Below are 72089 nucleotides of genomic sequence, written 5' to 3' on the forward strand. Positions count from 1 at the left end.
CACCAGATAACAGACTTCAGTGTTGATATGATTTGCTCTCAGTCTGGTGCTCCTCGTTTTGGCACTCTCATTCTTAAAGTGTATAAAAAATGACTGGTGTTGCCTTCAGGTGCTGCCACTTTTGCCGAGGCTGAAATCTGCATGCTGCTGACACATTCCTTGTTTCTGTGACGTCTTCTGTCTCACTTGTCAAGTAGTATAATATTCAATACACTGAATATATGCAAAAATTAGCTTTTATTCACATATTTAAAAAAAAGCAAAAAGACAGTGTGGACGGTGGCTAGGTTATGTAAACAACTTATCCTTCAACACCGAGTACCTTCTACTGTGAGAAGCTTAGTCCATATGTGATGCAATTGGAGTAAAACTGCTGTTTTTTATTTGGAAATTAAATATAGGTGTAATTCAGAAACAAAACAATGTTAACTTTTCAGCCTTTAAGGTCCTGGCAATCTGTAATCAGGCTTCTCACAAACACAAGCATATTAGGTAAACTGGAGACTCTAAATTGGCCATAGGTGTGAGTGTGACTGGTTGTTTGTCTCTCTGTGTTAGCCCTGTGATAGACTACGGTAACAACCAACAAATTGTAAACGTATTTGTCATCTAATTTTGGGAAAGCAAAATTATCAAGAGGCGTGGTCTCAAATATAAATGGCTGCTCATAATACATATTTTTCTTTCCATCTGGTCAGGAGCATGGCCTCAATTCATGCTTGACTGCCTCTCAGTGAAAACAGGCTCTTATAAATGTGTGCGATAAAACAATCTACAACATTTTGAGTAGAGCGTTGCTGCTGTTAGGGTGTCCAACATGGACAAAAAAAAAAACACAAGATTTATGCTGCCACGGGAGAGTTTCATTAATCCACCTGCTTTGGGTCAGGTCCAGCTGTGAAAACACTGTAGCTCAAAGTAATACCTTTATGTCAGTGTAGTTTAACTTAATTTTCCAGTGTGTCTGCTGGGCCTGAAAAGGACAATAGTGTTGGAGTCCGTTGCGACTGGTTCTGGACAGGAGTAGTTTATCTTCTAAAATTGTAGGGAAAGCAGGCTGCTCCTTTAGGGAGACATGCTTGTAAGAATACCTGGTCAAACACAGAAGAGGAAGAAGCACAGAAAATAATAAAAAGCAATCAACAGTCGGCGTGTTCATAGAGCCAGGGTCTTATTTTAGAAACACACTGCATTGTCTGCATAGTAGTGCACCTATGATAAAAACAACAGGTGAGTTGACCATGAGAAACACAGGGCTGTTTTATGTGTCCAATACCAGAACTTCACCCATAACAGTCCTTTTACAGTTTATTTTTTATTTTATTTAAAAGGGAAAATAGAGGATTAATTATGTCACCTCAAACGTACATTAACTTCAATGTACATTTGAGATAATGTGTTCTTTGTGACATGGTGCGTTATTCTGCTGGATGTGGCCATCAGAAGATGGTCTGAAGTGTGCCAAGAAAAGCTCCCCCACACCATTACAACAGTAGCAGCAGCAACGGCCTGAACCAGGTCAGGATGGATTCATGTTTTTTTATTTTGTTTACACCAAATTCTGAGCCGACCATCTGAATGTTGCAGCAGAAATGGAGACCCATCAGACCAGTTTTTACAATCTTCTACCGGACCATAGAGACACAAACAACCAGTCACACATTCTTAGAGTCCTAGAGTCCCGAACGTCTTGGAATGTGCGAGAAAACCCACACAAAGATGGTCCAGCCAGTTTCAAACCAACAGCATTAAACAAGCAGTTGAACAGGTAGACCTAATGAAGTGGCTGGTGAGTGTATAACAGTATCTTTTCAGACAATGGCAAACTCCGGCTACAACATAAGTCTACAAACTAGGCCATGCAGAGGATATACATGTTTATCTTAATTATAGGATCTTTGGTCAAGTCATAATATTGTCAAGTAACATTCCAAAGTGGACAATAAAACACAGACAGAAGTAGCAATATACTAGAGGAAGTCTGAGTCCCTGAATGAGCAGTGTTTAAAGCAAAGAGCTTCCTTCTATGAGATGTTAAAATAGTCTACTGAGACTTTTCTCCACTGAGAAATGACTCCCTCCTCTGCTCTGACCTTCAACTAGAGGTGCATACGGTACAATATTAGCAGCAGCTTTAATCTGTCCTTCTTTTTTAAACTTTCAGCCAGCCTATTGCTTCTCTAGGATAAAAAGGCATGTAATGAGGTGAAATGGATGTCATGCTGGAAGACAAGAGGAATCTGCTATTTCCTGAGTATATGGCTTGTGTCAGATGTGCAGCTTTAGGAGGAATTGACACTCTATCTCCGGCAGGATTCTGGGAAATGAGAGAGCGCCGGGCCGGCTGTGAGAACACAGCAGGGTTAATAGGAGCCACTTGTTTCTGCGTGCTGTAAACATAGGTAATTGATGTCCCCCCCTCGATCTCCCTGGCTGTTGTATTAGAAATGTCACGCTCTTAACTAGCGCTCAGCTCACCAGCTGCAGTCAGCAGCATCCAGGAGCATCACCGGAGCAAGGCTGGCAAGGGAACTGAGGCTTTAAGACAAAGAAGGTGTTAAGGAGGCAACGTCAGATGAAAGAAGCTGATATGAATTTCAATTTCATCTCTGATGTGGCTCAGCGGCTTCTAAAGAAACTCTATTTTCTATAGGTGCAAACTTGTAATCTAGTCGCAATGCACAGACTCCCATGTGGGTTTGTGACAAAGTATCTATTATTCAGGTTCTGTACTAAATGGTGATATTCCTAGAATGTGGGTCAGCCATGTTTTTCTTCTGCAACCGAGGCAGGGGATGAGGCCACTCCCATTTCTACAGGCCATACAAAGACTGAGTGCATGCATCCACCCAGCAACACATGTGGTGAAAACAGACACAACTCTCAGCATCCAGCCCTGAAGGCTCAACAATGCACAATAACAGTGTTGGTGTTCAAAGTGACAGCCATTGTGTGATGACAAGAATGTGAGAGCTTACACTGAATTTAACACCGAGCTCCATTTAATATATCATGTGGTTACCCCAAAGCATAACTAATAAATCTTAGTATATTGATCACTCTAACTAGGAGTACTAGAACTAGGAGAACGGTGGAAATAGGCAGCATAGTGGTGCAATGCTTACTTCATAAATTGGCAGCATGTTAGCCCTGCACGGACTGGCAACCTGTATCTCGGTACCCCTCTACCTGTACCCAATATACCCTGCCTCTTGCCCGTTGACTGCTGAGATAGGCTTCTGCAATCTAGTGACCTTGTAGTACAGGATAAACCAGGTCAAGAAAATGGATGGATGGATGGATGGATGTATGGAAAACATGGCTTATGGCGAAGAATCAGGTCTGTGGGAGAGAACTGCAGTAAGCAGAAGTACTGATGCACAAGTAGATTAGATCTGCATTTATACTTCCATAAAGCTTGTAAATTTGCAAAGACAAATATTTTAGAAAGACTGGTTAGACCTGAATGAACACACACTGAGTTGAGTCGACGGGTAAATTTAAGTGACTTTAAGGCCAAATTCTGATGTCTGTAGAAGTATCTCCGGCTCTGCAGCTCTTGTGAGTTTTCCCAGTCTGCAGTGGTCAGTACACAGTGGCCCAAAAAAAGGAACAGAGGTGAATGAACAACACAGTCATGGCCTATTGATGCACAAAGGGAGAGAAGGCTGGCCCATGCGGTGTGATTTATAAAGCAACCACCAGGGCTGAAAAATACAAAAACTTGCAAGACTAAACGTTTTGCACAAATATAGGTGCTACTACTGTGAGTCACAGGTAGGTGCTTGCCCAGTTTTCACTCCATGGCTTTTAATATACTTGGGAATGTTTTTTTTTTTACATATACTATTACCTTTTAACCAGTCTCTCATTATTTTACTCACTATTTTTTGTATTTTTACTGCTCTCAAACATATTTGATTAGTATGTGATATCTTACCACACAATGGGATCCAAACATCTGACAGAAAAGGGTGTCACATTTTAATTTTTACCCCAGGAAAATGAGACGTTTTTAGGATGTAGGATCAACTGTACGTCAGCAATCAGACAGACAGTATACTTCTTTGTTCCTTTAGTTGTATACAGCTGCTGAAGGAGCCTGTGGATTGTAATGAGCTGTTGTCATGTTTTATGAATTTGTGTATATAGAACATACCACTGCATGCACATTAATGATTTGCCTATTGGCCTAGTTCCTAGGCATTAACATACAGCACTGTATATGATTATGAGCAATTATAGAGGCCCTATACAGACAGGAGTATACATGAAAAACACTGCTGCCAACATTACAGGCAGACACAAACACACACACACAAATATATAAAGCCAGTGAATACAGCAACCAGGTCTGAAAAGTCACAACTCTTAATGTATCTATTTAATAGCCAGCAGGTGAGCAACTCCACTCTTTGCACATATAATGGAAGTCGATGGAATTGACTACTACTACTACTAATTTCAAATAGTATTATATAAAAAAATTGTGTTTTTTTTGTATGTTCACAAAGTCACACAATCCTACTCTAGTGGATGGATCATCTTTCTACCACATACAATGCAGCTTCCATCCATTCCCAGGAAGTTTCACTTCATCACATGTTCACAGCAAGAACAATGGGCCGTCAACCTGTCCCACCACCGCTGTGGTGGTGTGTCCTCTGCAGTCTCACAGTCATTAACTAGTGATTAGACACACCTGAGCTTCATAAAGCAGTCAGATCAAAGAATACAGCTAAGTATGGAGACATTTAGAGCCATAGTCATGTCATGTGAGTCCCTCACAGATCCACCTTTCATTGACACTCAGTGGTTTGTGGTTTTTGCTGCTACATTATATAATGTATGGGTCTGATTAGGTGAAATATTTAACTGTACTTATCTTTCCAATGGGTGCTGCCATGTTGGCAAATGTCATCTCGGCCCCAATTCTGAGGAGCAGTTGTGGCATCTATCATTATACATACATATGTCTTTGTGGTAAAATTACATCCTGACAGGCGGTTACTAACAGGTGCCCCATCCATTCAACTGCCAAGTGTTCATTCATAATACCTTCTTTGGTATTTAAGCCTACATATGATAGGAAGTAGAAATTTGCACAACATAATATTTAGCACACCAGTAGGATACAATGGTGTTTAATTGTATATGGGGAAAAAAAGTATTTAGTCAGCCACCAATTGTGCAAGTTCTCCTATTTAAAAAGATGAGAGAGGCCTGTAATTTTCATCACAGGTATACCTCAACTATGAGAGACAAAATGAGAAACAAAAATCCAGAAAATCACATTGTAGGATTTTTAAAGAATTTATTTGCAAATTATGGTGGAAAATAAGTATTTGGTCAATAACAAAATGTCATCTCAATACTTTGTTATATACCCTTTGTTGGCAATGACAGAGGTCAAACGTTTTCTGTAAGTCTTCACAAGGTTTTCACACACTTTTGCTGGCATTTTGGCCCATTCCTCCATGCAGATCTCCTCTAGAGCAGTAATGTTTTGGGGCTGACGCTGGGTAACACGGACTTTCAACTCCCTCCAAAGATTTTCTATGGGGTTGAGATCTGGAGACTGACTAGGCCACTCCAGGACCTTGAAATGCTTCTTACGAAGCCACTCCTTTGTTGCCCGGGCGATGTGTTTGGGATCATTGTCATGTTGAAAGACCCAGCCACGTTTCATCTTCAATGCCCTTGCTGATGGAAGGAGGTTTTCACTCAAAATCTCACGATACATGGCCCCATACATTCTTTCATTTACACGGATCAGTCGTCCAGGTCCCTTTGCAGAAAAACAGCCCCAAAGCATGATGTTTCCACCCCCATGCTTCACAGTAGGTATGGTGTTCTTCGGATGCAACTCAGCATTCTTTCTCCTCCAAACACGACAAGTTGAGTTCTATTTTGGTTTCATCTGACCATATGACATTCTCCCAATCCTCTTCTGGATCATCCAAATGCTCTCTAGCAAACTTCAAACGGGCCTGGATATGTACTGGTTTAAGCAGGGGGACACGTCTGGCACTGCAGGATTTGAGTCCCCGGCGGCGCAGTGTGTTACTGATGGTAGCTTTTGTTACTTTGGTCCCAGCTCTCCGGAGGTCATTCACTAGGTCCCCCCGTGTGGTTCTGGGATTTTTGCTCACAGTTCTGGTGATCATTTTGACCCCACGGGGTGAGATCTTGCATGGAGCCCCAGATCGAGGGAGATTATCAGTGGTCTTGTATGTCTTCCATTTTCTAATAATTGCTCCCACAGTTGATTTCTTCATACCAAGCTGCTTACCTATTGCAGATTCAGTCTTCCCAGCCTGGTGCAGGTCTACAATTTTGTTTCTGGTGTCCTTTGACAGCTCTTTGGTCTTGGCCATAGTGGAGTTTGGAGTGTGACTGTTTGAGGTTGTGGACAGGTGTCTTTTATACTGATAACGACTCCAAACAGATGCCATTAATACAGGTAACGAGTGGAGGACAGAGGAGCCTCTTAAAGAAAAAGTTACAGGTCTGTGAGAGCCAGAAATCTTGCTTGTTTGTAGGTGACCAAATACTTCTTTTACTGAGGAATTTACCAATTAATTCATTAAAAATCCTACAATGTGATTTTCTACATTTTCTTTTCTTATTTTGTCTCTCATAGTTCAGGTATACATATGATGAAAATTACAGGCCTCTCTCATCTTTTTAAGTGGCAGAACTTGCACAATTGGTGGCTGACTAAATACTTTTTTTCCCCACTGTAACTGCCATCATGCACAACATTTGGGGTTAAAACAAAAATGAGACAATCTGTGTCTATCAAGCAGTAACAACCTCTTTACCCCATTTAATAATTGTAGTTAAATTCAGCACTTCTAAGGTGAAGCTACTGGCAGTTATAAGTAAAATCTTTATATGTGACTAATGATATAACAAGCAATAATTACGAAGACAGATAAATCAAACACTTCTGCATGATCGGCACTAATTGTATTAAACTGTATTAAAGGTCATATAAACGAATAGAAATCAATAGCCCATAGGAATCAATTGAATTAATTATTGAGCCTGCACTGTCTCTTTTTCAACACTGTGGCACACAAGTCCCCTATGGAATGATGTCACAGTTGTTGAGAAAAGAAAAGAAAAAAACATCGCCATCCAACCAGTGTGTGTGTGTGTGTGTGCAGCTCCGGTGCTGCTATTGTAGCTGTTAATGTGCTCTATCAAACAGCACCCTGGCTGTTCAATCATGGTGTAAATCAAATTAACATGGCAGACACTTCTCATGAAATAACATCATTTAACAGTTCTATTGATCTGGTGGCAGTATTCGAACACAACGCAATTAACACAATTTGTTTTGCCACCACTCTATGGAAAATTGGACAGGATGTAATCAATTTTCATGGTGAGGACATGCACCAGTGCTTTTGTCTTGGCTCCTGAATTAGCATGCCTTGACTTTGCTGTTTTGTTCAATCCATTCTAGTCAACAGGTTCAAGTGTTTGCTACTCCATGTCTGATGTTTTTTGTATGTTCAGCACACTTAAACACAAACAAATTTAAATATTAGACAAAAAAAGAGTCGAAGTCAAAGTCAGCTTTATTGTCAATACTGTCATATGTGCTGGATATACAGCCTTACTCTCAACTCCACAACATATAACTAAAGAACTTAAGTATAAAGAATAAAAATAAGGTATAAAAAAGTTGACCTACAATGAGGCACACATAACACACACAAGGCACAAAAATTAAGGCAAGTGCAGTTGTAGCTGGCAAAATGTCACTCAAAAATACTGGGTTAAAGAAATACCATGTTGCAATTCTTATAAACAGTAAAAAGCAAAACAATGATACACATGATGATGTCAAGTGTAATATAGGATGTCATAAAACATTATGTTCTGTGTTGCATTAACTAGAGGTAAGACCAAATATCTTATTGTGACTTACAGCATGTTACAGTTAGAGGGTGCAATAACTAAATTTGTGAATATCAACTCAATCATTACTGGGCCTGATACACTGATATTGTATCATCCCACTGACATTGAATGTGACATGGTAGTATGACCAGCAGATTTTGAAATATTTATAAGGGGAGATTTTTGAGGAAAACAAAGGGTTTTACATGCTGCATTTGAAATGTTCTGTACAGGATATCAAAGGTTAATGGAGCATGTTTAAATAATAGTAAGCCTATCTGTCACTTCTTTTATCAAAGGAGTGACATAGGGTTGCCAAAAAGGTGCCAACTTCTGCAACTGACTGATTCTACAATAACTCTACTACACAGGGTGTAATCAGAGAATGTCTTCCATTCAGGTTAGACTCATGAAGCAGGTCAGTCTGCACTCGGTCAAAGTCAAAGAATACAATGTATTCTGACTTAACTCACTATGCTGCAGGTTCACAGACACAAATCATTCATTTCAGTTCAATTTCAGCTATTAGGTCTACAGTAATTCTTTATATACAGATACTAAAACACATTGTACTTTAATAAGAAATTAATGCTATCAAGCAATGTCTTTGTATCTACATGCCTTTGTGTTATTAACCAAGAGTAAAGACGATGCATACGGCAATCATTACAATTGGTTGGCTTGGTAGCAATGTATTTCCACTATTTTGGACTAGGCGCTCCTGTGCTGCCATTTTTAAAAACTTGTTGACTACTGACATGATTATGACCTACAAGAATATTAAAAAAAAAACATGTTTCCCTCCAACAACAATCGCCATTGTTCAATGGAACAAGTGCCAGAAGCTAAACAATTAGTGAGAGTGTGAATTAGACTTCAAATAGGACCCAGACTTTTTTTGAACCAGAATTGTTCAACAAAAGCAGAGCTTTACAAGCCACAAAACTTCCAATAACTGGGGAAGAACTTAAACAATAATCAACAGGGAACACAAGTGACATGCAGGGACACAACACGGTGTGATGACAAAGCGGTAGCATCACAGGATCACAAGACAATCAGGGTGGGGCAGGCAATCAACAAGGAGGGAAACACAGGAGGAATAAAACACACACCGACATACAAGGAAACCGAAATTCAAACAAATTCAATGTTTAAAACACTACACCGGAGGTCGCTAACTGGTTTTGGTGCCGACTACACGTGACAACTGTCCCCAACTAGTGCAGACTGGTGCAGACTTTGCCTGACAGACTGTGGGTAAAATCGGGCAAAAAATAGTGTAGTGTCAGCTTAAAACCACACTGTATGGTGGATAGGACAGGTCTAGTAATCCAGATGTCTACAGCATAACTGCAAGCCTAAAGCATACATGCAGATAAGAGTGGAATAAACAGATGATATACATTTACAGCCAGGTACTGTGACAGAAATGTTACATCACTTTATACATTTATTCATTCATTCATTCATTCATTCATATTTATACAAGATTTACAGAAATCACGAATCACGAGGGATGGTGTAGTCGCCCATGTTGGGAAGACCAGAAAGCACACAGCAGCTCAGAGAGGCGGGGGCGCACGTGGGGGGCAGCGGGCGACGTCCATGTCGCAGGCCTGAGACCACTCATTCGTCTCACTGTCATAGTACTCAACATTAGAGGTGGTGGTGCTGAAGCCACTGAAGCCCCCGACAACAAAGAGCCGGTCCTCAACTACTTCGATGCCAAAGTTGCACCAGGGGGTCATCATGGAGGACATGTTGCGCCAGACCTTTTAGACCTACGCCTCCCATGGCGTAGATGCACCCATTCAGCACAGTCACGCTCACATAACTGCGGCGATAGTACATCGGTGCCACCTATTGCCATGTCCTTGTGCACTAGAGTAGGAGTCATTGCATATGACATTATCTAATTTACTTATGACTTCTAAGCTATACATCAAGTTTAAGTTTGAGCCTATAGAGAGAGAAATCACTATTGGATGCTTTAATGTCAACATGTCAAACATGTCATATCATCCAAGTCCCACCTGGGGCCAGCAGATTAACTGCTGCTTTCTTTATGAGGTCAGGCTGACAACATTTTCCCCAGCAGTTGACTAGTCATCACAACAATATCAGCAAACACACTGAAACACTGTGAGCTATAAAAACAAGATTTCAGTGAATAATGTCCAAACACTCACATCATAAACTACAACAAATCCTTGTTTTTGTCTCCCTATGTAAAGGTTACTAACACATTACTTTAAAATTGATCAGTTCACCTGAAGTAAGGGTACTTTGCCAAGATGAGTCCACATTTTTCTACCATCAACTAACACTAAAGGGGAGTTGTTAAAAACAGGCCAGAGGTCACCAGGTCTTTCTAAAAAATTTTAAAGGCCAGAATAAAAGCTTGCGGGCCAAATTTGGCCTACAGGCCCACCAGCAGTCCTGCTTTAGAAGAACCGGCACCGCTGTTAAAAGTGACGAGCTGTGTGTATCTCAGAATGCAGTAGGCCAATTGCACAACAGGGTCAATCAGGCCACAAACGCGAATGTTGTAAATTACAATGATCTGTTCGATCTCAAAATTCTGACTAATTGAATACTGATAAAACGTTTTCTTTGACCAATCTGGCTGTTTTGGGTCCCCCTCACCTACAAGTTACCAAAGCAGTGACACTCATATGCTAATTTGATTTATTGTTTATTATTTTGACACTGTTTAATTGAGGTAAGATGAATATTTTTCCGACCTGTGCATCTTAATAGGCCAATACACACGCATACGCCTTCTGTGTTATTCAGGAGCAATCATGACCTGTTACTTCAAAGTGATTTGACAGTGCTTTATCATTTCATTTCATTTGTAACATTAAAATAGATTTGGAGATTCAAGCCACTCAAAACGGAGCATGATAACATTGTACTAACACATATATAGAACACCTAAAGAAAACAGCTATAAAGATATGTACAAATACCATAAAAATAGGCAGAAAAAACATGCACATCAGTGAAAAAAAAATTGTAACATTGTAGTACATCTGACACAGGAACATCAGAAGGAACACCTGTAAATCAGAGTGGTAATGATAATTCAACATGAACTGATCATGCTTGAGGTGATTTCTATGACAAACATTTATTATGACTGGAAATGGCCTTTAAACTTTAGAAAGATGTTTCTGTTTGCAGTGGGATTGTCATGTGGAGTGTTTTAGGACCCAAACACAGACAAAATCAAAGTGGACAAAAGGGAGCTTTATTCCAGAAAAACAACTAAATACTGATGAGGAGAGCAGGTGAACAAAAGGTGAGCTCCTAAAAAACTGAAGCCAAGTCCAAAAGGCAAACTAGAGTTCAAAAGGTACAAAGTAAATAAATAACTCAAAACTAACCAGGTGATGAAGGGTAACCAGAGGAGCATGGAGGAACAACAGAGTACAGCACACGGGAACAACAAACAACGATCCGACAAAGACAAAGGAAAACACAAGGCTTAAATAAGGAGGGTGAGACACAGGTGAACACAATCAGGGAGGAGCTGATAATCAGGGCGGAGGAACAGAAGGAGAGAGGGAAGGACTGAGGAGCAAAGAACAGGAGGGAGGAGGAACAGAAGGAGAGAGGGAAGGACTGAGGGGGAGCAGAGAAAGAGGAAAAACACTGAAAACTAAATAACAAAATAAACAATAATAACATGACAAGGGTCAAACCCAGGCTCATGACAGGGATGCTTGCACTATTTTTCGAGGAAAGCGGGGCGGTAAAAGGTAAAAAAGAAACCGTCAACTTTTTCTTTGATTTTTTTCTCTTAGGACCTGATTTAGAAAACGCAAAGTTACAGAGAGCCAGCAGCTGACAGGCCAGGATGGGGTTAAAGGATTCTTAATTTTACACAAGTCAGTGTGACGGAAATGACGTTACTACTGTACCTATGTTTATTATTTATTTTGCTGTAAATAATGTTTATACTGTTTATTTCTACAGTTAGAGGGATATTTTCAGTTTGCTTGAGTGCCTTTACATTGCTGCTGCAATACCGAGATTTCCCAGCAGATAAATAAAGTATTCTATTCTATAATACAGTTGATTAACTGATAAAACGAACTTCCTGTTGTTGACAAGAGGACATGACTGAGGACATCTTTCTTTTTCTTTTTCTTTTTTTTACAGTAGAAACTTTATTAATTGTAACAAATTAAGTTAATCTACGCCAGTGTAAGGCTCACAGCTGTAACAGTTTAAAATCATCCCCTCTGTCTGCACTTTGCTTCGGGGTTTTATACGTGTTTTTGCGGAAGTTGAAACTCTGTCATTGCTGGACTATGTAGCGGGTCGTTCTGGTGTAAACTCACTGCTGAGCAGCGTCTGTCCCAGCACGTGCCGTGTGAAACACCTCTGCTCTCCCTGTGTGAGGAAAAAAACAGTGTGGAGCCCGAGCCTGAGTCTGTGCAGGCATGCTGGGTACTAGAATCCACAGGCTGTTCAAAGTCCGGGGGAGGACTTCCTGTCCCACAGGGGGTGCTCTGTAGACAGGACTTGAAGTTTAGAGAGTTTAAAGTTTATCAAGAAACCAAAACAAACATTCTTCTTTCATCAGTTTTACAATAAATACTTCAATTTAACCAGGAAGGCACAGCAGCGCCTCTACTTCCTCCGCAAGCTCAGAGGAGCCAGAGCCCCTCCCTCCATCCTATGCACCTTCTACAGAGGGGCTGTTGAGAGCATCCTGTCCAGCGCTTCATCGCATAGTGAGAGCAGCTGAGAGGATCGTTGGCGTCAGCAGCAGCAGCAGAGCCCCTACAGAGATATATATATATGTGAGGACTCCGGCTGCCATGAAGGGAGGACCTCCTGTCCCCATCAGTCCTAATCTGAACTGACCAATCAGCAGCCATTAGCAGCATGCTAGTGTTTGATGGGACTGTTTTCTAGCTTGCTGGTTTGGGGTCTAGGAGATTGGGATAACAGTCCTGCTCTTTACAAGATTTTGGGAGGTTTAGACTTCACAAAATACATTGCTGCACTGTCCACTTTTATTACACATATGGACACGCGGCCCGAGGACGGGACGGTTCATGTTTCACTGCAATATCTCCGTCTGGGCGCAGCCATTTTGTGCTCTTTGTTGACAACCTACACCTCGTTGGAAAGCCACTTCCCTACTCTATTGATTGACAGCTCGTTTGACCATACAAAAGGATTGAGGGCCTGTCCCTAGCCAAAAGAATCCAATGAGCGACTATATCGAGCGAAGCACCTCCCCCCACTCTTACGCTTGTATTTTCAGCCCATTATATTTGACGCTGAATCTGATGCAATGGATGTATAGCCAATAAGATTTCCGTCACGGGGATGTCCCACATGAAGGGGTTGTGGAAGGAGGGTGGGCTACACACCTAAGCGTAAACATGAACAATGGATGCCGGCTGTCCGTGCGTACGTGCGTAACAGTGAGAGTGAGCGTATAGCTACATATTTTGGTGTTTCTAGCGACCAGAGAGATGACGAAACACACAGAAAAGAAGAATTACACCATTGAAGAAGTTATCGATGAGTTTACAATAAGGAAAAGCAACTTTTCTGACGAGGACGTGTCGGACGCAGAAAGTTATGTGTTATGTGTTGACTCGGTGGAAGAAGATATGTTCATTGAAGGAGGAGATATAGTCCTTGACAAGTAAGTGTAACTTTTATACATGTTGCAGTTTTATAAACAGAATGTAGACATTTCGAAGAATTAGTGAATACAGTGTTGTGTCCTTTGTTTTGTTTACACGTGTATGGGGGAGGTGTGCGCTTTTACTATTCCTCTACAAGTAGTTGTGGAGGACTGATTTGTGAGGTGAACAATGAATACAGATACAGTTGTTCTGTGAATGAATATCTGATATATACATACAGACATACATATGTCTATAGTTATTTTGTTTTATATATATTTTTTGCATTTTAGGCAAACACTGTTCTATTTTGTTTACCTGTGTGGTGTGCACTTTTACTATTGATTTGTGAGGTGAACAATGAATGCAGATACAGTTGTTCTGTGAATAAAAACCTTGTTTTTTGCATTTTAGGCAAACTGATTCAGATACAGAGTGGGAGCCAAGCACCAGAGCCAGAGCAGCCACCTACTCCCAGTGTACAACATCACAAGCCAGTCTCCAAAAAGTGCCATTTGGAGACTCCAAATGGCACTTTTTGGAGAGCGCCTGGGAATACCTACAGAAAAACCTGTCCCAAATGGTCATTTCTTGTCCAATTACTATCTACTTTTAACTGGGAATAGGTAAGACTTCAGCCTGTGTCACTATATTGTCATCTAATCAACATCACCATGCTCCAGTTGTCAAGCAGCCTTTTTTTACAAAAAAAATTTAGGCGAGCTACAAAATCTTTTTATTTCTCTGTGTTTAGACTTCTCTCACTGTTAACCATTTGCAATTGCAGTAAATCACACAGCTAAAATAAAAATTTCAGAGTGTTACCTTCACAATGAGACCAAGCTTTTGCACATACTCCTAAGGGCTCACAAACAGCTTGTAGTTTAATTTGGGTATGCCTTTGACAGGCGTTTGTCAACTATTGAGGGTGGTGTAAAAGGGTTTAGTCCTATTGTTGTTGGAGTCTGAGTGGTGAATCTGCCTCTGTTTGCTTGTAAACCTGCAGGAGCTTTGAAAGAAGCTAATGTGAGCTGTCTTTCTCCAAGTTTTTGTATGTCCCAGCAGACAGGCGCAAGTGATATCTCTGAAATTAAATAAGAAGATCTGACACAGGCTGAGCAGCAGATACTGCAGTCAGCACCCCGGACAGCTCCAGCACTGCTGCCGGCTCCACAGTCAGCAACAGTGTCAAGTAAAAATTTTAGCTGGGGGAAAATTTTGGGTAATGTTTGGTGAGTTTATGAGCACGTTCAGGGGGTCAAAATTGTGACCAAAGACACGGGAGAATCATAATTATAATTCCTTGCATTTCAATAGGGCTCTCGCACATTTCGTGCTCGGGCCCTAATAATGCCTGCAGGTCTGGTTGGCTCAGAGACGCTACGAAATTTAGCAGCACATGGTAGGTGCTTGTTTATAATTCCTCCAGTCTTGCATAATTTATGCAAATGTGCTGGTAAAATATTCACACACATATGAGAGTCATGAGCGCACACATGCACAAAACGGTATTCCCGTTTTGTTAAGGTGAGGAAATATGTGCAGTCACAGCACTTTTGCCCCCCCCCCCCCCCCCCCCCACCAGTGTGTATTCAGCAGAGACTGCTGCTAGTACCAAGACACTCCCTCTGATACAATCACTGCCATGTGTGGTCAATGGCAATGACAAGGACAGCAATTTCTGTATTAGGGCCAATCAAAAGCGAATCAGAGGAGAGGTTGATTGGGGCTGCAGACGGGAGCTCATCAGAGACACTCAATGGAATAACAGTCAATCTGCAGTGATGAGGTCAGACAACGTGGAGCTCTGTGGATACATGAGCCTTCCTATCACACAGAAAACAGTGTAATGACAATGTCACCAGTTTTATGTTTTTAATAAGAGGATGTGCAGCTTTTTATCACTGTCATCTTTTTGCATTTTCCATCAATGTGACTTTTTTCCCCTCAGTGCCCTATTTCTCACATCAACTGCCTCCTTATATAAATCAACCCATATTATTGGGGGTCTACTTAGCTAGCTATTCCATTGGAGATTTCATTTAACATATTACAACCCTACACTGCAGGACAAAGCTGGTCCAGATGATGGACGGATAGATGATAGCATCACTAAGCCACCGCCATGCTTTACTGTAGGCAGGATGTTCTTTTCAGTATACACTTGATTGACACACTTGATTCATGTGTGCTTATTTAAATATTTTTTTAGCAACTGGAGCCGACTTCTCTTTTGCTTTTGGATCAGTATAGAGTTCACGCACGGAGCCCCCTCATAGTTTAGTGTGCGCCTTACTGTGGGTGTCTGCTGCCACCAGGTCTTGCTGCAGGTCTTTTGCAGTCATATTGTGCTCATGCTGCTTATTGTACTCTGATTTGGATTTTAGTGACACTTATACTCTCATACTATTGTACTTAATTATATTTAATTGTAACTTGATACCTCTGCCACAAGAATTTCCTTCGAAAATAATAAAGTTTTATCTTATCTTAACTCATGAACTATGCTTCTGACTGCATCTCTAGAAACACTTTTTGTATCCTTTTCCTTGTTTGTGCAAAGCAATGATCTCATGACTTGTGTTTCTAAGGTGCAATCAAACATCACGTCTACAGTCCAAGTATTTGAGGTGTTCAAGCACGCCTGGTGCAACCAATGAAGCCCATTAGTTACAGCTGTGCTTGAGACCACACCTGATTTTAATGTGTTCTCATATGAGGACTTCTGTTCAGGAGGTTAAATAATTTTGAGAGTCATTGAAAGCAGGATTTAGTGTTGAATTTGGAAAAAACATATTAGTTTTAATTTATTTACTGCAAACACCTGAAATTTTAAATTGATAATTAACCTTAAAATAATAAATAATTAGTGCAACTCTATATCAGTTTATTTGTGTCAGTCATTGCTGACCCATACTTAAAACACAAAGCTTCTGCTAAATAAATAAGAAGATACAAAGTTGCTTATGTACCATCACTTTTTATGATGTATTGTAGGATACATTGTGTGCAATATTTAGTTAGAATGCATAAATGAACATTCATTCTATTGTTTCAAGGCAGTAGTGCTACACAGAGTGACCAGCTAATCTGATGGAAGAACTGAAGGATCAATTTAGCTTGTTCACTTAGCTGGCCTACCTGACCAGGGTTTACACACACACACAAAAAGTAAATAAAAAAAGGGAGGGACAAACTACACAGCACACCACATTAAAAGTAAACTTAGCAACACTTGCCATGTCTAAGTAACAACAAATGGTTGCAGAGTATCCTGGACGTGCCTTCATATGTTACAACCCTGGCTCACGGGGTAGCAACATGACACAAAGCACGTGACATAAACTGTTGTTTTACAAATTAATTTACAACAGAACTAAAGGAAGAAAACAATGTGGTGTGGCTCTGCTTCTGCTGGTTGAGTGTATGTTTATGTGTGTGAGAGTGAGAGAGAGAGAGTGAACAGCGGAGGAAGGGCATCCTTATAGCCTAATCAGATGATCAGTTGCAGCTGATCAGGTATCAGAAACAAAGAACAGGATCAAGCAAAATAACTGACACCCGAGTGGACATGTGATTAGTTGCAGTTAAAAAACTATAACACTAGATATAACACCTTGGACATGACCTTGGATCCTTTAGTTCTTACATCAATATTCCCTGAAAGCACAAAAGTATAATGTAGTCTTTCAAATGAAAACGTGACCTGGGCACATAGCAAAGTATTAATTGTAATCCCACATTCAAAGCTCCACCCTCTGAATGCTGTGATAAGCTTCATGACAATTGACTGTACTGCCTTTTTTATTTTTCCTCCTGTAGACAGAGAAGCTGCGTCGCTACTGTGAACCACAAGCAGCCAGCAATTAATCTTAGTCAGACAGAATATAGGCATCGAGCGATGAAGTGCCTGCATGAGTGATTACACCTGACCGGCAGCAACGTGGATGTAAATGTTAAGCAACAAATGCAGTCCAGCTGGATTGACTGTTGGATAGTGACGGTGACTCTTGTATGGCGACAGCTGCTCTTCATCTGCTGACAAGTTGCGTGCATGACGGGTTATGACCTCTAGCTTGATTTGATAAGGGGTGAGTGTCATGTCGCACACAACAGGATGAAATATGACAGCTGTCCACTGCGAAGAATGAAAACACTGTATTGGTAACCAGCACATTGAGATGAAAAGAGATTCAGGCTAAGAAAACAAGAGTGAATCCACCCCTGAGCCCCACAGCAATTTTACATTAACACTGCTTAAACGGTGCACATAGATATCTCATTAGAAATATTGTTCTTGTGTCAGCTGTCTGCAGAATTTGTGATGTATTTTTGATTTATTTATTCCAATAATGCAGTACAAAGTTAGTATTGAGTTGATAACTGAAACACTAACACAAAAGTAAAACAAACACAGACACACAGGTAAACCACGCTTTCAAAATAAAACAGAAAACAACCAAAACAGGGCAAAATACAAATATGCCAAAAAAATTAGGAATACAGTACAATAGAAAACCAACTGAACAAGGAACAGGAACGTGACACTGACAATATTGATACTGCATTAGGAAGTTGGATAGCAGTGAAGTGAGTGACATTTAACTAATTGAATGATAAAGATTAAGTCTGTGTCTCACTCCCTACTCCCCATATGTGGAGTTCAGTGTAGGGCACCTTATGGTGAACCTATTGGGAAAACATTTTCAGACCTTTCAGTCACTACCTCCGAGCCCAATAAACATTTTATGGCAAACAAACAAACACAGTGGGTCGTGCTACATTCTTTAAACAGTCATTATATTTATAAGACACGTAACGTAACTTCTGTTCCTGTTATTTTCACCAGTCCACGCAATGCATGACTGTACATATTGCTAATTGTAGTGACCATCGGATGGACACAGCTTTTCATGATGCATTGTGGGATATATTGAGGGCTTTATATGAGGTCTAAAATTTCTTACACATTTGGACAGCACTACAAAATGGTGAGGCCCCTGAGTGATTCTGGTCACAGCCTGAAAAAAAAGCCAACAGAGTGACAGCAAAACCATTGAACTGCCTCAAATACAAATTTCAATCAGCAAATTGTCCCTTTTCTGTAGCTTGAGACAATAGTGAAAATGGAAAGTCTATAAATGCCAGCATTTAGGAAGTGTTGACAATAAGAACCAAGCTCCATCTTAGTCAAAGTCAGCCTTAGTCAAGGATAGAGAGATTGCTATAGATACTGTCGCCGTGACAACTAATTGACAGAGGTCACACACAAAGCTGATGGAGATAATGTCATTATCAGGTCTGTTTATTGTGTCTTTAAGCACACTATAGGTACATAGAAGACATATTAGCTCACCCTATAATCATTTTCATGGCTTTTAAGTCAGCTTTTTTTTGCAATAAACAAAGGATACTATGCGATAGCAGGTAACAAAAGATGATACTCTAATGTCTCCAGTGGCTGCATTATTGCAAAATATACAAGTTATTCTTAATCTTAGGCTGGCTGTGTGGCAGCGTGTATGGAAGTATATTAGTGGATAGTTGATTCTTAACTTAACTTAACACTTCACTTCTTTAGAGAGACAAATAGTTTTTTGATTCCTGATCTGAGTTACACCCTGGATTAGCCTACACATATCATGTCTGAAATTGAAATGATATATGAGCTATAATAGATACAGAACATGGAAATATATATGTTTTTTTTGTACTCCAACATAATCTTGTTTTCAGCTGAACCAGTATCATTAACATTTGACCTGCATTATAGTGATACCATCACAGGAGGGCACTAGGTATGTAGCCAGCAGTAAAGAAAGTGGCTTCCTCTTGCATTTAGGACAGTCAGGTCTTTTTGTTGAAGATGAAAAAACACACATATTTTATTTTTTTTAAACTCTATATTCTTAGTTTGCATTTTTAAGACGTTATGAAAAAATCAAAGGGTGTGGAAGACGTTTTTCCCCTGCAAAGTTACAGTAACTAGCTGTAAAATACAATAAATGAGGTAAGATAAAAAGCAGAATATTTTTTCTCCACAAATATAATATGGTAAATAATTGATGAACTGCATTCATTATTGTGTCAAACCTGTTTACTCAGGAGTCTGTATGTGTGGAGGGTTGAGGAAGAGAGAGTTTCTCTTGTTGTGGTGCAGTTAATACAAAAAAATGCCATAGAATTGTTGGTTACAGAATATTTCATCACAGTGTTTATTAATTATAATGATACAATTTCTATCGCAGTCAAGTCTATTATTATTATGCTTGTTGTTGTGTCACTTGTTCTATCAGGAGCAACCTAGAAGTGTTCATGATCATCTGTTTACAACTGTGGGGGGAAACTAAACATTAAAATGGTTCCTTGTGGACTATTAACTAACAAAATGTAGTGCATAAAAAGTATTAGTTTTATTATTTTTGATGTTTTAATATCATGTTCAAATCCTACAATTGTAACATCTAATTTCATTGTAAGCATGGCGCTGTTAGTGGACTACTGCTGAGTAACCATGTGCAAACACCGCCATCTACTGGATTAAATATGACACTGCATATGCAAAACTGTGACAACTTCAGAATAAAAGATTAGAGGAAGTTTAAGAGTATATTAGGATATAAGAAAATAGTACGTTTAAAGACAAAGGATCAATTTCATTTAAAATAAAACAAACAAAACGACGTATTGACGTTATTCTAAAATGAATTCTATTTTGTTCTATTCCAGCCCGAATGGCATTTCGGGGTTTCTATGGTTACGTTAGATCTGCGCATGTCAGCTACGGGAGGATAAACAAAACTTGATGAGTCGTTCGCAGTAACCACAGTCTGTCAGCCTAAACAAGTCACATTCAGGTAATTGTGTCTGTCCCGTTGTTACTCGCGTTTTATTGTGACAGTTAAGTCGTTACACATTTTAACAAACTGCGACACTAAAGCAGCTTTAGGGCTTTTCTTATGCTGCTATTCATACGGCTGATAGTGGGTAGTAGCTGTAAGCTAGCCGAGTGACAGGCTAACTGTCAGACCGATGACGTTTTGCTTTAAAGAGGCATTTAGACAGCTTGTCTTTTCACTTCGGTCTAATATCTGTTGTTATTAGTGCCTCAATATTGACAGCTGTATATCTTCATTGTCAACAAATTGACATTTTTGACTGTGGCCATTGCTAAAGAGAATTAGCTGTAGGCCCTAGACTAAGCTAGTGTTGTGAGCTAGTGTTGTTATCTTTAGCATAAGAGGGGTGTTTGGCGTTGAATTATTAAACTACATCTACTGTTACTGTTATTTCTAGAATTTTTACACTGCTCAGTCACTATGATTTGGTATTTCACATCCAAACAGCAGGCCAGACAGCGAAAAAAAACATTAGACAGTGGTGATGTACTTTCGTTTAATCTGCTGTAAACAGTCAGTCTTGACTAAATTCCTACTCAGCTGCTTTCACAGTTCAAATCTGTCAGAACAGATTAAGCTTTTTGTGATAAGAAACTCTCAAAGTCCACTTATGTCTAGAAGATACAGTGATGCACGCTAAACTGTTTGTCTTTGCTTTCGTAAGAAATTATCAGGAGCTCTGATGTATTGCCTAATCCTAATTTTAGTGCATTAAATACCCCTAATAACAGACAATATATTGTAATAGGAACTGTGTAGTAATTTTATTACATAAAATTAAAAAATATATAAATATATTAATAATACTAAAACAAGTTAAAATGTCCATAAAAATACAGCTTTCTTGGGGCAAACACAGTCTGCAAAATCTTGTTGATTGACAGTTTCAAGTGATAAATGTAATCAGGGTTTTAGGCAAAATGTTATCAGGAGCAGCGGTTGCTGTTATGAGCCAGCCGCATTATATACCTGATGCTTTCATTGACCTCTAATCCTTGAATGCATCACGGCCCAATAAACTACTTTCTCTACTGTGTGTTCATTGTTAGTTTATTTTTGGGTTGATTGTTTAGTGATAAGTTATAGTTATGTGCATGCACTGCTAATTGTGATTTACATATGTTTACATATGAAACATTGTACAAAGAAATGATTGACTGAAACTTTAGCCTATTTCGGTTGCCCTTATATTACAGATTAATTCTTCCAGCATGAGTATCCGATTCCACTGTACGTATCCTGTGTTTTCCAGTTGTGACTATGGGGAAGTCTTTTTCCCACCTCACTAAGCACATGGGCCACGATAAGAGTCAGGACAGCATGACATCTCCTCTAGAGGACGCCCAGAATGAAGATGGCAAAAGTGGCGACGTCTCCCAGTTTCCTTATGTGGAATTCACAGGACGGGACAGTGTGACATGTCCCACGTGTCAAGGCACAGGGAGGATTCCCAGAGGTGACTTAGCGATGTTAATGACCTGAAAAGTCTACCACATATAACACATTATATATCATCCTGTGATAATCTGCTGTAGTAATGCCATTGTTCCCATTGTTTTAGGCCAAGAAAATCAACTGGTGGCGTTGATTCCATACAGTGACCAAAGGCTGCGGCCCAGAAGGACGTAAGTACAATTGTCTTTGTGTGCTGGATTTTAACACAATATAGTTTACAAGCTACAATAATTAGCACAGGCGTAATAACTTGCCTAGACATCCAAATACTTTTTCTTTCCTATACAAAAAAATTAGTTGCTTTTTTGGCCTATGTAAATTCGAATTGGATTTCCATTGGGTAGTACCAATGGATGCAAAATAACCTCTCTCTGGACACATTCAGATAGACATACAACTAATCAGAAATGTAAAGCATGTAGGCAGAGCAACAACCAGACAAGTTTAAACACTAAGCAACTGTTGTTGGGTTTGCTAAATGTCAAGTAACGCAAGCAGCAAGTCATCGCATAAAGCCTATCTATTTTAGATAAATGGTTATTATATATATATTATGGGTATAATAGCATTTGTACTGAGTGAACTGGTTATAACAGGAAGGGATTCCAGACCTATCACTGAGAATTTACACTAAGTGAATTGTGAGTAGTAACTTAGTGTATGTGTAATTCTCAGGAAGTTGTATGTCACAGCATCAGTGGTGGTTTGCCTGCTACTATCCAGCCTGGCTGTGTTCTTCCTCTTCCCTCGATCCATTGACGTGTCCTATGTTGGGGTGAAGTCAGTTTTCGTTAGTTATGATCAAGAGAAACGCAGCGTCTATCTCAACATCACGGTGAGCCTCCACCTCACTTACAGAATTAAGTGCCTGGCTTTTTTTAAATGGGTACATGAGAGGCAAAAGTCATTATTGGTTTTGTGCAATTGTTTGTCTATCTAGAACACGCTCAACATCACCAACAATAACTACTACTCAGTGGAGGTGGCTAACATCACAGCTCAAGTGCAGTTTGCTAAGACGGTGATCGGTAAATCTCGCATTAGTAACATGACTGCCATCAGCCCTTTGGACATGAAACAGGTACAGCTCCACTTTAGTGTCTTTTCACCTGTTAAACAGTCTCACGTGTGGATGAATCAAGATGCTTCATATCTGTTTTTAGATCGATTATATGGTCGCCACCATCATCGCAGATGAGATGAGCTACATGTAGTAAGTCTTTTAAAGTGTTACCCCAGATTTACACATCATGCGGAAGCGTAGAGTTAACTTAATACGCGCATCTTTCTCACAACATCAATTTACACCAGGAGCATTTCAGTGTGTAGCGCTGCCTCCACACTCTTGTGAGATTCACAAAGTCACGTAGTAATCTGCCTGTTTATCTGATGGGTAATGTCCTCTCTACATCAGGCTGGGTTACAGAGCAGTTACTGAAAACTCATTTTACTCCATCAACACACACAGAGAAGCTTTTCACCTTCCACTCTGAAAACAGTTGCTGCTTCTCTCCCTGCCTTTTCCTTTCTGATGTTGTCTGTATAAAATGCATGTTATGTCATATAAAATGCTGTTTCTCTACTTTTAAAACGGAATCTCTCCTCGTACATGGCTGTGGCTGTGTTTCTCTGTCGGTTGTGTCTAAACAGTGTTTTATTATGAAAAGCCACTGGAAACTCTTTTGTTCACTCTTTTCTGCTCCATGTAGTTGGTGCAAATAGATGCGCCTTGGGCGCCACACATCTCAAATAGAACTGCCGTGTATTACTCACATAGCAGCGCATAGCTACCCTTCTGTGTAAATACTCTTATTGACTATAATGGAAGCGTTTCACAGAGGCAGTCGCTACGTTGCAGTTACGCCAGGGTTAGAGTTATTCAATAGACTTCAGTTCTCTTCAGGCCATCAAGTTGTGTTTTAAAACTTAAAACATTTAAAACAGCTTGACATATAGTTGATTAAATGAATTTTTTATTTAGCCATAATCTAAAGTGATTTCCACCTACATACACTTCTTGTTTCTAACATCAGTTTTTTTCTGCCAGCAGGCCTCTCTGGTCTTATTTGCTGCAATTAATTTTTTAACCATCATGAGTTACATTTTCTCCATATCTCTCTACAATAACAACCTGTTCCTCCTAGATAAAGCCTGCAAAGTTTGCAATTGACCCTAAAATGGCCATGGTGTGCTGGTTACAACTACATATCTTCTGCTTTGGAATTTGTCCCCATTATACACTCCCATTTTTATTCATATCCTATATTAGTAAAAGATTCTTTGTGTTGAAGTTGCTGATGCACTATTTTTTTTCAGTGACTACTGCACTTTGCAAACCATCAAGGTCCACAACATTGTTGTCATGATGCAGTAAGTGGTGTTTATCTATCTATCTATCTATCTATCTATCTATCTATCTATCTATCTATCTATCTATCTATCTATCTATCTATCTATCTATCTATCTATCTATCTATCCATCCATCCATCATCCATCCATCCATCCATCCATCCATCCATCCATCCATCCATCCATCCATCCATCCATCCATCCATCCATCCATCCATCCATCTATCTATCTATCTATCTATCTGTGTTTGTGTGTTTGTGTGTTTGTGTGTGTATCCTCACCTTTTCTCACCCTCTCACCCAGAGTGACTGTTACGACTACATACTTTGGCCATGCGGAGCAGGTGTCTCAGGAGATGTACCAGTATGTGGACTGTGGAGGGAACACAACTTCCATTACAGGGATGAACAAACCATTCAATGTTCCCAATACTGCTGCATAACCCACTGTCCTCCACGATGGATCTGCAAACTTAGCCTCAGTGGCCCACTGCGTTTTCCTCTACCTGTGGTGTCTAACAAACTGCTGATGTCACAATAACATGGTGTTTACATGTCACATTTTGTCTAAGTTAGTTGTCACATGTGAATTATCTGCTATCTCAAGACAACAAAGTTCTAATAATCTAACTGCAGCAAACAGAAGTACACCTACACTATTATAATTCAGTCAGTGTAGCAATAATAATAAACACTAAAATCAACTGTGACCAGACAGTCATTTTACAGTCATCTTGTTATTCTGTAATAACAAAGGACTGTAAAAAAATAAAAAAAGCATTCTGTGACATCACCAGTAAGTTTCTGAGGAGATGGCAGAATAATTGACTTAACACTCTGACATAGTCACATCAGTTATTGTGACAACACTGTCATTATAGATCTTTCTTTGTGTTGTCTATGATTTCTGTATTACCAGTTGTACTCCTTAAGCTATAGGAAGGAGCAGAGAGGAGAAAAAAGTACAGATTTCAAATCATAATGCACTTTATAATTCTTTTAAAATTTTATGAATATTTTCTATAAACTCTTTCTGCATCACAGCGTGTTGGACTGTATTCAGAGTATTCAGATAGTGCTGTGCATGATTCTGACATTAACTCATTGTTCTGCTCACTTACCTTGTGTAGAATTTGGTTGTTATGTTGTTAGCTAATTCATTGCTATGATTAGTGCCCGTCATTTTCTAATATAGTTATCTCTGGTCTCCGAAATCTTAACCTGATGTTTGCACCTCAGACACAAGATCAAACATTAGTAAGCTATTTTATTCTCTTAACTTTGAGTCTTCATAAAACTCAACTGACAAACTATAAACGGCTACATTGTTGCTACACAGAGCAGGATGGCAGACAGAACTAAACCTTCTATTATTATGATTTTTATTACTTATTATCATTATTATATAGTCCTTAGGGTGACAAACCATGTTGAGCTCTTTATTATTATCATTATAATTATTTGATTTGCTTTTTGATACTTTTTGGGGAATCCTGTGATTTTACCACCGTGACTGACATAATTAAATATAACTTAACATTTGTGTGCACTAATCACATTTTTTCTACCATTGTTGGCAGCAACTGAGAAATCCAGCTCTTATTTTCTAACTTAAATAATGATGAATAATAAGGAGTAATATTTTGTCCATACCAACTAATTTATTATCTTGATGAAATTCTAAAAGGGCATATATTTTTTCATTGCCAGATATAATTTGGAATTTAAAAACATATATTGTATATTTTTATCATGTTTAGCATGATTTCTATTTTCCATTGTGTAAATACTATGAAATGGTGTTTATAGGGTCTTCATGCAGGTTTGAATAGTTCAGGGAGATAAGTGCTTAGCTTTTTTTCTTATTCTAACACACTCCTGTTGTTGGTGTTTGGTTAACAATCTAACATTTCACTCTTGTTTTATGTGTGAAGTGGTGAGAGATGACGTGGAAGTTTTATGTTTGATTTTTCCACCACATTAAACATTTTGTTGGACATTATTTGTACTGACATAGTGACTGTTGTGGGAAAATTAATAAAGTTTTAAAACTTGATCATCTGCTCAGAATAGCTTTTCTCTTACTTATATCTGTTATTTGCATGCTCCTATATCTATATATGTATGTTGTTCTGTGTTTAATAAATGTCACGCCTGGCTCACAGAAGGCTGACAAACAAAACACCAAACGGGAGGGATGCCAATTAAAGTGCAATTTATTAACTCAAATAAAAACAGAACAACAATGATGTTACTAAGAAAGTTACAGCAGCTTGACAACTTATGATATGTGTAAGTAGGCCTATTATATGAAAGGAATTATCCAGTAAGATACTTCTACAGTATGATGTTCCTGTACTGAATATATTCAAAATATCTTCCCATATCTGTAATCTGTATTTGTCTCAAGTGCAAAATAATTCTGCCATTTAGAAATGTCTGATAAAATCAAGCTGTAATCTTACACAGACTACCTAATGATATCAGTACCGGTTAATGACTCATATAAGCTTATGTTACAAAAGTCAAAATAGATCTTTTAGACTACATTCAGGCTCTGATCATACTATCTGACTATTCTGATTTCAGGTGCTTCATTGGTATCAACCTGGAGAGGGGACCAAAGGTAATTCAAGGAAAGGCTGTTTCCAAGAAGACAGCTAAATTGTCCATAATTCTTAACTCCTCACGTTGTTTTGACAGAATGACATATGGATGTCCAATCATGATGACATCATGGGTCAAAACACATTTCCTCTTGGTGTATTCACATAAATTAACTTCTGTGAAATAAATGTCTCTCCTGACTGAAGTTATAACAACTTGAAGATGATACACAGTCACAGTTTTTGTCTTGGTTGATGACAGGCCACATAGTGGCTAGTGACTAGCTTTGGCAGCTGTTTTCAGGTCTAGCACTCTCATAGGTGCAGCTCTGTCTCACACAAACGCATCAGAGACACACATCATGTCCTGGTAGGGAAAGGCCACCAGGGATCAACATACTCTGGTTTAATGTGATGCAGTACACCAGTACAGTCTATAGTAACTGGCCTTGCTGGCAGTTATTCACACTGACCACTTGTTTGCAGCATATTACTATATATAAAATGGACTTTTATAAAACCAAGGCTGCCATTTTAGCTATGCCTTTACTTGTTGTTTTGCTTATGTGCCTATGTGATAAACAGCTTGATTCATGTGTGATGATGGTTTGTGGTGTGTACATTGGCAGCATGTGGACACACCCACTCTGTTTAAAGTCTGGAGAAAGCAGAAGCGAGAACACTGCCTCTACACACTTAGTCAGAAACAGAGCAGCAGTGTGTGTTTCCTACCCTCCTCTCACCTCGCCCGTGATCCTCACTCTGAGCCCTCAGCAGCAGCAGCAGCCACAGCAGCATTATGGAGCTCCAGCACAAAGAGTTCATCAAAGCGGGCAAGACAGCCGGCCTGCAGATTTGGAGGATCGAGAAGTTGGAGCTGGTTCCTGTACCTGAAAACTTGCATGGAAGGTTTTATACAGGGGATGCTTATGTCATTCTCTTCACTGTTAAACAGAAAAACAGCAGCTTTTACCACCTGCACTACTGGCTTGGTAAGTGGGAACAGCTCTTCATCTTCATGCTTAGGTCCAATGTTTCCATTTAGAATACCTGGACAGAATAACTGTCACAGCCTAAAGAAGCACATTAATCCTCCAGTGTCATAGATTTAGCTCCAAGGGTACTCTTATGAAGCTTTTATGAGGTGCCCTATGGACGGGAAGAGATAATGCAGTTTATTATAGTGATCAAAGATCATTAGGACACAAGCATTTTTACCTAGAAGTAATACTTATCCTTCGTGCTTCCAGTCTGACTAGTCACTCACTCAGTGATTCTCGGCATGCAGTTATTCCAGTGATGTAACAGCAGGTATTTTTTTTATATTGAACACAGACTAATTGTCCTCTAATATTATCCATCACTTTAATCTTTTGTGGACACACTTATTTCTGGTCCAATTCCCACACTGGCTGTTGGCATGGCTCCGCTCTGTTGTGGATGTGTTCCTCTCTGTGTAGAAGGGACGGTCTTTCACTAGTGATTTCACAGGAAATGTGATTCATCACATCAGGCAATCTTCATGGTCTGACTTGTAGACAGCAGTGGACAGGGGTCAGCATGGACACTCTGACTGGTCTGCAGCTACACAACGAACTTTGATACGCTGTGTGTTCTGACACCTTTTAATCAAATTTGCCTGGCACATCCTTTTTCCTACTACATGCTGGTTTCCATTTCGATCAGGGAAAAGTGTAAAGGAAACATATTTGTAATTTGAATAGCTAGGGTCTCACTTGCTATGTCCTAACTGTCCTAAACCATGCAAGGGGTAATGGATTACAAAGGTGTGTTAGTTTGTGACCTATATGTCTGAACACTTTGTCCAGTGGATGTGAGGTATAGTAACACTTCCTTTCACAGGTGGTGACCACAAAGCTGCTTGTTCATCTTGGGGAAAGTTCATAGTTTGAGAGGTCAAAATTAGGTGAAAAGGGTGACAAACTCACACCAGTTATTAACACACAGACTCCCTTTGGCCCACATACTCACTAGAGCACCACAAATGTGGATTAATCCTTCGCTAACAGTGACTATAGCTTACAGCTATAGCTTATAGCTACATCATTAATGATTGCTTTCACATTTAGTGTGTTTTAGTGACACAATTTACCAAAGCACAGGAAAGACCATAGTGGCTCTCTGGGTCACACTAGAAATAAGGAGCCCTAGTCATTTTGGTAAAAAACAGTAAAACTATCAGCAAATCCAACGTCACTCTGTAGAGACACAAGCTCAGACATCTGTTCCTCTTGTGAACACTCTGCTCCTTTTAAACTGTTTCTAAAGAAGACCTCCCAAAAACACACAAATATGTTTGATTAGATTCTCCTGCTTGGTCACATTTTTGGAAAAGATCATGTTGGATTTTAAGGTACTGCAGTAAAAAGTAATAAAATAAATAAATTGTGTTATGTTGTGTTGCAAATACTTTAGGTCATTGTAGTGAGAAAAATTAATTCAGTAACAGAAGGGTTACTGTAATTATGAGCATGCCCAAAATCAAATGCATGACACATATCCCCTTATATTCAAAGTGATACTGCCATACATATCACTCTATTGTTGCTATATTATATGATATAAACCTATAGTAAAAATATCAATATGATTAATTATAAGTGAATAAAACATCTCAGAAAAAGTTGATTAAAATATGCAAGTCAAAATCATGAGCACAACTCCTTATGTTAAAAGATGAGCCACACGTTTATTTTTGTATTTGAATTTCAGCGTTTTCTATATATAAGTCTATAACCCATACATATATTTTTTTAAATAGCATCTGACACTTTTTAACCTCATATGTCATATGTCTCATATGACCTTAAATATATGTACATACAGTGCATCTGTATGTGTGAGTATCACACCCCACAGTGCAGGGCGGCTCTTCTCTGAACCTGAATGTTGTAACAGACTGACATGACTTCTTTATCTCTGCGGGGTCAGATTGTAGATATAATTGGTTTCCAGTAAGATTGAAGTAATTTGCCCCAGAGCGGAGCATCAGAGAAAACTAATAAGAGACTTTAGTATGTTGAGGAAATAGATGAGCATGCAGGATGTTTGAGGATATATTGTACTACAGGCGCTTATACTTTGAAATAATTAACCATCAGCAGGAAACAATCTGCAGAAGCTGAAAGCAGGAGTTGTAATGGGTTTCTTAAGAAACTTTTTTTCATTATTATTTTCATGTTGTCTATTTTAACACACCTTTTACACACTCCACACTTGACTACTGTGCTGTAGCTGAGGTTAAACTGTGCAGTCTGTGGTGGATGGCTGCACTTCCTTCCTGCACAAGTCAATACTAATAACATGTTTTAGTGCTTTTACTGTCATCGAAAGAGCCCATCAGCATTATTCATTAACCATCCAATCATTTTCTGTCACACCGGACCACAAGAAGAGAAATACTGTTTAAACAGCAGAGCTTTCTGCTGACACTGCTGTCACTCACTAACACTGTGTCAGACAACATGAGGTTAGAAACCAGCAAGCATTTTCACATTAAATACTTATGCTGAAATCTCTCTGTAGCCGCTCACTTCATATGACCATCATTCTTTTTCCTAAACTAACACCATCACTTGGGACTATAGCCGTCCATCGGAGACGATGGATGCTGTGGATGTTATCTAGACATTTTTGCATGTGGAAAATGGCTATGCTTTCCATTAGTTAAGAGGAAATGGTAGAGTCAGATGTTTAGGGGCAAATACCAATTCCTAACAGCTGATTGCTAAATTACATAAGAGCATTGTATATTTTATTGGTATCTTTTTGTATAATGTATATAGTTATTCTTATCTTATCTTATCTTATCTTATCTTATCTTATCTTATCTTATCTTATCTTATGGTTTCTGTATCTATGCTGTTGCAATAACGCATTTTTCCATTGTGGGACGAATAAAGGTTTCCTCAATCATAATCTTAACATGTACTTTAAAAGAGTCAAGAAGTGCAGCAGTTTTATTTGTTCATTTGTCATAGTTTGATTGTTTGACATATATTTTTTGTATGTGAAAACAAGCAGCTTGAAAATGGGCCTTAAGTCTGGAAGCTAAGGCATTCAATACAAACTGAAAGTGCATGTGTTGGAATGAATTTTAAATAATTGTAAATCTCTCTGGAGTTTTGTGGTTGTCATGTGACCAAAACCTGAGCTGATGGAAAACCGGCAAAAAATAGTTTTAACACGTGACTTCCTCTCAAACCATAAACCACAAGTCCCCCCCCCCCCCCCCCCCCCTCCTCTGAACAGCATGCAGTACAGATGTACAACAGTGTTAATTTTGGCAGCAATTTCGGATTTAGTTTTTATTTTAGTCTTGTGACTAAAATGTCATTTGTTTTTAGTCACGTTTTAGTCACAACATTTTTTAACTTTTAGTCTAGTTTAAGTCAACTAAATATCAAATAATTTTAGTCGACTAAATCTGCCGTGGATTTAGTCGACTGAAATTCTATGATATATATTTTTTCATGAAATATTTACGGTTTGAAGTGCAATAAAAACAGGCACAGCTTTAACTTTTGTTATTTGAAACAAACAAACTATATATTTAATTGCTATTACCTTTTCACAAAAGAACCAGTGAACAGTGAGCTGCTCTCCCTGAATACACTGTTCAGTCATGACCTTCTTCATGAATACTCCATAACTACAGCAAAACACTTCAGTGACAACTTAGAAACAGTGCGCATGCTGTAAAACCATCAGCAGTGTCTTCATTTATAGATTTTGTCACGTGTATCTTTGAACAGAAGTTAAGATGACTCGTCTTCACATTTATTGTGTTTTTACCGCTGATAGTCGCTCCACACGGTTTGCAAACCGTCTTGTTTGTCTTGACATCAAACGTTTTCCGTGTGTCTGTTCTCCTGTTTTGTGTTACCATGCATGAGTACGCCTTCTTCCAGCATCGCGGGGCAACGTCCTTATGCAGAGAGGTCACTTCTGATTGGCTCTCTGCCGCCGTCTCGTTTTTATTCGTTGACGAAAGTGTCAATACATTTCGTCTTCGTTTTTGGCACCGTGCGTAGTTTTTATTTATTTAGTTATCGTCTCATTTTTATCAGCAAACAAAGGTCGTTAACGAAAACTATGACGAAAATGATTCGTCAACAAAACTAACACTGATGTACAAAGAGTTTTTAAAGATCACTATTTAAATGAGGCATTTTACCAAAAATGACCCATAATATGTTCCAGGGTCAGCATACAACTTTAACTTTCCTTTGAGTCTCACTTTTTACGGCATGCTGTGACTAATGTTTCTTTCCTCTGACTGCCTTTGACTCATAGTATTGCTTTTTTTTAATCTGCCAGCTGGATGTATTTGCAGTTTAATATATGACCAGCATTTATGTTTTCCTTTTTGTCAAATATCTGAAACAAAGAGAAACTTCTAAAACACCTTTTAAGCTACATATGAAATGGCTGGGATATCTCTGATTTCCAAAATTGCACTTTTCTGCTAACAGATGGCCTAAACATAACTGTTTCCCATACTTCCTCTGTGAGTCTTTTCACCACTTTTCCTTAAAGCAAACCCTGTGTTGACTTCTTATTTTGGAGAATACTGTAAAAGTGAGACACACACACACCTTTACTGTACAGTTCAATGGCTATGATACCATTACAATACATGATGTGGCATCTGCTCATTATAAGCCTTAGGTGAAAGAGGTGTTTCTGTTAGCAGGCCTTAGGCTGCTTTCCTGAGGCAGCAAAAACATAGGCATGTTTTTTTTCTCCATCTCGCTCCGTGCACACTTTTATTAAAAAGTATTTTTCCCCCGTGAAGACATGTGCTCGAACTCCTAATAGCAATTAATGTGGAGTTAAGAAGGTATTAACAAACTTAGAAATATCACGTTATAATACAGCTGGGTCCAGAGTTGATTCTGGAGTCCATAGGGGCCCTAAGGCAAAAGGTCACAAGGGCCCCCTCCAGCCAGCAGTGATCACTATTATGTTATAAACAATCAATAACAATGTATCAATTTCACACATATCATTTTTAATAAAAAATACAAACCAAGGTGACAAATAATTTTAAATAACAAAAGAACTCCAAACAAATGTTTGAAAATTGTAGGGACAGTATTTACATAGGCAGATCCTCTTCTGGTTTTTTCAAAGTTGAGGCTGAAGACTTAAGGTTACTGAGTTCTTGCCATCAGGGCCTTCAGCTTTGGATCAGCCTTAGGACATAGTATCATCTTTTAAACTTCTACTATAGACTGTAATTCTTAAAACCCATTTTAGACTGATTCCTCCTACCATGAGATTATAATCATTGTGCGCTACAGCGCTATATGCAGCGATTAATCAAACTATCTACAACACCGTTCCTTCATAACAATTATAATAATTTTAGTGTCTATGCTTAAAGGAAAGGAGTGTAGCCAAGATGAGAGCACTGCTGCAGCCATTTTTACTATCCAGCTGGATGACTACCTGGGTGGAAAGCCGGTCCAGTACCGAGAGCTGCAGGATGCAGAGTCAACAGCTTTCACCAGCTACTTCAAAGAAGGAATCACTTATCAAGTATGGATTATTGTTGACTGTTATACTCAACTTTACGAGACAGAGAGAGATTAGACAATGTTGTATGCTGTGTTCTTTGCCTCCAGACAGGAGGTGTGGCCTCAGGTTTCAACCATGTGGTCACCAATGACCTGTCAGCCCAGAGACTTCTTCACATCAAGGGTCGGCGTGTTGTCAGGGCCACTGAGGTTCCCCTCAGCTGGTCCAGCTTTAACAGCGGGGATTGCTTCGTCATTGACCTCGGTGGCGTAAGGACAATCTGTGATAGGAAAACAGTTGATCAAAGTGGATTACTTACAAAGAGGCAGTGACCTCATATGTGCCTCTCTGCCTATCTGTAGACGATCTTCCAGTGGTGTGGATCCATGTGTAACAAGTTTGAACGCCTGAAGGCAGCACAAGTGGCCAGAAGTATCCGTGACAATGAGAGGAACGGGCGTGCTGAAGTGGTAGTTGTTGAGGAAGGAACGGAGCCTACTAATTTAAATGATGTAAGTCCTGTCTCATTAATGTGCTATAGTAATTTTACATACATGCATTATATCTGGTTCTTCATTGACCAGATCTGAACTAAAAGTTTATGGCCTAATCAATAAAAGTTGTTTTAGAAGAGGTTCAGAAGGGCCACTTTGTAGTTTACAACTTCTAGGTCAAAGATTCGGAATAACAAGTAAGAGGCAGCATTCTTTAGTGTTAAGCTTAGTATACTCTAAGTATACTATTAAGTATACTATAAGTATACTATTAAGTGTACTAGTATGTCATCAGGTAGCCACTCGAGAATTAATATAAAGTGCTTGTTCTTGCAGGTTCTTGGAGTCAAGCCAGCACTTCCAGAGGGAGACGATGATGATGATGTGAAGGCAGATGTGTCCAACAGAAAAATGGCTAAACTCTACATGGTACAGTATTCACACACAAACACACACACCAGTAATTCCACAAAATGAACAAAGCGATTTTGATGGCTGATAGCCATTACTGTGCTTACAAGGAAACTTATCTAACATTGACTTAGTAAATGGTCTGTACTTATGTCGCACTTTTAGATACTCAATGCTTTTAGACTACTTCACATTATACTTTCTTTCACACAAGCCCACACAAAGCCTCCTAGGGTTAGTGTCTTGCCCATCGGCATGCTTGCCAGAGATTGAACCTTTACGGTCAGGGGACCACTGCTCTACCACCTGAGCCACAGCCACCCTTATTTTAGTTACTCAATTTATCCAATAGAATTCTCTCAATTATGGAATATAGATTGAACCAAAATGTATTATTTGTCTCTTCATATTAATTAATGACCTACAAAGTAATACAGGAATAAAATGCAGGGAAAGCAAATCTCAATATAATATATTAATATTTAAGAAATTAAATAAAGTAAGATAAACTATTCCAGTCCATCGTTTTTGCATGTTCAGTATTCTGTCATTGCAAGTTCACCATGATCAAGATGTTTTTGAGAAGCCTATGGGTGGTGTCAGGAAAGGTTCAGCCATCTTGGTGAGCTTTGCCGCTTCACCAGCATTGAACCCGGGCAATAATTGCTTTAACCCACTGCTCTGTAACTGTGATCAATCAGTTACTGTATATGTATCGCATCACTAACAATGGTGTCAGTTACAAAATCCCACGACTCGGTTTTCTTCTTTCTCTTATAAGATATCTCCTACTGGCATATTCACTGCATGTCTCACTTGGCACTTGGTCACACACATCAGATTTAACACCTTGTGGTTGTCATTTCTCACCACTGGTTTCTGAGACTCCTCAGTGCTCTCATAAACCTCCTGTGTGACTCTGTCAGCCCTAGGATGTCTCACAACGCTGTTTGAACAGCATAGTTCCAGACATTTGGGTAGCTGACTTTCAATTAGCATACATATGCCCATTTCAAAAAGAGTATGCTAGTCCCACCTCTGCAGTACCATTCTGGTGATGTGAATACAGGGTTGATGTCTCATGCCTGATGCCATTTCTCCTTAACTGCACCTGGAAGTCTCTGCACATAAGCCCGATGCCATTGTATTTGAATAATCATCACCAAATGACTGCACATGTTTGTACCCATCAATAGACTCATCACTTACTGGACCAGCTAAGTCTGTGTGCACTAATTTGCACACTGTCCGTCGCGACTTTGGCTTCTGAGGTACGGATGCAGGTGAACAAGGAGGTGACGTCAAATGATTGGATCGGATCTTCTCCATCTTTTTACAAAATCCTGTGATTTCTGTATGTGGTGTGAGGTGTTTCCCACAAGTGGTGTCAGGAAGTGCTTATGTGACTAAGTTAGTGCTGCTGAACTGATGAAGCTGTTCAGAGGAGCAGAGAAATGTCTTCAAGAAACGATCCTTGAGTCCAGTTGCCTCGATTTAAACTCAAGATTATTCTAATTTATTCACCATAAATTCATCATTTCAGTTAACACTTCATCACATATATTCTGTATGCATACATATTATTATATATATTCATGATATCATTCCAGACAATGTTATACCTATTTTATACAATGCTTGTGTGAGTGCTTTATGAGACCCGATCCATTCTTTCTTTCAAAGAGCTTACAGCGTATTATGTATCTTTTGTCAGGTGTCTGATGCGTCAGGATCCATGAAGGTGAACGTTGTGAAGGAGGAGAACCCATTCCTCCAGAGCGACCTGCTGTCTGAGGAATGCTTCATCCTGGATCAAGGCAAAAACAGGATGATATTTGTATGGAAAGGTACAGAGACAGACAGTCAGAGCTTCATCGTTTTATTGTATCTGCACAGCAGTCTGTGCGAGTTTGATCTCATCTCATTTATCTTCCACAGGACAAAAAGCCAATCCAAGTGAGAGAAAGGAGGCCATTAAAACAGCAGAAAGCTTCATCAAACAGATGGGCTACCCAGCAAACACTCAGGTTTACTTTTGGCTCGTATAAGTCCTCTTAAAACATTAGGCACTGTAATGGTTTTAGTGCTAGTAGTGTTTCTCCTGTTGGTCCTGCAGATTCAGGTGTTACCAGAGGGAGGAGAGACTCCTTTATTTAAGCAGTTCTTCCTGGACTGGAAAGAGAGAGACCAGAGTCAAGGATTTGGAAAGGTGTTCATCACAGAGAGTATCGCCAGGATCCAACAGGTGGAGTTTGATGCCTCCAAACTCCATGAGTCCCACCACATGGCTGCACAGTACAACATGGTGGATGATGGGAGTGGAAACACACAGGTGAAGGAACATTGCAAGGAGTTATCCATTCCACACTGATGCTATTTATACCTAAAGGAGAGACTTGTAACATTGTGTATTTATAAAAACTCAAACTATAGTTATAAGTCATCGTTAAGAATGCAGAAATGTTGCTTTTCAGGGACCTTTTCTTAGTGGTGGAGTAGTAGATAAACAGGTTATGCCTATATAAATTCTTGTTTTACACAGAATTAATTCCTAACACCTCTGCACTGATTTAATGACCCTTTGGTCAGTGAACACAAATACGTACAATAACAGCACATCGTGACGGAAGTAGCTTCAGTATCTCAGAGCTTTTAAAGAGAAAATATGTCTGTGGATGCTCTCATTCATCCAGGTCATAGTCATGTCCAAGAGTTTAAATCGAGGGAATCTTTGGGTCCAACTTCTTTGTCCTGTACTACAGGGTCATGGTAGTGCTTTAGACTATCCAGATAAGACCGTAGAGAGGTGACCAAACTTTCACAGGGCTAACAAAAGAGAAAAACATACACAGTCCCCAGTTAACCTAACATGCACCTCTACCTCTACTCTGGTATGTAGGAGGAAGCTGGAGTATGGTCATAGGGAAATGCAAACTTCACCCAGCCAGATTTGAAACAGGAACCACCTTGCTGTGCTAACCATTGCACTACCATGCCATCAAACATTACACCTCAAATTACAAATTGTTCTCTTTAATTATATATTTTTTAGCCTCCATTTGTCACCACAGTGTTGGGGGCTTACTACGCTAGCTAGTCTCACAAAGGAAAGCAGTGTGTGAAGCCTAAGAACAGAGATAAACTGAAATCTTCTTGTTTGCTTCTTACAGATCTGGAGGGTGGAAAGCATCGGCAGAGTACCTGTGGACCCACAAAGCTATGGTCAGTTCTACGGAGGAGACTGCTACATCATCCTGTACACTTATGGAAAGAGACAGATTATCTACACCTGGTATGACACTGTTAAGTTCCTCCACTGGTTTGCATAGCCATCAGAGCAGCGACTTCCTTCCTTCCTTCCTTCCTTCTTGCGATAAGCTCCAATGCTCTGCACCAAGCTACATCAGCTCTACTTAATTTTCATAATGTTCCAGTTGATCATCAGCTGCAAGGATTTATATGACTTAATTTATCAGGTGCAACTATTCAATAAAAAGTGTGTGAGATGTTTTCAGTGTTAGCTGGATATTATCACCAACTGCAGTGTGCTAAGTTCTACAAGACTTTTAACATTGTTTTGTTAGCTTTGCTTGTTCCAAACAATTTCCTCAAGCACTGAAAACAGGTGCTGCTGGTACCCACTGTAAAGTCCATGACAAACCGACCTATATAAAACCTATAATGAGTTGGCAGCCTTTAACAATACAGATCAGTACATGTTTGTTAACATGGTGTTAACAAACATGTACTGATCTGTCTCCAAGGCAGGGAGCCAGCTGCTCTCTGGACGAGCTAACAGCCTCTGCATACCTGACTGTGGACCTGGATCGTTCACTGGGAGGGAACGCCGTTCAGGTATAACCAGTATGAAACAGAAACAGAAAAACAGAAACTCATCTGTCATTATCTGTTGTAAACAAACTTCTACGTTAATCACACCTATTTGGAAAAGAAAACAAAAGTGCAAGCATTTATCACCCAAACTTATTGGACTAGTTTTCCTTGCAGCACATTTATAGGCTGCGTGTGGGTTGTTTCACTTTATTTCACTCTTGTGGTTTTAGGTCAGAGTGTGTCAGGGTAAAGAACCCCCACATCTTCTGAGTCTTTTCAAATCTAAACCCCTTATCGTATACAAGAATGGTACATCCCGCCTCGAAGGCCAAAAGCCCCCGCCTCTGACCAGACTCTTCCAGGTCAGACGGAACCTGGGCACCATCACCAGGATTGCTGAGGTAAGACTGTATTTACCAAAGTAATTGTGATGATGATGATTATGATGCCAATTTTGACTGTATTTATCTAAAGATGTTGGTCTTCCTGTGTGTTTCAGGTTAGCGCCTGTGCCACCAATCTGAACTCTAATGATGCCTTCCTTCTGAAGATGGCTGATGGACAGGGCTTACTGTGGATAGGCAAAGGGGCAAGTAAAGAAGAGGAAAAGGGGGCGGAGTACATGAGTAAAGTGTTGAACTGCAGCTGCAAACGCATCATCGAAGGACAAGAACCAGGTCATAATGCACATACAGTAGATTTCTGTGATATTATCCTTGCTTATTTTTGGTATAAATAGCCACCGTAAGCGTCAGTGATTCTATGTTTTTACAGTTTTAATTGGTTTATATAAGTATTAAGGACTCACACAGGGGTTAAAGTTTGAGCTAGTTTTCTTCTCCTGTTCCCAAAAAGAAGTGACATGTGCAGAACTCTGCAGTTCTACTCTTACTAGCTTTAGCCCCTTGCATGCCTTACAAAGAAGGCAACCTTGGAGGAAGACCTTGCTGGCAGCGCAACTGTCAGCTCGTCCTCACCAAGAAAACATAACATGAGTTTAATGTTTCAGTCAGTGTGTTAATGGGGGCAGGACTTGAATACACAGTAGCCAAAAATGCCGATTGGCAAGACAAACTATGATCCTCACCTAACCTCTTATGTTTTAATTTAAGAGTGAGTTAACCCCTCACTTTCACTGCTGTATCAGTCCCAGCCTTCCAGTTATGTTAAAAAGCAATTCAAATATTTAGTTTAGTTTAGTTTAAGTACCCAAACACAGACAAACTTAAGACAGATAAACTAAGAGTGAGCTTGAATATATAAAGTTGACATATATATATAAAGTTTGTCAACTTTATATATTCACACTAAAACAATCAAAACCAAAAGTTCAAACAAAAGACCCAAAGAATAAATGCAAACCAACCAGAAACAAAGACAGAAAAGACAGGAAACTGGAGACACTGGAGACACAGGGACATGACAGAGGACGAACTGACAGAGGCAAAGGGGAGGACAAGACTTAAATACAAATAGGGTAACAAGACAGGTGAGAACAATGAAGGCAAGGCAGGCAATCAATAAGGCGGGAAACACAGGAGCAAGTAAAACACACACAAGGACACTACTTTGAGACCGAAATCCCCTTGTATGTTTACACATACACAGGTATTTTGAAAAACAGAGACTTTTCCCTTCGTTTGTGCCTTTTATTTACACATAAACTGAGTTTTCGCCTCTGAAAACGAATCTTTCTAAAAAAATCCGGCAAAGGTGGAGGTTTTGGAAAACGTTGTATTCGTGTTTCAATGTGAACTGACAAAAAACAGACAAAAACAGAGTTTGCGGCAGTCTGTGCGTCAGTTGGTGCGACCTTTTTTGTGTAGCATGGCTGCTAGAGTAGGCTGTAGTCTAGTAATGGAAGCAATCCAGGTAGCGTTTGCATTTCTGTTGGTGTAAGCACTTTTTATGTGTTTGCATTTGATACAGCTCCTCTTACTGTGTAGAGGAGCAGAGACATGTTAGGTCTCCAGGTTCAGCAACTTTGGAACAACTTCTGACACAGAGAGCCAGGATGCGTCAATGAGGCTTCTGATTGGCTTGCTGGGCTTTCTCCTTCATCCTACACCACCACCCACAGGCCTGGCGTAGTCATGACGGCTCTTGGGAGTGTATTTATGCGGGTTAATGTCAACAGAAACTTTTTTGAAAGTGATGATGTGTGCACAATGTTATTTTGGAAAACGGAGGGAAGGAAATATTCATTTTTCAAAGTAAAACAGGAAACAAACCAAGAAAGATACAAGTATAGTAAAATGACTGGGTAATAGATAATAATAAAATGGGTAATAGTGAAAAACCAAGGATTTCAATGAAAACAAAGCAAGCCTACCAAACTAGAGATCATGATAGAAAATGTGTATCTAAAAATGTGTGTTTTGTGTTACAGCTAACTTCTGGGCTACATTAGGGGGTAAGATGGAGTACCAGACATCAGAGAGGCTAGAGAGACAGACTATCACCCACACTCCTCGATTGTTTGGATGCTCCAACAAGACTGGCAAATTCATAGTAAGCATTACTATTCAGCGGAATGGCTGAAAGGATCAAGTGTTTCTCCGTGTTTGTAAATTGATACATTTCTATTGGTTACAGATTGACGAAGTTCCAGGAGAGTTCACACAGGATGACTTGGCTGAAGATGACGTAATGCTGCTGGATGTGTGGGATCAGGTAGCCTACACTCGGAGCTGCAGGGCATGTCAGACGCCTATGAGCAAACTCAATGACCACTCACACTGTCTTGTGTTGCAGGTGTTTGTTTGGATTGGGAAGGATGCTAACGAGGTGGAGAGGACTGAGTCTGTCAAATCTGGTAAGGGTTTGTTGGTTTGTTGGTTAAGCTAACCAGGAAGTGTATGTTACCACATAAAGCACGAGAAAAAAAGTTGAAAGGCCTACATAAACACTTCAAAAATATCGTGAACACTGCTTGAGGATCTTTGTGGAAGAGGAGTGGAAATAATCTCAGACATGTGTTAAATTTGTTAATATATGTCCAAAATCACTAAGAAGAAAGAAGACTGTAATTTTGAAGATTATTGAAAATTTTGTAGCTGCTGCCCTCATGTGGCCATGTCAATATAGTGCAGGTAATTCTGTGATTATTATAGTCCATGGTGCTTATCTTTATTAAATCAAAACAGAACAGTATACAGAGCAGATGTTATAGTCATGTTCAAATGTTAGTGCCCCCTCTTTTAAATAGTCATTAAGAAATGGAAAAAAACCCATAAATAATAAGTTCCTTATTCTTGCTCCCATAGGATGAAATTAGTTGAGCTGCAGCAGGTGCTGCTGATCATCAGTCCTTAATGAATTGATCGATTTTAATTACAAGAGGGGTTACTAACTTCCGGGACATAGCTGTGACATCTAACTGAGATGGCCTGACAGCAGACATTTTCTTGTACATTCATTACACTTATATATACTGAACATTGAGACATTAGGGTGAAAAACTATGAACTTTAAAACTTCCTCAGATTAATATCCAGAAAAGTATATCTGCATCATGTATTTACAGCCAGCAATCTTTTACCACCACAAGAGGTCACTGTTAACATGTGAAAGTATCTTTCTCTCTCTCTTTCCCTCTCTTTTCCCTGCAGCCAAACATTACATTGAGACTGACCCCAGCAGTCGGGACAAGCTTACTCCTGTGGTGGTGGTGAAGCAAGGCCATGAGCCCCCCACGTTTACAGGCTGGTTCCTGGCCTGGGACCCCTCTCACTGGGACGCTGTCACCAGGGGCATGGTGAAACTACGAGTTTAGAGTACACACACAGTACACTCGTTTAACAGAAGGAATGCTAAGCTTTCTATAGTCAGCATGATAAACAGATCCATTGTCATTGGTAGAATTGTTTTGCTGTTATCATACAAAAAGCATTTACACCAGCGTGGAACCAGCTTCAACCTGCTAAATATATATTTGATTTGCACTGCATGCTTCTACCAAAAATAAAAAACACCAAGAAGTTATTCTATATAGAAAAATTGCTACTACTACTTTTTGTCTTTGAGATGGACTGCAATCAACAGAGTACTATGAAACTGTAATCCATAAAAAACATGTAAACATCTAAACAAACATCTAAATATAACAGGTTCAAAACAACAGGTATGGTTTAATTTTTTTACAGTTTTTCTATAACTATTAGCCACATAATGCACCACAAACCACATAATAGAGTTCTTTATTGTGAGCATCCATGCATGCAGCAGTAGTATTATTATTTAGTCATAATCTGAACTGACCAATCAGCATAATATAGTCAATACTATGTTCTGAATAAAAAACTTTTTGTAAGGTTGAATCATTTTTCTCTTTTTTTTCTTTTTTGTCTCTGTGGGCACAATGAACGATGATCTCTGTAACATCATCAATTTAAATAGCATTGCTCTGTGTATGCCCCCCCCCACACACACACACACAAAAGTACAAAAACAATGCAGGATCCAGCATTTTTTGTTTTTACATAGAAAAGCTTTGATTCAGTGTTGTGGTATGTGACTTACATTTTATTACTTAAATGTTTCACAATAAAGTTTGACAGCCCAGCATAATTGTCTTATATTTGTTAATATAGTTTTGGATATACTGCATGTGAGGACCTTTTTTCAATAAATATTTATGTTAGGTTGTTTTTTTCTCAAAGCTATTAATTTAGAAAAATGCAGTTTCAGTAAAAGCACACTTCACAGCCTAGTCAACATTGTCTATACCACAGATACTATAATTCTTATTGTTAAAGTGCTTCATTTAGGGTAAATTATTTGTGTAGCCTTCAACCAATGTGTGTAAGTGCCGGATGTGTATTGTAACCTTCCATTCACTGTGTGGGACCAGAACAGTCTCCCTGACAGTCGTTCTAATGTAACGGTCTGTTTCCTTTATTGATGGCACATTAAGTTTACTAGAGCAAGTGAGTGAGAGACTCAGTGTTGTCTAGACTTTAAAGCCAATGTAAAGACTCACTATGAAAACACAGAATTACACACCCAAATCTAAACAGTGAGGTTTAGACATTAAAAATACTACTTTTTTTAAATAGTCACAGCGTTATCCAGTGGATATTTGCATTAACATTTTGTATTAGTCAAGTTGTGACTCTTTTGTGTATTTGAATATATTTTCTAAAGCTGGAGTGGTTTTTGAGCTCTCTCTTGGCTACATTCTGTCACCTGTAATCTGGATGGGTTTGTCATTTGATACACAAATACTCTGCTAATCTTCAGGCAGACAAGATGCTGGCAACTCACTTCTGCAGTCATGTGTAAAATCAACCGTCTCATTAAGTGGACACAGATGCAGACGGGAGTTGAAGTAAGGCAAAAAAAAAAAAACAGTCTTTAATACAAAAAGATTTCGGTACACGGCTGGCAGAAGGAAATGAAAAACATCAGTTTCACAATTGTGTGTCTATATGTTCTATTTTTCAGTGGTATTGGTACATGTCCACCTCTTCAATTGGCTGCAGCTAAATGTGGCAGTGAATGACATTTTCAGTAGCACAAAAATATAGACATCTTTGTAATGTATTCTATTGTAATTGTCTATATCCATTTTTTTCCCTAACGTCCTCAGTGAATTCTTCTCTATTAATACATGCACTGCAGCTTCCATCTTATGTTGGCCAGGAGTGAAGCTTTTTATTGACTTTTAGGACCTTGGAGCTACCTACTATATAATATGACAAATAAAAAACTATCCACAGATTTTTTTTTATGTGTGATCCCAATAGCTCTGTTATGAATACACACATTCTTGATATTTTGACACAGGAAACAGAGGAAATGTTTGAGCCCACTGTGTCTGATTTAGCTCTCAAAACTCTGTTTCTATACAATATGTCTTACTGTGAGTTTTAAATTCCTCATTTAAACCTCTGACTCAGTCCCGGATTTTCTATGAAACTAGTCTCCTTTTAAGAAGAGAGCGACGTGCACGAGTTTGCGCGCGACCGCGACAGGCGTTGTTCACCGCCAATCACAGTGCGAAATGCGAATACATCAAGTCAAAGAGCAATAGGTAGAATGAGACCGGATGATGCCTTCAAAATAAAACAAATAAAAAGAAACCTAGGTGAACACTGGTATTTGTTTTTTATTTATTTGGTCTCTTTTTGGACAGAAAAAATGTATGTGTGAGACATGTGTATAACTGATTTTTCGCAGTTTAGCTATAACAGCCAAGAGCAGTAGAAAGACAGTAATATGTTAGTATCCTTGCATTTATTAATTCGTATAATAAAAAATTGGTTCCATAATTGAACATTGTAATTGTTTTTTTGTGTTTATTGTCATGCTGCAATTGTTTAGTAAATGTGAACACATTTTTTTAGATTAAAGGAGGCACGCATTTGGTTTTATTTTGAAAAGCGTGAGCGGAAACGGTGTGGTGAGGCCGCGCAGCTTGCCGCCACCGCTGCGGAGTGGAGAGGGAGTCCCTTCAGCTGAACGTCTCAGTGACTGTGAGACTGTCGGCAGGACTCAGAGCAATAAGCACAACCTGTGTACTGAGCATTCGTAATGGATTTTCATTGTTTGTGAAGGTAAGTTGCATTACGTGCCTGTAAATGATGTGTGTCTGTGTGGAAAACATCATGCTAGCCGCTGCAATAAATGACATAATGCTAAAGAGGGCGAAAATTGATGTACTGTCAATGAAACTTTACCTTCTCATGTTACCATAACGTTACGTCTCTTCGCATATAAATACACGACTTTCAGCTACACAGTCTATTAGGCTTACAACTTTAATTTTTTTTAACACTTGTTGGCAACGTAACCTAAATCGTGCCAGGTCTGATTTAGCATAGGAACGAGAGCGTTATACGCCAGACTCCATTTAAAATTTCACAAATTGACGCGTCTCTTGTTGAGTCTCCTTCTGTATACAGCAAGATACATGTAAATTTGTTAACAACGAGTCTCGAATATGTGTTATCTATTATTAACAAAAAGGCACCGTGTGTGTTCACTGTGTGTCCACTTTTAGTGACAATTCACCTGTCACAGTGTCTCTCCATTGAACAAGGCGGGAGCGGCCGCTGCAAATGTAAAATAGATTTTGTTACAGTCCAATCCGCTCATTTTGACTACATGTGTGCCATATTCTTCTCAACAGGTTCGCGATGTGAAACGTTATGGGAATACTAATGTGCGTTTTTAATATTATTATTTTGCCAATGCTTGGCGATTTTTATTTACATTTTTTTAATTGTTGTCAGTCCCTGTTGCCGAGCAACACCTTTTTTTAAGCTATATGTCCACGTCAGGCAGCTCAGCTCAGCTGTTGAAACAGCCTCACTTTGATCTGCCCCTGGCTGAGGACAGGAGGAGGAGGATGATGATGATGATGATTTGGGTAAAATCAAACCCTCCATCCTGTGGTTTACTGATTCACTCAGTGAATAGAAATTAGCGTATGAAACCCCGGTTGGCTTGGCGCTGTGGTACATGTGCAAATTCGCTGCTATCCACCCTGCTGTTTTATTTCTTATTCATCTGCTGGAGCCTGGATAATGTGAGGATGTGTAGTGTAAAGGGAGAGGGGGGATACATTCACTTGTTGGGTGTTTGGGCCTTTGTAAAGCAATGGATTGCTGAGTGTTTGTGTGTTTTGACTCATTATGCATTCCGTGCCCCCCCCCCCTCTCCACCACAGCTCCTGCAGCAGTCCTCAGAGAATAAAATCAGCCGGTGGGAATACTTGGTGACAACTTTTCCTGCTCCAAGATGGGGAATGGATTATCAGATCACCACTCTCTCCTGCCATGCCTTCCATCCTTCCAGAGTCTCCACATTGTCATTCTAGGACTAGACTGTGCAGGAAAGACCACTGTGCTATACCGCCTGCGTTTCAATGAGTTTGTGAACACAGTCCCAACTAAGGGTTTTAACACGGAGAAGATCAAAGTGTCACTAGGAGGGAGCAGGCGGACAGCATCCTTCCACTTCTGGGATGTGGGAGGTCAGGAGAAGCTGCGGCCACTGTGGCGCTCTTACACACGCTGTGCTGATGGAATTGTGTTTGTTGTGGACTCGGTGGATGCCGAGCGCATCGAGGAGGCCAAGACGGAGCTGCACAAGATCACACGACTGGCAGAGAACCAGGGGGTGCCAGTTCTGGTCGTGGCGAACAAACAAGATCTGAGGAATTCCCTTAGTCTGGCTGAGATGGAGAGCATGTTGGCTCTCGGTGAGCTCAGCAGCGCCACGCCTTGGCATCTTCAGCCAACTTGTGCTATTATTGGTGAGGGACTGCAGGAAGGACTGGAGAAGCTCCACAGCATGATCATGAAGAGGAGAAAGATGCTACGGCAGCAAAAGAAGAAGAGATGATGTGCCGACAGTAGAAATTACTGAAAAAAGAGCTGAATCTAAAGCAACATGGGAACTACTCTGAGCTGCTGGTTCATTGTGTTTGTTATGAAAGACACACAATGATCCTCATCCTGTTGGCTTCTTTGAAGTCTGATTGGCTGGGTCTGATCCTTCCTATGGAACTCAACCAGTGTTTGGCTCCCACAGAGGACAGTGGAATTTTTTTTTCTTTTTCCTGTGGGCTTGGATGCCATCAATCAGCAACAAGTTGTGGAAAGGAAGTACAGTATTTTTGCTACGAAGCAGCGAGCTATGAAGTTTACGCTGAACTCTCAAAGATGGACAATGAGCTGTCATTTGTCTGTTTATAGTTTACTTGTTGAACTATGTGCTGCATCTGTTCAAAAACAATCAACCTTTATATTTTTACTCTGCCAAAGCTCCAGAGGTTTACATGAAGACTAATAATGAATCTCTAAAGAATAGATTCACAGTGACCTTAAAACACACAATCACTCTCAAAATGGCTACCATACAGGAGTAGAAACTAGGAGAGTCTTGTCTGCCTGCCTGTGGCCACATGATGATGATGAGACGATCCAAGAGAACATTCTGATGTTTATCTACCTAACAACAAAACGGTCCAATCAGGACCTTTGTTCCCATTAATAATTCAACAAGACCAAAAAGTGCTTAGTATTACGTTATAAATGACAAGCACTGTCACTGCAGAAATGCTCAATGCTAACTAGCTAGCTAGAAGGCTATCATTAGTTTAGGAACATCAATACCAAAAAGGTATTTAGGTTCATATCCAGCTTTATTACACAGCCATGCTCATCTCTAAGGGTGGATCGTGTCCAGTCTGATTAATGAGTAAGCTAACCCAACATTCCTAACTAGCTTAGAAGATATCTTTAGCATACATGCCCCCTGTTTTTGATAAGGATGCCTGTTAGCTATCTAGCTATAGCTGCCATCAGTCTAAATATATTTGATGATTTATAGCCATAGGTTGAGTTTGACCGATGTATATTTAGCTGTACTTCCACTTTTATCGATGTCTTAAGACATGTTTATGTGCAATTCATTATTTACTGCACTAAAAGGTTCTAAAGTTGGCCACTTAGCATTTAGCAAATCAGGGAAAATAAAGAGTTTGTGATTGAAGTGGTGATTTTGACGTGATCCCAGGTCGTCTCCATGTGGCTGTAGAAGGTGAGAAGGTGAGTTGGCTGGGGGAAGCTGTGACTCCCATCACCAACATGGCTCTCTATAGATGTGTCTTGTTTAATCCTGCTGACTGATAGGCCCACTGGGCTCAGCAGGTATGTTCCTCGACTGCCTGTCGAGCTCCGTCCTCTGTGACAGGCTGGTGTCAGAGCCGTCCTCACCATTACCCGATGACACATTGGCATGCTCTGCAGAGCTGCAGTCTGAATGCACTTTAATAGTCATTTTTCCCTGACCTTCACATGGAAAATGTTGCTTCAAAAGAAGCAGTTTTACACAAATGTAGATGTCAGATCCTATTCCCCAACGCTGATTGGTAGGATGTTCATATTTATATGTCTGATTCACTTTGTTCATTTGGAATAAAGTAACGCAATCACAGTTCACCGTGGTCCAGGTTTCTTCTTCATTTGTTGGCGATTGTACCAACAGATCACTACTAATACCATACAATAGAACTGAACTGAATTCTGTGGGCTTATTCTAATGTTAAATATTCTGAATAATGAACCATGTTGTTTAAAGTCTAAGGATTGACCTAAACATTGTAGCTTTGCTTTTGCTACACATTCCAATTCAACAGCCACATTATTATATGTCCTGTTTTGGTTTCCTTGTGTCAGTTAAATAGAAATACTAGTTTTTGAGCTAATATTTGCTGATATATTTGAGAGATGTCCATCTAGCATTACATAGACAATAACCTGAACTTAACTTCACTATAGAAAATATGTACTTATTTATTTTAACTGTACATCTTATTCATGATATGTCTCAGCTCCTCAGCACAACAGTAGTGTGTGGGCTGGTCCATTTTACATGGGTAAATATCATCCAAATAGAAAGCTTGCTTCTATTGGTAACGTATGAAGATAGGGAGATTGTAGGGAAAAAAATAGGCAGTTAACTTCATACAGGCATATACTAATCCATGATTTCAGCAAATCTAGGCCACCTTAAACAGCAGAAAGTTTGGTGAGGTTTAGCTTAAATTTTTAGTTGTGTGATAAAGTGTTTCTTTTAAGTAGACAGACTAGGCCTACTCAGAACAGTACCAGGCACATAAAACACATGGAGATTATGGAGGGCCTCTGGTCTAATTTCTTTCCTATTTTTGGGTTTCTGGTGCATGCTAAATCATGTGCCACACATACTTCCAGCTGGGGGATAATGGAGGTGAAACTGGCACAGGCCTGTTGTAGCAGTTTCAGAGAAAATGAAATCTGTGGGCAGATTGTCCTCCCAGCATGCTTATAGCTGAGTCCCAACAACCTCAAAAAGAATTCCAAATAGGGAGTTATTTATCCCAGATTTTAATGCTCGGGGTGCACCGTATAAACATGTGAATGAATGTTCAGTAGTATTGTTTCTGTGCGTAACAGAAACAGTCAAATGAAACAAGGAACAGTTGGTTGGCTGCCCTTTCCTGCAGCAGCATCCTTCTCGCACAGCAGTATGGCTGCATGCCCAGCAGCCGTGTATATTTTCCATTACTCAAAGCTGGGTGAAATGCCAGGTTAAGCCTCTCCCTGTCCCAATGGCAGGAGGGTGATCAGCAGAAGTGGCTTCAGGGGTCACCTGTTTCCAACCATTCATATCAGACCTTTTAACTTCCTGGAAACACACACGATCCTGGCTGCGACTCTTCATTTTAGACTCCAATTAACTGTGGATTAAGAGCTTAGACAGAACCAGGTCTCTACTAGGTTACTAATTTATATATTTATGGGGACATAAATCAGGTCCCAAATGTCAGCCTTGCCCTCTTTGACATCGAAAGGTGGATACAAAGGATATGAAGGTGTAGCCGGTGGCCTCAGTGCGTTCCTCTACAAACCCTGTCATCTGTCTCCACACTTTCCGACTGCTACATCTGACCCTCAGCTCCTTTGACAGCACTTGCTGGCCTGACCTGACACTGCACCTCCCTTCACACTGGGCCTGGAAGGGGAAAAGGAGGGAAAGTTGCTGATCTTCTCATGGTCAGCGATAAACAAGGTTAATGACCCCACTGCTGTCAGGAAGCTCCAATGCTGACATCTATATGACAACCCTGGCCTACTTTGCCCCAGGGCTCCCACCTTGTTTTGCAAAAATAAAACACGTACATAAAATAAATAAAAATTATGTGTAAAAGCACATTAGGACTTGTGGAATCTTTGAGCGATCCCCCAGGGGCCATATGAGGAACTGCAGTTTTTCACAATTTATATCACCTTCACTTCATATTCCTTGAGCAGATTAAATTGTACTCAGGATCAGGATCAAGTGAACAAATCAGCAATACCATAATGTGACACTAAGTCATAAAATGCAGTACTATAGATTAGATGATTGTTTACAAAAGAGCCAGCTGGAGGTCACTGTATGGTGACACAAATATCAATAAATCAATCAAACACTCCCTTTCATCATGAGTCATAGTCTGATTAATTCTCCGCCTCAACTCCACTTGCTCCCCATCTCTTTGTCTGTATTTTTTTACACTGGGAGTTTAGGCAGACTATAACATGACACGCCATCGTGGTGATTTTTAGAGCCTCCCACGTGGGCTCAAAATGTAATAGTGAGATCACGGATGGTTCTATAGTTTATTATCTAATCCAAACACAGCAGCACAGATCAGTAATTCCTCATTCATTACTGATTACTGTAAAGTTAAATACACTTTCCCCCCCTTAATGAAATCATGTATCATGTTGGTTAATGCAACATTTATCAGGTCTTATATTACAAGCCCCTTTCTCAAAGCCCCTCCACATGACACCAAAAAAACAACAATGACCCATGTGTACATGTGTATTTCATCCACAGCTCTGTCATCCAGTGTGTTTCTTACAGCTAAGGAAATGAACCTTGAAAGTCAGACCATCCATCAGACAAGTACTGCAGAGTGTGTATTCAGCAGGAAACCAGGCTGAACGTCATGGGGGTCTCTGTTCAAGCTGATTGATGACTGTGTGAACTGTTAATCTGATGGCTGGTCAGCACTAGCTGTGAAGGGTGTAAACGGTGCAGTCTTTAGAGCTGAGGACAGGATATGGTGATAAGGGAAGAGGAACCACTCCCTGCCTGCCTCTGTTTCCTGAGAAGAGGCTGGCGGACTGCCACTGTGTGACCCCACCCCCCCCAACACTAACCTAACCAAACCAAACTTTAAACACTGAGTGGAAATCGGCCAGGGCAACCTATTAACTACCTCATCAACTTCTGCTATTATTCTGTCCTTTCAAAGTTTAACTCATGACTCCATTTTTTTACTTTACGCTTAGCATTGTCAAAGTTACCCTGCGCAATCAGTGTAATAAAAGACTTGGTTATGGGTTTGTCTGGTGACAACAAGAATGACCGTTCTTAATTGTATGCCATCTACACACATGCTTACTAAGTGTTCAGTTATGATGGAAGGGAAACATACTAGTAGACTCAGTAGTAGGCCTCAGAGGTTGCTGATTGGCTCAAGAGTATCTTGTGACCATGCTCACCTTTGGACTTTATGTGCAAACACACCTCTTAAGTCCGTAACAGCATGTTATGGAGGGGTTGACGCTGTCATGTAATAAAACACTGTCAAAGTATCCTAAAACACCTCACAGCACAGGAGGTGTCTCCAAGTCCACATTTTAGGATGATGACCCACATACACACAGACTCAAGGTGTCAACACAATACCAGCCACACCAATCACAGCTAGTACTGCTGTTCAGTCTTTCTAGGCTAAATAAGGCTAAATAAAACAGAATGTTCTCCTTCCTGTGAAGTTTTCTGCATCTGTATCTCCTATTATCACAGTACATCACTGTTTACACTATACACACAGTGTGTCTATGATATCAACATGACTCATTCTTAGTTTACAACTTCATATGCTGACCATCTGTATCACTGAGTGTTAAGGGCAAACCTCCAGAGAGAGCTTGTTGCGTAACCCTGACCTTTGTGAGCCTTCACTGACTTTTATCTCTGTATAAACAGAACCAGCCACTGTCTGTCTTCCACTGGAATCAAACGATACTTTGAAGTTTTTATAGAAACCTCCACCATCCAGTTTGTTTATAATACCTGATCCAGTCTGGCTGCTGTTTCTGACCAGAGAACCATGCTGCTGTGGCCCTGAAAGTCCTTTATTAGGAGTTCATGCACAGGCTGCCATGGGAGTAGTGTGTGTGTGACAATCCCAGCAGTTAGGAAGCTGGGTTACACACCACCTTGTGCTGTGACGCAATGAAAGGTCAGAAGTCAACAGTGTGTCAATAATCACAGAAGCTGCTTTTTCTCTGTATTTTAAAGTGTCACTGACTGATTAGATAACATCACACAGCTGCCAGGCTCACATGTGACCCAAACCTATCATGACCTTGAATTTTCTGGCTGTCTTTTGTTCTAATGACAAAATCTGGGCAGCGTCAGTGTGTACTGAAACACCAGAGTACATAGGGTAAACAATGTATGACTGCTACATTAGACAAGTATTGTAACTAGAAGTCCTGTGACTAGTTATGTAATCAAAGCAAAGTACGTTAGTGTGGGTTAAATTCAGCTAGCAGTGGCTAATGAGAAAATGCAGGCTAAGAGTGGACTGTGGTGGACACAGTTTACAAAACACTACAGGCAGACAAACCCAATTTGAAAGGCTAAGAAAAAATCCCAGAATACAATGCAAATGTAGAGAAAGCTAAATAAACAGGTGAAAGGCATGTGAGGTAACAAGACACAGGTGAGTTGCGGTGCAAGTATCACACACAGGAAATGTGGGAGCAGGAAGTGAAGCAATCTGAAACAAGGACAAAGGTGAGTGCTTTCAAAGTAAAACAGGAAGTAACTGAAACAAAAAAAAACATGAGGATGTGGCATTCCATGTGTCCAGGAAAACCCTGAAAAATGTCCATCTTTTAATTCAGATTAACAAAGTTTGAAGTTTGTATTGCAGGGTCACAGTGTCTGTCAAACTTTTCCACAAATCTGCAGCTTTTGAATGCACCACATGGCCAACTATTCACTCAAGTGTATGGAGCCAATATGAAGATTTAGAGTGGGAAGCATCACCAGTTATTTTACATTACACATTACATAGTTTACATTTTAAAACACAAATAGAGCCGAAAAAAGACTTACTCAAAGTATTATGGCAACAATATGAACGTTTAATGATTCATCAGCTGATGACATTTATTGTCCCATATATATATATTTTCTATATTGTGTTTCAGAGGAAATGCCAGTGTGAACTTGTTACTACAAGTGGCAGGTGTGTGGCCTCACACAATGGCTGAATTGTCTAGAAGTCTGGCCTAATTCCTTTCCTGTTCTGTACAAAGAATCGGTCTGGTCTCTGTGGATTTTAGTTGGATTTCCAAGGGTCAGTACCAACGGAGACAGAATAAACTTTCTGTGGACACGTCTGGCTAGACACAAAGTATGTGATGTAGGCAGAGCAACAACAAGGCATTCAGAGTGAATGTGTCAAAGTAGTAGTTTGTTAAACTTAAATATTTCCAGTAAGGCGTGAAATGATCAGCTTTAATTGTTTAAATAAAACCTCTGTTGGCTGGTTTTATTTGAGGTTTGCCTCTTGTTTTGCTAAACCACACAGTCGCTGAGGCAGAGTCTAATTAGAAGCAGTCCAATGGAATTCCTCTTGTCATTTGTAAATGCATCAACACTCCAAATCATTACATAACCTGACTCACGTTGTGCACACAACTCATCTTTGCCTTTGTTGTCCTCTCAGGTTTTCCATCTAACCTTACATAATCTCTGTTTATCACCGTCCCTAAATATTTCAGCAGCTGACAGGTTGAAGAAGTATGTTTTAATCTTTTCGCTTCTCTTCTCAACATGCTGCCTCAAGCTGAAGTCTGCTCAGCAACAGTCAAGTGTGGCGTGATAATCGGGGCAGATGGCCTTTTTATTTCTCTCTGCGGCTGACACACTTCTGCACTCAATGACCTGTTGCAGCAGCTCGTGAGCCAGCTTGGTAATTCTTCATATCTTATTCTACTCTGCTACAAAAAGAAACCTGCTTTTGTTAACCTGGCACGCTGGGAACAAGAGGGTGGAAGTGGCCCTTTTGGAGATACTGAAGGGGCCAAAGACTAACAGGGAGCCACAGCATGATGTTTCATTAGCACCTTTAACTGACATGCTGAGAGGGCTGGCAGCTGAAGTCCCCTTGTGTTGTTTCAACTGTTTGAATAGACTAGAGATAGAATAGAGGTGTCGGTACCCACCCTCTTATAAAAGCATGTGACAAATCCAACGCACCTGGAACAGCTTTACAGAGCTCCTGATGTTTGTTTGATCTGATCGGCTGTGATTTGTTGTCCTCGCTTCAGTCTCATGATTTAAGAAGGCTTTACAGATAAGGCTACCTCTGCTTGCTTTACTGAAGCAAACATCTTTCAGCTGATGTGGTTCTAAGCTCCTGTCCCAACACCTGACTGAGCCCTAAGCTGTGTACTGGAATGACCTTTCAAAGGATAAACTTGTACTGGTATCTCTGGGTGAAGATGTTTCTGTGTCCTGTGAACAGTGGCTCATTCCATGCCCTTAGCATTATCAACTTGAAAGTCAAATTGTTAGTACCAATGTCAAAACAATAGAAAAAGTGAAATTTCCCATGTACTTAATGCTTCATGTCATTTTACATTTTAATATATATATATATATATATATATATATATATATATATATATATATATATATATATATATATATATATATATATATATATATATATATATATATGTGTGAACATTCATCCATTTTGTGATCAAAAGCGAAATAGAGGCATTTCTTTTCATCTGTCAGATTTACACCAAAACAACCACTTTCCCTCCCCATTGTTTGCCTTCACAACGAGGATTCTGGGTAAATAGCCTTAAGCAAAGTGGGGTCTGATCCACTCGAGTTATCTACATCCGTTTGCACCATCTGAACCACAAGGGTGGCAGGACCATAGCCACATCTCCACCAAAACTTGAACCAAATATATCATGTGGGCCACTTTAGGGCCGCATACAGGTTACAATATAAAGAAAAAAACATAGCCAAAAGATAGAGTTTTGAGTCACATTTTCTATTGTGCATGTGGGCCACTAGAGGCTCACATCCATTTCATCAGGGCCAGATGAAGGCCACCAGTGCTGTATCAATGCCAGATGTGGGCCACATTCGCTTGCTATGTGGGATTAAGTTTGCTGATGTTCACCCATGGAGAACAACATTAGAGAATAGGAAAAACCCTACAGTCTTGCACTCCTTAGCAAGACTCCTTGAAGGTGTCAGTACTGGAACTTCATCTTCTTTTGTGGTGTGAAAGCAAAGTCATAGAACCACAGAATGCTCTGAGTTATATTTGTCATCATGTTAAAGGAAATCTATGCTGACATCTGGTGCACCCTACGGCTGCAGCCCTGATGCAGTTTGCTACCAAAGGTTTCTAACTAACCAGAAGTATCTAAGTGGCAGCCATGATAGGAGACCAATGCACTCTGGAAGTATTTGTATATGGGAAAGATGGCCTTTTCTCTATGAGCACCAATTATAAATATGCACCAGAGGCACAAGATTTATAACAAGTCCATCATTTTGGTTGCAAAATATAATTGTTACAAACTACGATTGTCACCACAATGGCACATGAGGCTGTCATACAATTGATAGACACAAAACTATTGTGAAACCCATCTCAAACGCAGGTTTAGTATTTTGGCAAAACCATATTTCTTTATGTCTTCCTTATTAAAGTCAGATGTATGCAGTCATTATTTAGGGAGTTGTGTAATTCTGCTGCTGCCGGCAGAAACACGTTTCTTCAAACACACTGTCCTCATCCAAAGCCAAAATATTATTCCCCCCAGATGCAGTGTTCTTATTGTGCAGGACATGTGATCTGCTCTGTCAGTGCCAAGAACACTTGGAGACTGCAGGCGTATCTCAGTGCTGCACAGCTGCCTCCTGTTGGAATGGCTTCAACCGTTTATACCAACATAACACACACTGTAGGTAATCTACAAAACACGCTCACACATGTGCTCCCTTCCCTCTGACCAACACAAGATCATTATCATGAGCTTTCAAGCTCCCTTCCTTTTGTCTTCGTGTTGGCCTTTGAAGGAGAAAAACAGTCTTTAGTGCCGTCCGCAGGAAAATCCAGCTGGTTCTCATTTTTATGGTGCGTTTACTTCAGGATGCAAGTAGTCCTTTAGAGGAATTGTACAGTCGTCCAATATTTTAGGGACATCAGCTTCAGTTGTTGTTATTGACTCCTGCAGATGTTTTCATTCTTTTGAGACTGTGCTCCATGTTGACATGATTGCCTCACATAGTTTCTGCTGATTTCTCAGCTACACGCTCATACACCACACCACGGAGATGTTCCGCAGTATTCCTATCTGCTGCCAGGGAAAGACGCTGATGTTCACTGACAAACTCATGAAACCAGTTTGCTGACATCTGGCTTGCAACTGGCGCTGGCTTCACACCATGAAGGGCAGCTAATTAGCCTAAGCAGAGCTAGACCCAGTTTAAATTGCTTTTAAGCGCGATATGTGCAGACCTATTTTCAAATCTGGGTATTGCACACACAATCTGGCTCTATCCGACATCTTTTCTGACCTCCAAACAGCTAGGTGTCACATTGTAAAATCAAAACCCCGTTGAGACTGGGGTAGGACAGGGTACGCATATGTGATGTATGGTTTAATACTTTCAGTTTCCTCTGTGGTCCAGAATTCTGTTGATTCCTTTGTAGCCATTTTAAAACTAAACTCTGGGCAAAGTGTTCTTACTTTGACAGATGTTTACACACAGCTTTTGTACACAACCCAGATACTGTCCCTGTGAACAAGGAAGTATGATGTCACTATTCAGACCTCTATCCACCTCTCAGAGGAGGATCTAGAATGGATTTGCGCTGTTCAGATTGAGAAAATATTTTTCACAATCACACAAAGGGTCATAGAGACCCAATTAGCAAGTTAAATTGGATTAAAACAAACTGGTGTGATTGTTCTGCTAGTGCAGATTCTACTGCCAATCAAACAAGAAAAAGTCTTGGTCCAGTTCTAAACAAACTGCAGCTCAGCTGAATCATGGACCAAATGTAATTACACCATCTCAATCCACGATGCCATTTGATTAATGTGTCTGTAAAACTGACTGGCAACACACCAACTGTGAAGTAGACTAGACAAAAAAAAAACAATAGGGTCCTGAGAGACACACACCCAAGAACACACATATATACACTTTTTTTTAAATAGAAAGGTAAAAAAATGACTGTGCTTTGTGTTGTTCTTCTGATGTTTGTAGCATTAAATATGAGCACATTTTGCTTTTCAGTTTGTGTTTCTATGTCCAGATTACTGCTGCTCCTTATTGTTACCAATACAGAATAAAAGAGTCCACATGCTTTAGACATTGAATGATTTACACATTTTACTACACAGAGTATGTATGCATGTAGGACACAGGAGGGTCAGCTTCAACTTTAGCCATCAAAAACTACAATACATCTTACAATATTTCATCATGTCTCAACCTCAACTCATCAATTATTGGTTCACAATAGGTGTTTCCCCACAAATGCTTTCTCATTTACAGTAAGTATGGGCTAAGTCCTAAAACCTAGAAATATGTTAGTATTTTAGCAGGTTCTGAGGTCAATTTTGTTTTTGAGTGGGTTTTTGGTAAGATGCATGAAATGAGGTCTGTAATTAACACAAGCTCACAAGATTTTTGATTACATGTATTTGTGGGCATTAGAAATTCACTATATATATAGATATTCAATAAACAACTTTTGTTCAGAATTGTGTTGGGAAAGAGGAGATGGGAGAGTCAGATCTCAGCCCAAATATGTTCTGTGAAAACTTAGTGAGATATCCACAGACATTCCTGTGCACAGGAGAGGATTACAGCCTGTATTACATAAAAACAAGGTGTGTTTGCTTGGTATTACAACATCAAGAGCTTAACGCGTGAATGGTAAATCCTCTTAAAAGTTATTCAAAGAATGCATGCAAAAGCTCTAAAATAATCAGCTGAAAACACTGCCCAAACACATGCTCACAGAGTTATTTTTACTCGCTGGCCCTTGGCTCTCTGTGCTGAGTGTGAGAGAGTAATTCCAGCTGAAAGGAGAGCCAGTATAGCAGTTGAAACCTTCAGGCTGAGACAGGCAAATCTTCAGGTTTTAATGCTCACAAAAACATGCTTATTGTTATTACAGTCTTCATGTGGAATAACACCAGCTCAGTTTGTAATGACAACAGGAATGTATAGTTCACTTCCTAAAACAGTGTAGGTAGAGGGTCAATCTTGATTATTGTGTTAGACACACTGATCCCAAGTCAAGAATGATGGTCAAGCAATTACTGTAGATATACTCCATACATACAATGACAGTATAAACAAGCATCTTCCTTAAAGAGAGAGCAAAAAACACAGATCCATTTTCAATTGAATAGAAGAGATTCAGGACTGGTGACCTGTCTAGGGTGTACCCACGCCTCTCACCCGTAGATAGCTGGAATAGGCTCCAGCCCTTCACTCAGGTCTCCAGGATTCACATACACCTAGGCCCACAAGAAACATAACACAGACAGCCAGAAGCAGGACAACACAGGGAACACAACAAATCCAGAAAAAAATCCAATCCAATACATAATAACAATGCAACCAGGGAATTAAATCACAAAACAAGAAAAATAATCAAGAAACAAGAAACAAATAAGAACCCAAAATACTAAATCATGATAGTGGTTATGTTAGGCATTAAAAACAGGTCAAAGGTCAATGTTTCATCAAATTCATGACAATAAGCATGTTTTACAAGGAAAACTGTTCCCTTTCCGTGGTGACCATTTATGACTACCACTGGCCTGGTAAGATGGATTTGTGTGAGAGAACCAAAAATATACTGAACTTCTAGGCAATAAGTGTTATAATTTTGTGACATACACTCGTTGGATCACTCTTTACGAGACAAATTGTTTTAATTAATGATTGTCTGTGTGCTCAGTAAAAAATTGTAGTGAGCATGTGCCATGGTTCATGTTAGAAAGATTGGATCTGGAACCAGGACTTGAAGAAGGCTTCCTCTGATGGAGTGTGACTTAAAGCAGTCCATGAAAAATAATATCTTTTAAAGATGTGGAGCAGTGCATGAATTGCCTTGTCTAGTCTGAGCTAAAATAGGAACTAGACGAGAGTGTCTGAGCACATGTGGGGCACTACTTGCATTTCCTGCTGATAAATATAGAGAAGCTGTTCTGCTTAGAGGTTTTTTTCTATGCTGTACATCTAAATGAACCCAGAACAACAATGTTAAGCCAATCAAGGAATCTGCAGCTGTCTGAGGTCGCAGTCTTTCTTCGTAAGAAATCTCTTGCTGTTATTGTTCCATGCATCACACTTTGTGGAAGACAGTAAAGATTACTACTCATCTTTACTATCCTCTCTTTGCTCTTCAACAGTCTTTAGTTCTTGCTGTCATGGATTCCAGATGTTGGACACATTCCTTTGACATTCTGCTCCACGTTGACATGATTGCATCACATTATTTCTGCAGATTTATCCACTGACAACTCTAGCACTTTTATCACATCTGACAGGTGTCCTACTGGAACCAGATCTACTGCTGTCTACTGGAAATAGACTGAAGTCATACTGTATTAAAACAAGATGGTAGAGTTTGCCTGAAATATAAATGCATATGGCTGTGGCTCGGGTGGTAGACTGACCACTAACTAATGAGGTCGTCAGTTTGATCTTGAGAAAGACACTTAACCCTAAAGTCACATGACTTACGAATGGTAAATGTGAAGCAGTGTAAACTGCTTTGAGTACTTCTGAGGAGGTACAAAAACAATATAGCGATACAGACCATTTACCAATATTTTAACCCACACCCACAGTACTGCATCACTGGGGGATCAAGCTCCCAGTCACACTGGGAAATCAATCCAGCTAGAGCGGGATTCGGGCTGTATCTGTATATATCCAGTATGAATACAATCCACCTCTCGGAGGTGGCTCTAGCCTGATTGGCTTTAATCTAGCTCAGGTCTGAAAGCAAATGTGGGGTAACAAATGTAACAAATTTTGCTAGTGATGTCATACTTCAGGGTTCACAGGGACAGTGTCCAGGTCACGTACAAAAGCTGTATGTAAACACCCGTCGAACTACGACAGCTTTGCCCAAAGTTTATTTTCGACATGGCTACAAAGGAATAAACTGAGTTTGAACCGAATAAAAAAACAAAGAATGAACAACAACGAAAAAACAACGCATGCACGCACACAGTCCTACCATGGCCTGAACAGACTTTGAATTTTACGAGGTGCCACCTAGCCTTGTTGTAGGACTTTGTTGTCCTCCTAGTTTGGAGAACAACAGAAGCCAAGTTAAGCTGGATTGAGTGTGGACATGCGTGTGTGATAGCAATCCTTTCTCCAGTGTGAACAGAGCCGTGGTCAGCTAACAGGATGCTGAATGCAGTTTACTTAAAAGCCACAGGTGTCACTAGTAACAGGGTTTTTTTCTGACATTTTTCTTACATGAAAACCAAGTACCTCACCCGTATGTTATGTTGCACTGCTGCGCTCTGATTGGCTGAAAGATGAAAACAGAAGTATGCAGGTGTTCCCACAGAAACACTAACAGCAATATAAATAGTATTACAGAACCTTTAATAGAACTTCTTCTTCTTAACTTCACTTGGTTCTTTTACCTGTCTGTTTCTTAACAACTCTTTGTGGCTGCAGTTACTGTTTATTTTTTCATCAATCTTCTGTGTTTGTCTTGGTGTGAGAGGAGCTGTCCAGATGGACATTGTAACATAATGAACTGGCTGCCAACCAAAAATAAAGGAGTTTGAATGAAAGGAAAAAGGCTGTCGCAAAGACAGGAAACCAATCAGTCTGAGGAAACGTGGTGCAATGTTATCCTTGTACTTTACACACACATGCAGTGGTCACATTACACTCAGCTCTGGTAATATAGGCCTATTCAACAACTCCTTTAGAAGGCTTACATTATTTACATTACATACCTACTGTCTTTGTACACAGAAACGATATTATTTCCCAAAATGTAAAAATAACAAGCTTAACATAATGAAGAGCCCCTCAACATTAATACTTGTGTATCTTTTTTGTATGATGCCAGTCTGGCACTTTCTGTGGTTTTCAACAAGTTTGAGTCATGTTGGAAAAGAGTCAACCAAGATCCATGTTTTGCTTCAGATTTTCCACACATTCTGATATTATTCTTTTTAAATGTTTTTTTCTGACAAGATTCACAGCTTCAGGCACACTTGAACTTTCCCCACAGCATCATACGGCCACCTCTGTGTTTGACTGTGTACTTACAGTGTCACTCAGTTATTGACTGTGGTTTTATTCAGTTACTCTGCAAATAAAAGTAATTTAAGGCTTTTAAATTGTATTAAATTGTGTGTTTGCTCTATTAAACAGCACTAGGAAATGGTGATGAATAAATATCTTGATTAAAGATTAAATTTGGTTGATCGTTTTCAAAGGTTAGTGACAATGATGATCGTCAGCAGTGATTGTTTTAGCATAATGTGGCCTGTACTTATCCCATTCTGAAGTCCATTGTGAGTTTATATTTTAAAAAAAACAAAGTAATAAATCTGCTTACATGTTTGTGAGTCCTGTATTGTGTATGTGTCTTATTAAAGCATCAGTAGCTCCCTTCCTGTTCAGCTGGGATGAGGTCTAGACACAACACAACTAGACAAATCCTCTGGGGGGAGTTTGTTACACAACCATCCAGTTTCAAGCACAGCCACAGCCAAATACCACAGCCTGGGGGTACAAAGAAGTGTGTGCAGTGTTTGTTGTCTGTGCTGGAGAGTGAATGAGACTGCTAGCGTGTGCATACTTGCTGGTAATGGGGGGGTGAAGAGAAACACTAAAGTGTGCAGATTGAAAAAAAAATCCTTCACTGTCAAAACAAATAGTTCAGCTCATAGCTAGCTTTCCTACAGGTTTTACCAAAGCTCAGGCAGGGGACACCCCTTGTTCTGCTAGTGTTCTGTGAAGGTCATGAAGAAAACACCAGTAGATTATAAATCAGGTCAAAAACCTCCAAACACAGCCTGCAGGAGAGGATGTAGTTAGTGGAACACAGCAGGAAGGATGATGAGTTTGGCCTCGCTCTGATGTGTGACAACAAGCTTCTATGGAACTACTGCACGGATACAGGATGCTGGCGTCTTCCTTAGAAGTTATATTTTTTAAATGAAAGGAATAATGTCTGTGGATGGTAAAAGAAACAATAGCCTGTTATTGAAACTGTAAAATGATCCTTTTCTATGTCTAGTCCTAATATGCAAACCTAAGTTAACCTGCAATAGACTGCTGGGACTCACTTCCTCCTTCTGTGGACTTTTGGAGGCCATCATAGGCTTTTCTCTCCAATGTGGTCAGATTGTTATTCCAGGCCATCTGGTGAAAATATGACCATCTGTTATTTCAGGGATAGGTGACTTTGTGTTGGTAGGTAGAGTCCTTGATATTTCTTGTTGTACAGGACTAAGCTATATGTTTATTAAAGCTCTTCCAAGTTTTCAGAGCTGGGGTAAGAGAAAGAACTTCAAAGATAGTCTAACAGCAGAGAACAAGACTGGCACAGGTAATACGCCAAACATTTGGAAGGCTCTGTAAAGAAAACCAGTGAGAGATGTGTCTAAAGCTGCATGCTGCATGTTAAGAGTAAGGAATGTGGACTTAAAGCTTTTTTCTATTAACACTATTTCTGTATCCTCATCTTGCACAGCAGCTAAATTCCTACAAAATGTTTGAGTTTAATGACTTAAGCAAATCCATCTTGCCAGGATACAAGCTAGAGTAATTCCTGACACACAACATTTGCAAACTAGGGTAGGAGATTTCATTCTGATGCACTTTTTGTTAAATTAGTGTAACTTCTCTTTACAATCCGATAGCAACCAATTAGTTCGGCAGTTTTGCATTAAAGCGAAGAATATTAATCATGTGTGGAAGCTATAAAACGCTAAAAACATCAGCCAATCCTCCGGGACGACCCTGCGCAGAGTATTGGTCTGCTCTGCGCGCACCAGAGAGGTACGTGCATGATGGCCGAAGTCAAAGACCGCAGCTTGTCTTCAGGTAATTCGCGTCCATGTGATTGGAGACGTGGCTTCGGGGTGAGCTCCGAGAGAAAGGGGCGTGTGTTTATCTTTCGAAATCTGGCTGACTCTCACTGAGTTTTCAAAATCTCCTACCCTACCTTTAACAAAGTCATGTCACAAAATGTAAATATATTTGTGTATATTTATCAGCCAGTTGTTGGGCCTGGACAGATTGGTAATTGTAACATTGATAATAGTCTGCAACCTTTAAAGGCTTAGGGTTACATTCGATGCACTAAAAAATATAATTTGATTTAAATGCTAAGATTAAATTGTTGAGAACTGTATGATGTTTGCTTATACTTTCCACAGCTTAGAAAAGCAAATTAAGCGCACACAGGTGACAGAGGAGGATACTGAGGAAACTCCTCAGTATTCGTAACAACACGTCTCACCCCCTGCACGACACACTGCTGTCCTACAGGAGCACATTCAGCGGTAGACTGAGACTACCGAGGAGCAGCACAGAACGCCACAGGAGGTCCTTCCTGCCAGTGGCCATCAGACTGTATAACTCCTCCCCTTTCTGTAGGGAGAAGCGCTAGATAATCATGTCAGGCATCACTGTCATTCCCTCCACTTGTCTACATTTATGCTTACTTAGCACCTTACATCTCCATATTGTACCCATGTATCATATATTGTGCTCATACTGCATACTGTACTCTTATTTTTGGATTATAGTGACACTTATACTCTGATACTCTGTACTTAACTGCATGTAATGCAACTTGATACCTCTGGCACAAGAATTTCCTTCGGGATTAATAAAGTTTTATCTTATCTTATCTTATCTTATCTTATCTTATCTTATCTTATCTTATCTTATCTTATCTTATCTTATCTTACCGATCTTCTCATGTCAAAAAGTGTCGTCTAAATGAATACAGATGCATGGTCATGAATAATCTATACTGACTGAAGGAAATCATAAAAATTCTCACAGAGCTTCTCTTTTTATACAGTTCTATATGTTAGCTGTGCTGCTTTCACTTTCCAAAACCAGAAACCATCCATGCTAGCATTGCGAAGGATAAAACAACAAAAACAAAGGCATAAGATGTTTAAGATAAAAATGAAAATGTTCAGAAAATAAAAGAGTATTAGGGAAAGATTATAATGGTGATTCTAAGTAGGTGCATGTTTGATTTCTTCTGCATAGAAACGGAAAGTTTGTTTCACCACATTTTTGTTTGAACCAACATGTTTTCTGTTGGTTTGGCGGTGTGTATTGTTGAAACATGTCCTGAGAGGTCATTGGGTCCTGTCCCATTTAGTGATTTAAACACAAGCAGCAATATTTTTAAATAAAGCATTGACAAGTTTATCTAAGTCATTTTCCGACATAAGACCTCTTATAATTTTGAAATATTTTTAGGTGATAAAATACTGACTTACTTTTATGTGACTGTTGAAGTTAAGATCACTGTCAATAAAGACCCAGAGGTTTAGCCCCTTTGTGTCAAGAACAGTGGCGATCCTGAGTCTGCAAACACATAGCACATACACGGCCTACGTGATACATCTGTCATGACATCTGAAACTTGCCAACAACACTTAGCCTACTTGTGTTATTAATAGCTATGGTTGCTTCATCACCACTGCAAAGCTAAGGATAGGGTGTAATATACTGTATATTTATGACACGTAGAACATCTCTGATTACATCATTGGGATTAATACATTGATCTTTTTATACACAGCTGGGGGCTTCCAAAAAAGGGCAGCCACATTAGTAACAGGCATATTAGTAGAGCCATACTAGCTTTAGTTCTGTTCTGTATCTAGCTCATCAGTTGCTAAATGCTCCATATGTTCCCTTAGCCTGTCGCCAACTGTGTCTGTCTGCTGATTGGTGGGGAGCAGGTGCAGAGTCGCCTGAAAGAATACACATCACCAAGGCAGTGAAGGATGGATTTGATACAGGCCAGGTTGAATTATGTGTATTTTTTTAGTCATGCTGATAAATTACTGAAAGCAATGCTCTGCCAGAGAAAAAAAGGCCTCTTAAAGCTGCAGCAAATGAGTTAGTCTGATTGTTAAGGGAAAGGGGAAGTGGAAAAGGATGTTTTCTCAGAGACATACATTTTAAGATGCAATAAAAAGATACAATGGATGCTATGCATCTAATGTGTTATGGCTTGTGGTGAAAGGAAGGCTGAAGGAACCAAAAAACACACACACAAAAAAAACCCTCTCAGGTCCAAATAAAACCCTAAAAACTGAACTAACAACAAAAGGATCTTAACTGGGAATGAGAAAGGAAAAAAAAACAGAGAAGATTCTAAAGAGCAATACAGGAACAAACTGGAGATTGGGAGCATTGGGAAAATGCAGTATAGCAAACAAAGACTAAAACTTTTGGTTATTTTCCTGTTTTGTAACTTAGGTCCTGGTTTCTTTGTTATTATGTAGTTCTGGTGTTTCATGTGTTGTCCTGTTTCTGATTTTACTTTGGTTCTGTCCTGTTTCTTGTTTTATTTTGAAAGTCCTTTCCTCCCTTGTGTTTGTCCATGTGTTTTACTTCCCCTGTCTTCCTAACTTTTGTGATTGTTTGCCTAATGTGTTTTACCTGTGTCTTGTTCCCTTGTCTATTTAAGTCCTGTGTTCCCCTTTGTCTGTGCCAGATCATCTTGTTACCTTTCGTTTCCCCTGAGGTGTTGGAAAGTCTATTTGGTTTATTTCTTGGTTGGGTTTGGGTTTTATTTTTGCTTATTTACAATAAAACTCACTTGGATTGCTGTATCCCCTGCCTGCAACTTGAGTCCTTCTCTACCAATCCTGACATTATGATCTGGCCAATTTGGACTCAGCAGGCATGGATCCAGCAGACTTTCTCTGGGAACATCTTTTGGCCATAAAGGAGGTGGAGGAGCGCAGACAATATATAATATATTTTGGATTGGAAGCTTTTGTCGGACTGTGTGCTCCTCCCTGAGTTTGCTCCAATTTTTTCTGGGACTCGCCTTGCCTTAAAATCACCCCCCTCATGGCCAGGGATCTGCAGGACGATGGCGACGCCCTGCTAAAATCATTTAGCATGACACTTTGACTGTTAATGCAAACTCAGCAACTGATATAGACTGGAAGAAAGTGTTGAAATTATTGCATGTTTTCTTTCTCCATGTGTTTTAGTAGTTGTGAGTTTGTGGGGAGAGCCAGGGGAGCAGGGAAGTTGGACAGGATTATAGAAAATCTGTGGGTGTTTTTCACAATATATTTGTTGACACTGTACTGTAAAGTCTTACAATCAAAATATAACAAATAAGTGTCATTTTGTATAATTTTAGTGCACCAAAACTTTTTATTTTATATTTGAGCAGCATGCATCTGCCAAACAATGACACAAAAAGTTACGCATTGTCTCAGGCTGTCATGTCAGGCTAAGAAAATCAGATCTCTGCTTGACATCAGACAGCAGAGTTGTACGGTGAAGTCTCAGGAGAGGCTGCATAGTGACTCCTAATGTGTTGTGGTAACAGCAGAAAGAGTCATTTCTACTCAGCTGCTGTTCTCCAGCAGGACATTGAGTGTAGAAAACTGCATGCTGCTGCTTAAATTCCCCTCAGTGCCACAAACAGGACCCCCATGGAGAGAAGCTAAAAGTAGGTCAGATGTGTCCTACATGCTTCATGCATGCATCACCAGACAGTTTTCTGTTGAGAGAAGGTAGCTGTTCACCATGTTTTTCTACATCAATATCTGTACAGTGATACATTCTTCTCTTTTGCAGATACTATTGATCAGCATTTAACTGCAGACTGCCTTATCCACTACCCATACTTTTTTTTCATACCTGTACTCCTAGTGGTGATGTCTTTTGGATGGGCAATTAATGCCACAAAGGGGCTATCACACTATCAAGCATTTACAGGTATGTTGTATGGATGTAAGGATTTCTATATTTCTATGGAGAGAAGCCCTACTTTCTCAAGGTTCTGTTCTGAATGATACCTCTTCTTCTCCTCCTCTACCCGGCTGACTGACAGCAGGAAGGTTCTCGCTTATCAGCAGGGTCCTGTTCAAGGTTTCTTCCTGTTAAAAGGGAGTTCCTTGCCACTGTTGCTCTTAAGGGAATTCAGGCGCTGAGTTTCTGCAAATTGACAGGATGGTGACCTACCTCTAACTCATTGACTGTTGGGAGAGGCTCCAGCCCTCCTGTGACCCTGTAGCACAGGACAAAGTGGGTCAAGATAATGGATTGATGGATGGAGGGATGAATAATCCATGAATCCAGCAACAGAGCCCCTATAGAAGCATATATTTGTGAGGACTCAAGGGAGAATCTGTTGTCAGAGTTGGTCTTAATCTGAATGGACCAACTGGCATCCAATAGCAGTGCTAGTGAGGTATTGGTATCTAGCAAGTATCAGGAAACAAGAAGAAATTGTTGGGTACCCATACTCTAAAGCCCTTTGTCCTAAAGAAGGGAGGACAGCTATCTGAATCTGCAATGGACTTGAAGGGTTAGGATTAAAGGGTTGGTACCAGAGCTGCAAAGTGAGGGGGACCCATTTCACTGAGAGCATTTTCACAGACTGAATGAGTATGGCAGTTATTGAATTCTAGAGAGATGGAAGACAAACTACCACATCCACAAGGACAGAAATAGCAAAGACATCATGAGACTCCTACACACAGCATCACATCAGGAGAAACAAATCAAATGCCTCATATATACACTTAAGGTCAAAGCTAAATTCATTCTGGTAAATAAGTGCTTTTAGACCACAATATACATAAACATGGACTTTTTTTATTGAACACTAATAAGAATTTAGTCCATCTTTATTATGGGATAGATATTGCAAACCTGGAAAAACAAAATAAAACCATAAGTAATAGCATATCTCTTTCCTGTTTCAACTCAACTTCTCACTCAGTTCAACATGATAACAGTCTGAGCGATTGTCAGTGGCTCTTTAAATCACAAACTGTAAAACCATGAATCAAAAACAGCTCTGTTTGTATCCTCAAGCTCCCCATAGCAGTAAGCTCCTGACATTATTGCAGTTGGCCACCGTAATCTTCTGGGACTGAGCCCAGGTCAAAGGGGAGGCTCAGGATCTCTGGTTTCTGGTGGGAGAGGATGTTTTCTGCCATATGGGAAATATGTGAGGTTTCCAAACAAGTGCAATGTGATCTACAATTTTTATATTACAAGTGAATTTTTTTGCTCTTGACTGCTATTGAAGCTTAGGATCCCAAACAAATCCTATTCAAAATAGCACTAGAATTCATATGGTGGAAATAAATGCTAAAAGAAAATGTATAACCTGAAAGTCAAGTCAAAGTTTTGCTGCACATTTCGAACCTCTAATGGATATTTCTAGCACACTGATACACAATGTCACCATGTCACTGGTCTCCTCAGTCATTGGATATGGATATGAATTCAGTGGAACACCTTAATACTAAGCGGAGATTGGCAGTATGAATGTAAAGCTAACTAATGTGCAGAGATGTGTGATACAATCATGTCTACATGACACCAAACAGTGGGTTTTTTTTTAGAGCAACGCTGTTTCTGCTTTGCCATACAAAGAATGAATCCAAAGCTGGTAAATGTGAGACCATTTAACCAACACAAAGAAGTGGCTTCAGAGCTTAGCAGTCTGTATTGAATTAACCATCCACCTAGCAGAGCTGTAGTAAGATGTGTTTGCTGAAGTCAGCTGCAGGGCCAAGGACACGCGATGAGACATCACACCTCCTATTAGAGACTGGAAACCAAATGATTCAATGTTTCCTCAAGATAGTGAACAACACCATGGTAATAGTGTCTTCTTTTAGGAAAGATACTTTTTATCATACAAAATGTTTAGCGATGTCTTAGTTTTAGTCACTGATGTTAGTTGTGTATACCAGTCAAGCTGTGAAATGTTTCCACTTACCCAGAATGTAAACACATTCTGCAGTCCCCACTTAACCACAGCACAACACCATCCACCCATCCATTCATCTGCAACACTTCCACAGAGTCAAAGCCATCCTGACTGTGCTAAACACAGTGTTCGGAACAATGAGCAACAATAATGTCATGAGTAAAGCATATGACAGGAGTGCAGAGAGAAGTGTTATATCAACGTCAGTATCATGTTCTTGTATTTCTTTGTTAAACACTATGTTGCCACTGACATAGTGAACGAATGATGTCTGCCCACGGCAGCAGTAATGACATTGTGTTCACCATTGTTTGCTGACCTTCAAACTTCCCAGAACTCACATAGCACGTGTCCCTACAGCATTGACTTGTTTTACTGCATGTTTGACCTGAACTGTTGTGCCATGTAATTTGAAGACAAAGTTCATGTAAAGGACAGATAATTTTTAGAGCCCACTTTACCTATCTGCCTGTCATAGAAATGATGATGCCATGAAGTGTTGTGTTATAGGATGGGCAATATATGGCCTGCTGCCAAGCAACAATGCAGATTTTAGTATCTGGGATATGTACTTTGTAACCAGGATGCATTTATAAGTCAAATTTGAGGGAGCCATTGAAACGTGACGGCCTTGTTGCCCCACTGTGCCCTCAGTTGTCCTACAAATGTATCTTCCATCTTGAAGGATGCATCCCCTCTATAGTGTGCTGCAGGAATGAGTCCTAAATGTGTTAGCACATCTGGTTCCCTTTGTTCAGCAGGATTCAGCCACGAGTCATAGTAATTGTCATTCAGTGTGAAGCTAAGGTGCAACACAAAGAATGTCTTATCTGAAATGTTAAATAAATACACAGTGAACGCAATGAGAACATCCTTCTCTGTGCTTCTCAACTTTGTCAGATTATTCGGGAGTTCAGGTGAAGGAGTTTCTATGGGAGGTTGAAAGGAGAGTCTGTGTGAGTGGCATTACAAGTGGGCTAAAAAAGAGAACAGAAACATCAGGGATTTCCATACGTTTATCACAGCCTCTGTCTGCCCTGTGCAAACACCACCCACCCCACCCCACCCCACTCCTCCCTCCATCTTTTATGTCACTCATATCAAATTCTGCATGTGTGCTGTGAATTCCTTCCAAGTAGCATACGTGGTTGTTATGAAAGGATCAGGCACCAGCACCGAGACAGAGCCTGGAAGTATAGGAGCCTCAGAGGATCCTGTACTCCCAGCAGCAAGCTGGATGATGAGTTCTGATGCAGGATATGGAATTCATTTTTTTTTATAACTGCTCCTGTCGAATGCATTATTAATCACACCTGGTTAATAGAAGTACAAGTGTAGAACTTAATTAAGCACATATTAATAATTTGACCTTATGAGTAGTGATTCAAGAGCTTGAGAGTTCTTTGAGGACATTTTGCTGCTCTTTAGTGATACCGCAGATTCACAATTGCTACTGAATCAGGTGTTTATACCTTCAGAGTAAAGTTGAGACGATAACCGGTTGTCTGCTCGACCATAGTCTATTGACACGATTGAGAGGGAGATAGGAGCTGCAGTAAGGGGCAGTTGGTCTGTTTAGACACAAACATGTGTTACCACAAGGACACATACACACACAGGTGGGGCCGTTACATTTTTCTTTGAGGGCAAATTTTACAAAAATGTTTTGAAGGTGTGGATGTGGAAGTACGACTTAAGGTGTTGGCGCTGTTACAGCTTTGGTTGGAGCCACCACACAGAGCTTCGAAAGCACACTATGTTTCACAGTGGAATGACAGTGGTGTGCCGCATGGCAAGAAGGTCTTAGGAATCTGGTTGGGGCCAACTGTGTGGAGTTCTCCACTTGCCTGTATGGGTTTACTCCATGTACTCTGGCTTGCTCCCACATACCAAAAAATCCATCCATCCATCCATCCATCATCTGAACCCGTTTTGTCCTGTAGTGCAGGGTCACGGGGGACTGGAGCCCATCCCATCTAACTATGGGTGAGAGACGGAGTGCACCCTGGACAGGTCACCAGTTCATCGCAGGGCAACATACAGACAGACAACCATTCACACTCACACCTATGGGCAATTTAGAGTGACCAATTGACCCAACAAGCACAACTTTAGAATGTTTGAGGGAGCCGGAGCACCCACGCAGGCACAGGGAGAATGTGCAAACTCCACACAGAAAGGCCCCAGTCAGAATCGAACTGGGAACCTCATGACCCCTATACAGAACCAGGTAAATAAAATGGATGTATGATGACAGAAGCGTGTGCTTATAACAAAACTTGTCCTCCACTGGATGACAAGGTAAAAACAGTCTGTCTTACATACACTTCAAAGCACTAATACATAGACATGACTCAATTTATTTTGTCATGGTAAGTTTCATCTATGCAGTGTGTCTGTAAGTGTTCGCTGATGTGACCCTGGGGCAGTAAATCCAGTATTAACATGCTCTACTGCTTGAAAAATGTAAGTTTGCACGTCAGCTAACATCAAGCTGTAGCAAAATCCATTAACTATGACACACTGTATGTTATGCAATCATACCCCCTTGGGGGAGGCAAAAGTAGATTACTGAGTGCAAACTGGATACGGAGCTGTCGCGTGTTAGAGATGCAATATGCAGTTTTCATGGTTGTTAGGATTTTCTGAGTTGTTTTTGCTCATAAGATATTTGAAAAAGTGTACATATTCAGGAATATGCACTAGCTAAATAAACAAAATTAGTTTCTCAGTTGACATCTGCTAAAAGGTCAGGACCTTGGGTGTTTGTTGAAAAAACATAAAGCTTGTTGTTTATGCTCTCCTATGTGTTGGGCATCCTAACTGAGGTCAAAGGTCGGGGCTCCTCCTCATGAGTGAAGTGTTGTGATCAGTGCAACAGTTGTCAATGGCTGCTAAGGGAAAATTAGAGCTGCCAAACAGGAAGTGAGCCACACACAGTACGTGGTGTAGGTCAAATACTAGTTGCTGTGCCAGCTCTCTGATTATTGGTTGTCCTCCTGGGGACTCGACACACATCAAGGTCTTAGTACCACCACAGGAACATCCTCAGTGAGATAAGATATGAGATGCTTAGCACACTACATCTATGTCAATTGTGTTTGATCTGCCCTACTTCTGTAAACACTGAGTAAATAGAAACAAGCGATCAGCTGCTGTCATTACACAAACTCGATATATACTCGATGTATACTCTTTTACATTTAAAGTTTCTACAAACTTCAAAGACGTTTCACACAATGCTGAATGTCAATCAACATTTTTGAACATATATAAGCATATATAAGCA

General features: G+C 39.9%; 3 protein-coding genes across 4 annotated transcripts; all 3 read left to right on the forward strand.

The window, feature by feature from the left end:
- Positions 1–20328: 20328 nt before the first annotated feature.
- Positions 20329–26334, forward strand: tmem106bb (transmembrane protein 106Bb). Its single transcript, XM_028400628.1, has 8 exons — positions 20329–20431; positions 21726–21929; positions 22035–22098; positions 22604–22763; positions 22869–23009; positions 23092–23141; positions 24245–24298; positions 24583–26334. The coding sequence occupies exons 2-8, from the start codon at positions 21734–21736 to the stop codon at positions 24719–24721; spliced, it is 804 nt and encodes a 267-aa protein (XP_028256429.1). The 5' UTR covers positions 20329–20431; positions 21726–21733; the 3' UTR covers positions 24722–26334.
- Positions 26335–27581: 1247 nt separating this feature from the next.
- On the forward strand, positions 27582–42732 carry scin (scinderin). Of its 2 annotated transcripts, XM_028399228.1 has the most exons (16): positions 27582–27876; positions 33294–33448; positions 33535–33696; positions 33790–33939; positions 34258–34350; positions 36047–36179; positions 36271–36359; positions 36449–36664; positions 37503–37624; positions 38097–38187; positions 38397–38567; positions 38666–38843; positions 40556–40677; positions 40762–40839; positions 40921–40981; positions 41778–42732. In XM_028399228.1, the coding sequence occupies exons 1-16, from the start codon at positions 27684–27686 to the stop codon at positions 41939–41941; spliced, it is 2178 nt and encodes a 725-aa protein (XP_028255029.1). In that variant the 5' UTR covers positions 27582–27683; the 3' UTR covers positions 41942–42732. The 2 variants fall into 2 exon arrangements, with proteins under 2 accessions (XP_028255029.1, XP_028255028.1); XM_028399227.1 differs by having other exon boundaries at positions 40762–40981.
- A 1910-nt stretch (positions 42733–44642) lies between these two features.
- On the forward strand, positions 44643–48114 carry arl4ab (ADP-ribosylation factor-like 4ab). The gene is made up of 2 exons (XM_028400502.1): positions 44643–44723; positions 45839–48114. Exon 2 carries the CDS (start codon positions 45910–45912, stop codon positions 46513–46515), a length of 606 nt encoding a protein of 201 aa, XP_028256303.1. The 5' UTR covers positions 44643–44723; positions 45839–45909; the 3' UTR covers positions 46516–48114.
- The last annotated feature ends 23975 nt before the right edge of the window (positions 48115–72089 follow it).

The sequence above is a fragment of the Parambassis ranga genome, chromosome 2 (assembly GCF_900634625.1).
Source record: "Parambassis ranga chromosome 2, fParRan2.1, whole genome shotgun sequence".
Classification (NCBI taxonomy): Eukaryota; Metazoa; Chordata; class Actinopteri; family Ambassidae; genus Parambassis; species Parambassis ranga.

Coding starts and splice junctions, on each gene's coding strand:
- scin (XM_028399227.1), top strand. CDS start 27,684: ATGGAGCTCCAGCACAAAGAGTTCATCAAAGCGGGCAAGACAGCCGGC. Junction 33,449..33,534: donor AAGAAGGAATCACTTATCAA/GTATGGATTATT, acceptor CTTTGCCTCCAG/ACAGGAGGTGTGGCCTCAGG. Junction 34,351..36,046: donor AAATGGCTAAACTCTACATG/GTACAGTATTCA, acceptor ATCTTTTGTCAG/GTGTCTGATGCGTCAGGATC.
- tmem106bb (XM_028400628.1), top strand. CDS start 21,734: ATGGGGAAGTCTTTTTCCCACCTCACTAAGCACATGGGCCACGATAAG. Junction 21,930..22,034: donor CACAGGGAGGATTCCCAGAG/GTGACTTAGCGA, acceptor CCATTGTTTTAG/GCCAAGAAAATCAACTGGTG. Junction 22,764..22,868: donor GCGTCTATCTCAACATCACG/GTGAGCCTCCAC, acceptor TTGTCTATCTAG/AACACGCTCAACATCACCAA.
- arl4ab (XM_028400502.1), top strand. CDS start 45,910: ATGGGGAATGGATTATCAGATCACCACTCTCTCCTGCCATGCCTTCCA.